Source organism: Tasmannia lanceolata, unplaced genomic scaffold (genome assembly GCF_043159265.1).
Source record: "Tasmannia lanceolata isolate RefF3 unplaced genomic scaffold, GAP_Taslan_0.1 ptg000008l, whole genome shotgun sequence".
NCBI classification, from domain to species: Eukaryota; Viridiplantae; Streptophyta; class Magnoliopsida; order Canellales; family Winteraceae; genus Tasmannia; species Tasmannia lanceolata.
Window position 1 is genome coordinate 47806481 of NW_027518685.1, and position 72089 is coordinate 47878569.

Genomic DNA, 72089 nt, shown 5'->3' on the forward strand with positions numbered 1-72089 from the left:
CGCAAGCGACACAAGGATTTATAGTGGTTCGGCCAAAGGCCTACTCCACTCTACTCAAGGTCGCACTTGAGGATTTCCACTATTGAGACCTCCACGACACCCGGCTCCGAGTACGCTCTCAAGGGAATTAAATGAGGATGCCCTTCCACCTTTACAATGACTCTCCTTCTCCGCTGAGTTCTAAGTGCTTCACCCAAGGGAATTAAACACGGATGCCCTTGCCACCGATCGAATGAAGAAGAAGGAGAAGTATTAGCCTCTTACTAGGCTTGATTATAAGTTGTAGCTCCCACACTTTCTCTCAAGAATAATTTGCAAATGAAAGCCTAAACCAATCTCAAATGATTTTTCCAAAATCAAGGCACAATGAGTTTGGTGAGAGTTTTTACCCAAAAATGATTCACAAATGATTTTCTAGGATTTGTTAGAGTTGGACAATGTTCCTCAAGTGTTTTAGACCCATTAGATGGGTATATATGGTGTCCCAACTCCATATGACCGTTTCAGGGGCAAAACGGTTATTTTCGGGTCAAACAGTCAACTAGCCGTTGGACCACAACGGCTATATTTTTTCTAACAAAAACCCTTCTCGGAGTTCCGAGCAAATTCTCGGAGTTCCGAGAATTCAAACAGAGTATGAGATTTTATTCCCTAGACCATTTCTCGGAGCTTCGAGAAAATTCTCGGAGTTCTGAGCTCGGAGTTCCGAGAATAATTCTCGGAATTCCGAGACTGGTTTTCCAACATTTAGCGTCTAACTTGTAAAATTCATATCTCCCTCATTTCTCGTCGGATTTTGACGTTCCTATACTTTACGGATATGAGACAAATGAGAGCTATCTTTTAAAAATATTTTCAAAAATATTTGAAAATGTCTTAAACAAGTTTTGATAAGATTTAGTTGCTGGTCCAGGTTGTTTCTTCGGAACTCTATTTTGTTCAATGTTGTGTTGAATGCCATATGGGTCCCAACATGTTGGTACACCACCATGGCCATTCACTTATCCATTTAAGTCCTTAAATGGTGTGTTAGTCTCTTGGAAAAACATATTTTTAGGGGTTTTAAGATGTGCCTTGATAAGAAAAAACACAAGAGAGATAGGTGATACAGTCTACCATTTTTACCACTCTCTTGAATGAACTCTTGAGATAGCCATTGCTTGATCTTCTCTTTGAGTGCATAGCTTACTTTGGGATCTTCAAGGTTGAGTTTCTTTGCTTGACACCTTCCAAGGATGATGCCACTATTTGGTTCCATCTCCTTTGCAAGTTGTTGATCCACAAGCTTTGGCCTTCATTGATCTTCCTTTGTTTGTTCAATGCTTTGAGATGGTTGATGATGAGCTTCTTCTTGGTACCTCGAAGGTGTGATTGGTCCAAGTATGTTCCAAGCTCCTTTGCCATTGTGTTTGGTTCATCTTCAAGCATAGACCAACAAGGTGCGTGCTAGTATGATTTGACTTGTGTAGGGCCTGTCTAAAGCACAACACTCAAGGCAAATGATCAGTCCATAAACGACTAATCAATTTGCGTTTGTTAATCATCAAAACAAGATGATTGAATGAACCCATGGGGAACCCTTGGGCTTACAATCTCCCCCTTTTTTATGATGACAAACCAAATTGATTAGATAGGTGGGAGGAACCTCTTATGAGGATTAGATAGACAATTTAATCATTACTCTTCCCCCTCAACATATGCATGAGTTATATTTAACAAATTATAATACAAGAATGCATATGATAATGGATCTAATCAATTATACAAATTCTCCCCATTTTGGCATTAGTAAAAATGATGGATTAAGCATTTAAGCACAATTACATACAGCATCAAGATGAGAATATGATGCTCCCCTAACTACTTATCATGAGTTACTAATTAAAATTAAAGTATAATCCAAAGTATAGTTGCATGATAAGAGCATATCAACATAAGAAATGAATAAACTAATATAAATCAAGCCTATGTTGGAAAAACAAAGAGACATTCCAAAATTTTTAGGGTATTTCTTAATATATAAATCCAATATAAATTTACCCTATGACCCGTAATATAATAATAGATTAGCAAGTTAAAAGCTTATATTTTACTTATCATTAAAGAAAACAAGCAAGTTTGAAGTTTAGCATGATAAGCCCCCCTTTTTAAAAAAAATAAATTCCTATTAGAATCTTATCATAAGGTGATGTGTAGTTATAAACTCATAATGATAAGTAAGAATATATATATTTTTCAAGTTAAAAGCATTCGCAAATTGTCATGCATAGAAATAAATATTTGATTCTAATATGGCTAACTATTAGGATATATGGCATGACAGTGAGCTCTATCATGGATATATGGATTGCCAAGAGGAAATACACATGATAAGTACTCAAGTTCATAGAGATTAAGATTAGCAAGAATAATTTTCTCCTATGAATGTAGATCTAGAAAGATATGCAAGTTTTAGCTTTTGTTTAAAGGATAGATAAGCTTCCTTTTAAAAAAATAAAAATAAAATCTAATGATATGTAATTTTTAGCATAATTAGTGGGGAAATGCTTGAATGGATAGTGTAAGCATCTTACAATGATCAATATAAACATAGAGATAGCAACAATTAGCTCTCCCCCTTAGTATTTGTCATTGGCCTTAGATAAACCTAAGATTTAAGGCATGACATGACATGACATAATAGGCCAAAGATATGACAATGGAATACTTGGCAACCAAAACTTATTCTTGGAATAAATGATATCATATTAGACCATCCAAGATAAGTCAAAAAGCCTAAAGGATATGACACTAACACCTAGGCTATGGGCTTCTTGTCTTCAACTACACTTGAAAACACAAGACAAGCTCGGTCATAACCCATATGGAGCAACAATGCTCCAAATGAGTGTACTTATCATATGCATAATGATATACACATTTAATATCATATGACAAGCCATTTAGGACAAAATCTTATTCTACTAAGCTCCCCCTTTGAAAGTGAGTCATGCAATGCATGAATCCAAATGAATGTCCTTGCATAGACTCTAAAGGTTTTTGGATATATTTTCCAAAAGATACCAAGTTAAACTCAACCCTTGGGCTACAATAACACTTACTCTCCAAGTGTCAGTTTATCATGATAAAATGATAGCCATAGTCTAGCTCATCATGATAAACAAGCATAGCACAAAAGATTTTCAATCTTTGGCTCATGCTCCCCCTAAATGTGATTTAATATTTTTCAAATTCACGCTTTACTTCCTTAAGTATGTAACATACATAACTAGCTAGGGAGATTACATATAAATGTATACTTATTCATGTTTGAGATATTGGCACAAGGCCAATTTGTTAGATATTTTAATTAATGTGAATGTACCATCTCCCTCTTAGAATCTAAGAAGGCCAAGGGCACCAATTGAGTGACTTTTAATATTAAGGTTTAACATCTCATATGTGTAGATATTATCAAACAAGGGGTGATAACTATAGAATATGTATATACCAATTTGAGTTCAATTCTATAGGACTAAGACATAGTGAGAATGGTCAATAAAATACCATGTCTTAGAGAGACATCCATGATTCATGAAGGTGAGAGTATATCTTATGAGAAGATATGATCATCAAGGTTTTCATGGATAATCTACCATGTTTGGACACAAAGGGCATGACACATAATGTGCATGCTCCAAACATTACATCTACATCCACAACCGCATGTAAAATGACAAGGCATTAGGCACAAGGTGCATAAGCCCTATTGAAAAACCAAAAATGTGTGGGAGACACATGTTCCCATCACAATCTAATGTAGACAACCACCTTAGTGAATTTTAATTTTACTCAACTGAGTAAATGCCTAAATATGATTCTAAATTCCTATGATATTTTCATTTCAAGTCATACATTGAATCTAGATTCATATTTCAACTTCCCTACATATTATATCCTTTTGTGTTTCTAGGGAAAGATCCAAGGATTTTAGAGTATATAAATATATATATCACATGATAAAATCCACCTTGGATACACACATTCCAACATGAACTTTCATGACTATTTGAACAAAATACATATAACATTACTTATACATTTCAAGGTTCATCTAAGTCATGAAAAGAAATTCAATCAAAGCTCTTTTGGAAATACATAAGATTTGACCCATCTATGATTCTTCTAGTATTTGATGAAAATCATTAAGCATGTAATAGAATGAGTTTGATAAGACAACTAGGTGCAAAGCAATAAACATGTTTGTTCACCCAGGGCACAAAAAGATGTCTAAGAAGGGATTTGAGTTATTTTCTTAGACATGGAATCTAATATCTTAGTTTTACTAGAAATGATATTTTAAAATAATTTAAGTACATAATTATCTAGCAAGTGCCATATTTGTCCAAAATTAGAGTTTAAAGAATGATACTTTGGCATTTTCTCAAATTTTTGTTCAAGTATTATTTGATTGCCAAAAATTCAATTTAAGTTCAAGTCTTTAAACCTAATGGGTTTCTTTTCTTTTGGTTTTGCTAGAATGATGTGATCATTTAACCTAACTCCTAGCAACTACCAAAATGGGTTCAAATTTTAAAGATGTACTTGAAACTTTAATTTGAATACAAGGGCACAAAGGTGTGGTTGAATATCCTGTAAGCACAATTTATGGTTTTCACATTAATGTTCTCTAGAGTGGCTTTCTTTTGTGGATGATCACTAAGTGCAAGAAGATCTAAATTATAATGTATGCACTTAGAGAGATGTTTCTAATTATGATATTCAATTAAGCTCAATATATCAAAGTCTCATATTAACTACATTTAACATCTAGACTTTGAATTAGAAGAAGATATATAGATACATGTTATTCAAACAGAGATAGGCATATAGTATCTATACACTCATTTTTATTTTTATTTTGAAAAGATTTTCAAATTAAGCACATTGAATATTGATACAAAAAGGTTAACCAACTATAAGCATATTGTATCAAAAATTCATTTTCAAATGATATTTCATTTTAAGCTCATTACCCCTAAATCTACTAATCATATGATGTGATTCAAGTAAGGAGATTTTGTAACCCAAACCATGTTGGTTCCAAGCAAGTTTGTTCTAGTTGATGTATCTTTTCTAACCCAAACAAACTTATTACTTTTTACAAATCTAAACATACATTTAGATTTGTAATGTCCAAATCTACCACAAAAATCACAAGACATATATGAGTAGGTAGATGGATGGGATGAACAAGATGATTTACAACAATGACTATGATGAAAACTATGTTTTGCACTTTCTTGTAAATAATGATTTTTCAACATTAATGTTTCATTCTTGATGTTTAAGTCATTGATTTTCGTTTTAAAATTTATTAATTCAAGAGATGAAAGCATTTTGATTTTCTCTTTTTTCTTCTTTAAGGAGTTGATTTTCCTCTCTTAGTGAAGTAATGGTATCACTTAGTTCAATAAAATCTTTTTTAAAAATTTCATTTTCTTCACTAAGATGTGCACGATCTATTTCTAGTGACCTAAACTCCTTGTGAATACTAGCTAAATTATTTTTCAAGTTTGAATTCTTAGCTAGTTGATCCTCAAGTTTCTTATGTAATTCTTGGACATTTTCAATAAGTTCTTCAAATGTGAATTCGGCATTATCCAAAAGTCTTCATTAGATAATCGCATTAAGCACATGTTTTGATTTTCAAAATTTTCAATAGAGTCCAAAACATTTTTAGGAGTTTTACAAGAGGATACTTTTTCATAAATGTTAGGTGGTAATGCACAACATATTGCAATTAGGGCTTTTGTATTTAGTAAATATAATTTTTTATCATAATCATTTAATCTTTTAAATTTAACATTTAAAACAAAATCATTTTCAATTATCTTTATCTTATCTTTATCTAGACCTTTTCAGTATGTCTTCATATGGATAAACCATGATCCATAATCCGAACCATCCAAAATAGGTAGTCTAGATCCCATCTTTTAAGTTGCCAAAAAACTAGATCGTTTAACTCTTAACCGATTATGGTCTTAATCAAGAGCCCAAGCTCTGATACCAATTGAAATCCAAGTAGAGACTTGGTTTGGCAACCTAGAGGGGGGGGTGAATAGGATGTTTATAAAACTTTTGCCTTTTGAAAATTTTTACTAATTCCACCCTAGTTTTATCCCTTGGTTAATTAAGTTGAATTAGTTAAGCTTAAACAATTTTCACAAATGTATATAAGCTTAAAAATCCTTGTTTAAACAACCAACTTAATTAGGAGATTTAGTGGGCTAATTAGCAATGTAAAGATATGCACGTTGGATGACAATGCTAACTCACTCAATTCTAAATAATAAGACAAGCACAAATAAGAGAGTGAGAGAGGGAGTGAGAAATCGAGAAATTCCAACGCAAGCGACACAAGGATTTATAGTGGTTCGGCCAAAAGCCTACTCCACTCTACTCAAGGTCGCACTTGAGGATTTCCACTATTGAGACCTCCACGACACCCGGCTCCAAGGCGATTACGCTCTCAAGGGAATTAAATGAGGATGCCCTTCCACCTTTACAATGACTCTCCTTCTCCGCCGAGTTCTAAGCGCTTCACCTAAGGGAATTAAACACGGATGCCCTTGCCACCGATCGAATGAAGAAGAAGGAGAAGTATTAGCCTCTTACTAGGCTTGATTATAAGTTGTAGCTCACACACTTTCTCTCAAGAATAATTTGCACATGAAAGCCTAAACCAATCTCAAATGATTTTTCCAAAATCAAGGCACAATGAGTTTGGTGAGAGTTTTTACCCAAAAATGATTCACAAATGATTTTCTAGGATTTGTTAGAGTTGGACAATGTTCCTCAAGTGTTTTAGACCCATTAGATGGGTATATATGGTGTCCCAACTCCATATGACCGTTTCAGGGGCAAAACGGTTATTTTCGGGTCAAATAGTCAACCAGCCGTTGGACCACAACAGCTATATTGTTTTCAACAAAAACACTTCTCGGAGTTCCAAGACATTTCTCGGAGTTCCGAGCAAATTCTCGGAGTTTCGAGAATTCAAACATAGCATGGGATTTTATTCCCTGGACCATTTCTCGGAGCTCCGAGAAAATTCTCGGAGTTCCGAGAATAATTCTCGGAATTCCGAGACTGGTTTTCCAACATTTAGCGTCTAACTTGTAAAATTCATATCTCCCTTATTTCTTGTCGGATTTTGACGTTCCTATACTCTACGGATATGAGAAAAATGAGAGCTATCTGTTAAAAATATTTTCAAAAATATTTGAAAATATTTTAAACAAGTTTTGATAGGATTTAGTTACTAGTTCAGGTTGTTTCTTCGGAACTCTATTTTGTTCAATGTTGTTTTGAATGCCATATGGGTCCCAACATGTTGGTACACCACCGTGGCCATTCACTTATCAATTTAAGTCCTTAAAGGGTGTGTTTGTCTCTTGGAAAAACATATTTTTAGGGGTTTTAAGATGTGCCTTGATAAGAGAAAACACAAGAGAGATAGCTGATTCAATCTACCATTTTTACCACTTTCTTGAATGAACTCTTGAGGTAACCATTGTTTGATCTTCTCTTTGAGTGCATGGCTTGCTTTAGGATCTTCAAGGTTGAGCTTCTTTTCTTGACACCTTCCAAGGATGATGCCACTATTTGGTTCCAGCTCCTTTGCAAGTTGTTGATCCACAAGCTTTGGCCTTCATTGATCGTCCTTTGTTTGTTCAATGCTTTGAGATGGTTGATGATGAGCTTCTCCTTGGTACCTCCAAGGTGTGATTGGTCCAAGTATGTTCCAAGCTCCTTTGCCATTGTGTTTGGTTCATCTTCAAGCATAGACCAACAAGGTGCGTGCTAGTATGATTTGACTTGCGTAGGACCTGTCTAAAACACAACACTCAAGGCAAATGATCAGTCCATAAACGACTAATTAATTTGCGTTTGTTAATCATCAAAATAAGATGATTGAATGAACCCATGGGGAACCCTTGGGCTTACATAAATCCTAAAATAACTTAAGATCTAATTAACTTGAACCAATCTGTGGACCCCGATCCGAGGAGAGATGAGGAAACGAGTCCCTACATCCTCTGGATCATCCATGTGATTGAGAGCTCTGCCAAGGAACTCTCGAGACGGATGCCACCCTCATAGCATAGCACGAGTGGCGATATAAAAAGAAATAGATATGTCTTGATCCGGAGCCAAGGCTCGAAACTAAGACATACCTAAAATAAACTCAGAGTCGTCATCCATGGATAAGCCATGTAACCCCAAAATCAAATCCTTTGTGCAATGGATAACCAGAAATATATATGGGTTCATGCCTGATTACGAACGGAGAAGGTCTGAAGAGCACCCCCAATTCGTCCGAGTGCAAGCACTTGGTCTCCTATGCCATTTTCATTAACTCCAAGGAAGTTTGGGTAAAAATAATGTGAAATGGGAACAAATATCCCCGAGTGAACGTCTATCTAATCATGCATGACTCGGGGATGAAATAATAAGCGCCCATAAAGTAAGATAAAAGATGTGTCCCCTAATGACAACTAGGTTGTGAGTGACATGCCTAACTGGTGTCTAAGTTCTAATTGACATACACATACAAGCTACAGCTAAAGGTATAGGATCAGTACAAGAAAGTAAGAAAACATAACAAAACACACAACATAACAAATCTTAAGACTCTAAATGATTTAGCCCGAGTCCTCGGATGGTCTGGTATTCATCCAAAGAAGCCTACGTATCCTCGCCTCCGCAAGAATCAGAGCAACGTAGTTCTTCGCGCATATTTTAAACTATGATGCCTAAAACACCTAGACCTCTATCCTAGACTCGATCTAAAAGACCGGACTAGTTATTAAAGTTTCTTGTATGATTATTTAAAGTCCAGTGAATGGTGGATTTTAGGACACCCTATATGCCCTAACTAAATGCAGATTAGCCCTAAGCTAATGCAGGTGGTTCCTACAACCTATGTGAAACTAGGCTGTATTTCCTAAGAAAAACAAAGGGTGGACTAACGTATCCTACTCTAGTCATCACTCGGCGATGTGGATCGCCGACTGACCGGACGGAGGCGTTCCTATAACTCTAGGACAGACTCCTAACTCTAAAACAAGCACACAACAAACAAACAAACAAACAACCTATCAAAAGAAACTCCTAACTCTAAAACTCTTTATCTAGGAGAAACTCCTAACTCCAGAGGAAGATTTTTTGAAAACAAGGTTTTAAAGATGCTTATTCAAAAAGATTTAAAATGTTATTTACAAAAGTTTGGCTGGACTTGGGATATAAATCCCAAGCTGCACTACGTACCTCGTGGAAGAGGATCAAGCCAACGTAGTTCGAAACGAACTCTCCCAATTACTACTTCTAAAACATTCAACACTTTAGATTTTTTTTAAGGTTTTCAAATGTTTTTGATATTTTTAAATTTCTAATGTTTTTGAGTTTTAAAATATTCAATGTGTTTGGATTTTAAAACTTTTTTCCAATGTTTTTGAAGTTTAAAGAGTTTTCACCCTTTTGGTCAAAGATCTAAGGGAATACGCAAAGCAATACCCTAGGGCCAAACCCTAGGGTCAAAATAGGAGAAACTACTAAACCAGGTAAGCTAATTATCAAAGATAAAGAAATGATCTAAGATCCTAAAAGTCAAAGCTTTAACGGGACCGCTAGTTTTTTAAAGAATAAAAGCGACAACAACACTAAGGAGAAACTCCCAGCTACTGATACTAAAGAAATGGCGCAAATGAGTCAGAGACTCTCTAATGACACTATAAAAGGGACGAACGAGTCAAAGACTCCCTAATAAAATCCTTAAAAGGACAAAAAGAGTCAAAGACTCTCTAACACCTATAAAGGAAAACAAATAAGACATAGCATGTCTTTCAGATCAAAGGGAAGACAAACAAGGGGATGTGAGATTGAGCTAATCTTTTAGAAGGGGAACTCTCTAAATGAGACTAGGCTCACCCCTAATCAAGGACTCTGTAAATGAGGCAATGCATGCCTCCTATGCACACAAAGGATGCAAACAAGAGTGTTAGACTACTAACAGACCGAAAGGGTCCCCAACTAGCAAAGGGGACAAGAAACTGAGATCCATAACGCATACAAAATGATCCGAACCAAACATAAGGGTGGGAAACCATACAGTGAAAGTCTCACTCAATCATGGTCATATGACTATCAATTCTTTAGCCCAAACCGGTACATGTACAACTGTCATTTGCTCCAATACCACAAACCAGTCTAATGTAATTAATCAATCAAACTCATACAAATATTGAGAACAGATGACTTTGCATGAATAATAGCATTTCAGAAAAACTTAATGACAAGTGTGAAACCAAAATGATCAACATTACTATCCTTATCTGTGATTCTGAACATGTACAAAGAAAGATGTAAAACTAATTTCATAGTGACAGGTATGTGACTCACTGTAGTAACAAATTTCAACCCCTGTAGCTAATAAAGCAAATCAATACTATTACCTCATAAAACAATTCAGCTAAACCCTCGACATGGGTCTCCTGTGAAATCAGACGATACATGTATCATCTGATTTCCTACATCAATTAGGCATACATCACTTCACCTACATTCACCCCAGAAACTTATATTTTCATCTTACATTTACTAATCAAATTAGCATCCAAACCCACGAAGCAAATGTCATATTTTGGGAGAATTAAAGCAAACAAATTTGCAAGTTTCAGCAATACAAGATGGTAGAAATGTTACTTGAATTCCGACGAGATAATGGTGTTCGCAGGGAAACAGGACGACAGTAGAAACGATCGGAAGAGGTAAGCGCCTCAATCGAGATGGTTGTGCTCTATTCCAACCGGAAATACCAGGATTCCGACGAGGTTGCCGAATGAAGACACAGCAGCATCGTTATCTCTCCCCGATTTCTCTTTAAAACCAGCAAACCCCCAATTGGAATAGAAATGGCTAAAATGGGCTTGGGTGGAGAAAAGGAAGAAATGGAGGAGTGACGCAACTGTGATGCTTGACCGGCGGGAGGGTGGTTGGAGGTGATGGATTCCGGCAAGGAATAGGGGTTGGATTTACAGGGGATTTGGTCGGAGAATGGGTCTTGGCCGAAGCTGGGTGATGGTGGTGGTGGATCTAATGGTGGCCGGCCGGAGTTACAGAGGAGGTGGAAGAAGGTTGAAAATGGGTTTTCTCATCGGAGAAGATGGTGGTGGACGAGGTGGTTGGGGGAGAGGAAGGTGGTGGATTCGGGTTTAATGGGGGTTGAAGGAGAGTTTATAGTAGTGGCGGTGTTAATGGAGGTTTGGGTGGAGGAAGATGGAAGATGTGGCTGTGAATAGGGGATTTGAGGGATCTGGCGGGTAGTAGACGGAAAAGACGATGACCGGCCGGAGAAGATAACAGACCTTGCCGGAATAGTTTGCGATTGCCGGAGAATGGGTTTCCAAGTGGGTTTGGAGAAGGAAAATGAATTAGAGCAAGATGGAGATTTTAATGGAGGTTGATGGTGGTGGATGTGGCGGCTCAAGATGGTGATGGCGATAGGTGGAGCTCGGAGTCAGATTTAATGGAGGTGGTGGCCGGAGATGGAGAAAGGCTTAGAGGTAAAGGAAAAATGGGTATGGATTTGAAAGAGGGGTTCAATGGAGGAGAAATGGAGGTGGGTTTAATGGGGTTGTGAAAATGGAGATGGTCGGAGATGGGGGTTGTTGAATTCTGGTAGGAGGTGGTCGGAGAAGAGGCTTCTCTTCTTCTTCTTCCCTTTGCTCCCTCTTTCCCTCTCTCTCTCTCTGGATTTTTTTTTACGAAAAATCTCTCTCTCCTTCTTCTATCTGCGAGAATGAGACCCCTTAATTTCTGAAAATCTCAGATCCAGATCTGAGATTTTCTCTCAAAATCTCCTTTTTGTTCTCCCTCTCTCTCTCTCTCGAAATTTTCCCAACGAAAATGAATAATCCTCTTTTCCTCCTTTTTCCTGCGAACAACCCCCTTTTCAGATGTTTCACCCTCCTTTTGGTCTGCATTGCGCTCACTCTCTTGGCCCGCTTACTAAGCAAACAAGCTCGGATTTCAATGAAATTTTATGGGGATCTTAGTGAGACCCTAACCTAACTTGTGATGCAATTTGGGATCCTAGCTTGGTGATTGGATGGGGTTTCGCACAAACACAGCGAACTTGGGTCTGGTCAAAATGGGGTGTCTACACAATCTAACATTGTTTACACAAACTATTATGAAATCTACTATTTACATAAACTTAAATTATGTGAAAAATAAGTTCTTCATGAAAATAAATAATATAAAACATAAAATTTCACCTACTTTTGCTTTCTCTTCTTCATTTTCTTCTCCTTCCTTTCTCTTTGTCCTCCACTCATTGTCTTTTCTTCGTCCTCTCTCTCTCTCACACGAGAAACAGTAGAGCCTTCAACGATCAAAGAAGTCGTTTGCTTCAATTTTTGAAAGTATTCAAAAGAAAAGGTAAGGCACGTCTCTTCTAAGATTATTGTAGTAGCCAATGGGAAGAGACCAGCTATAACTAAACTACACCCACCTAGAGAAAATCAAGGATTAGATTTTTACTAGATCTAAATAAAAGGACTAGCAAACCGCTTGCCGGACACGTCTCACAACCACTCATCCAACTCAACGACTTGAGGTTGCATATATCAGGTAAGCTTCTTAAACTTTCCAATCCAATTACATATCAGATACATAGTTTAAAACATCCATTCACGATTCCAAGTCCACCCATTAAACGGTTAGGAAAATTTGACTAGGATTCTAAGAAGTGGAGCCGGCACCTTGGTGAAATTAATGTTAGAAAAATGATGTGCAAATCTGTAATTTAGGATTTGAGAATACCTTATAACGAATTAACACCTTAATTTGAGAAGGCAGAAATCAACAGTAATTATTATGCAAGAATCAATTGTAATCAAACAAAGAAATAGTTAGACCACTTATCGAGTTTAGGCACGAAGGATCTTCGCTGTCCTTAAGGCAAATCTCGGCCCCACTATGACGAATCAATGGTGCAGATGGGCATCTCGGCATATGCCTCCAAAATACAACAACTCTTGCTCCAGGGGTGTGCACTCACGCAGTCTGGATGCCTAAGAACTTGCTTATATGTGCCAAAAGCCTTGATCAGAAAACCAGAGAGAAGACCTGAGAAGAAAAAAGAGTAGAAGAAGAATCCGTTTAGGATCTCTTTCTGTTTTCTCTAAAACCGATTTTATAGAAAAGTAATCGACACGTTAGGGTGAAACGTCGCACTCTTTTAGTGCATGGGAGACGTTTCCCAAACAGCCACTAAACCACGATTAAGGAATCTCAAACGGTAAAAAGAGTTAAAACAAAATAAATAAACTCTTGAACCGTTAAAAGAAAAAGAGAAAAATAAATAATAGAAAAAGAAAAGGCCTTGGGCCCACGCGTGCAGCCGGCCAAGCCGAGCCGGACCGGGCGGCGCGCGTGTGTGGTAAGACCAAAAGCCCGTCGGACCCAAGTGGGCGATCCATGCGCATATGATCCCCATGACCTCTTGCTCATTCACAAGGCTAAGAGAGTGAAAGTATTTATATGGCCACTCTCATCCTCTCACACTTTCCATCTATGACTAAAGTTTTCTCATGACTTTAGTCCTTTTGAAGGGAAGCCCAAATACTTTGAATGAGAAGCCCAAAAGCATAAAGCAAGTCCCAAAGAAGGACAAACATATAATGACTAAAAACACCCCATTGTAAGTTTGAATTACAAAAAGACTTTTTTTCACATAAAAAGTTAACAATCCCCCACTAATTCAAAATTACAAGAAATAAATAAATCATAAATGTAAATAGATTTGACCAAGGCAAGATGTGTTATGCATCAGTAGAGGTATCTGTTGGACTTGAACCTTTACTTAGTGTAGGTATATCGAGTTTATCAAGTACTCGGTGAACATACGTTTTGAACCAAGCACTTTTAATAATAAACTGAGACAACATACCACACACACAACACAGAAGGCATAAGCAAGTTCATATGGTGTCACACTTTTCGGCCATATGCTATATCTTGCTTTCATGAGCGCTATAGAGAATTTAACCCAATTCTCATAGGAAGCGGCCACACTTCCACACTCATATAGGTGTATCTATCAAGAGTGCCCTGTAACTACGCACCCCACTGATCAGCTAGACAGCTAGTCAGCTATAGATAACATTAAGAGTCCTACAACTCATCCTCTTATCGTTACAGGTTGCACCCACATCATAGGGATAGGCTTAGTGAACTTAATTCACATACAACTTGGTGCAAAACAGATCACTCAATTAACTTATTTTTCCCATTGAACCTACTTCTTGGGATCTCCAGTCAGATAGATTGGGTTCCCGTTATAGATGATCTAAATATTAGGCTTCAGCCTCATCCCCCTCGATGTGCTCATGACCAATTTTTATTTAGTCATTTTGTAAGACAATTTGATATATTATCAACTGATCTTAGAAAATCTATGGTTATCACTCTATTCTTCAACAATTGTCTTATGGAGTTATGCCTCTGACGAATGGGTCGGGATTTACCATTATATACATTATTACTTGCTCTTCCAATAGCAGCTTGACAATCACAGTGGATTGTAATACCCGGTACTGGCTTATTCCAAAGTGGAATATCAGACAGAAGGTTTCGAAGCCATTCAGCTTCCTCAATTGCTTTCTCTAAAGCAATGAACTCAGACTCCATAGTGGATTTGACTATACTCGTTTGCTTGGTAGACTTCCAAGAAATCGCTGCACTTCCTAGAGTGAAGACATATCCACTCCTAGATTTGGTTTCAAATTCAGATACCCAATTGGCATCGCTATATCCCTCTAGTACAACAGGATATTTAGTAAAATGCAAACCATAGTTTATGGTTCCTTTAAGATATTTCAATACTCTAATTAGTGCTTCCTAGTGATCACTACCAGGATTACTGGTATAGCTACTGAGTCTACCCACTGCATAGGCTATGTCTAGCCTAGCGCAGTTCATTAAATACATTAGTCTCCCTATAACTCTAGAGTATTCAAGTGGATTTGCTCAACTTCCTTTATTCTTACATAACCTTTTACTATAATCATGAGAGGTAGCTACAGGTTTACAATCAAATTGATTAAACCTCCTTAACAATTTTTCTACGTAATGCGATTGAGTTAGAATTATTTCTTCTGGGTTTCTTTTTATTTTGATACCCAGGATTACATCTGCCTTTCCCAGATCTTTCATATCAAAATTATTTGATAAAAAATTCTTAGTGTCTTTAATCACACTTATGTCTCTTCCGATGATCAACATATCATCTACATATAGACAAACAATAATACCACTATCCCCACTAAATTTACTGTATACACATTTATCTTATTCATTTATTATGAATCCATTTGATAGCATCACACTATCAAACTTCTCATGCCATTGTTTTGGGGCTTGTTTCAAACCATATAGAGATTTTATAAGTTTACACACCTTTTGTTCTTGGCCTTCGATTACAAAGCCTTCAGGTTGATCCATATAAATCTCTTCATCTAATTTACCATTCAGAAATGCTGTTTTGACATCCATTTGATGGATTTCAAGGTTAGAGATTGTAGCTATGGCAATAAGGATTCTAATAGTGGTTATTCTGGTTACAGGTGAATAAGTGTCAAAGAAGTCCATTCATTCTTTTTGCTTAAACCATTTAGCTACTAGTCTAGCTTTGTACTTATCTATAATTTCATCAGTTTTTAATTTCTTCCTAAAGAGCCACTTGCAACCAATAGGTTTGCAACCAGAAGGCAGATCTGTCAAGATCCATGTCCCATTACTCAAAATAGAGTCTATTTCACTCTTGACAGGTTCTTTCCATAATGAAGAATCTGGAAGTGACATTGCCTCTTTATATGTCTTTGGATCTCCTTCTAAAAGATATGCAATGAACTCTGGACTAAAGTTTTTCTCTATTCTTGCCCTTTTACTTTTTCTATGTTCTACTGATTCCTCAGACACATGATGATCTTTATCTATAGATTCAATTGGTCTTTGAAGTGTGTTCTCACTTAAACTAGTCTTATAAGGGAATATGGTTTCAAAGAATTCAGCATCTTTGGATTCTATTATAGTGTTAGGTTGCATATCAACATGATCTGATTTATAGATAAAGAATCTATATGCACTACTGTTTCGTGCATATCCAATGAATGCACAATCTACAGTCTTAGGACCTAACTTAGTACTCTTAGGATCTGGAATCCTAACTTTAGCTAAGCACCCCCACACTTTAAGGTATTTAAAATGAGGTTTTCTATTCTTTCATAACTCGTAAGGAGTTTTGTCAGAATCTTTAAAAGGTATCTTGTTCAGAATATAACAAGCAAAGAGAAGAGCCTCTCCCCATAAATTTTGAGGTAATCCTGAACTTCCAAACATAGAGTTTACCATGTTCATTAGAGTTCTGTTTTTACGTTCAGCAACTCCATTTTGCTGTGGAGAGTATGGTGCAGTAACTTGATGTATTATGCCATGGTTTTCACAAAATTTACTAAAAGCATTAGACGTGAATTCACCACCTCTATCATATCTTAAAATTTTGATCTTCTTTTCTAACTGATTTTCTACTTCAGTTTTATATGTAATGAATTTATCAAAAGATTCATCTTTGTTTCTAATAAGATGAACAATACAATATCTAGAGAAATCATCTATAAATATAATAAAATACCTTTTACCTCATCTAGTTAAAACATTGTTTAAGCCACATACATCACTGTGAGTTAAACTTAATAATGTTGTTTTTCTTTCTTCTACTTTGTGAAAAGGCTTCTTAGAGTACTTTGATTGCACACATACTTTACATTTATCTACTACTTGATCACTTTTAGGAAGTAGTCTTATGGTCATCATTTTCTTTGAAGATGCATAGTTAACATGACCTAGTCTACCATGCCATAAACAAGAAGAATCAATAATATAAGCAGAAGAAGAAGAAGCTTTATTCATAATGTTCTCAGTTACATTCAGTTTGAATAGACCCTCACTAGAGTAACCCTTTCCCACAAATTCACCACTCTTAGTGATTACAAATTTATTAGCCTAAAAAACCAGTTAAAAACCTTTCTTGATCAGAAGTGACCTAGACACTAGATTCTTTCTTATATCTGGTACATGAAGGACATCACAAAGCTTCAGAACTTTTTTAAATGTAAGCTTTAACAGCACTATTCCTTTACCCGCCACAGCAAATGATGACAAGTTTCTCATGAAAAGCTGCTCTCCATCCCCTACAAGCTCGTAGGAAGAAAATACACTTGTGTCACTACAGATGTGTCTGGTGGCACCAGTGTCCACCCACCAGTCCTTCACGTTACTAACCAGTTTCACTTTAGATACTACTGCCGACAGATATTGATCTTCAGCCACATTAGCCTGAGGCGCATTGTCTCCTTGAGGGTTTTTCTTCTTATCGTTTTTCCGACAATTTTTAGCATAGTGATCTGCTTTTCCACACACAAAGCAGTTACCCTTCTTCTTGAAATCTTTATTGTTTTTCTTGAAATGACCTTTTCCTGAAGAGTTTTTCTTTCCAGATGAAGATTCAGTGAGATTTGCCTTAGAGTTAAACTCATAGGCCTTAGATTTCTGTTTTCTGAAACGATTTTCCTCTTCAGTTCTGTAAACAAACAAGTCTTGAAGAGAAAAATCATTTCTTTCATGCAATAATGTGTCTTGGAATTTCTCCCATGAAGGTGGTAGTTTTTCATTAATTGCACCGATTTGGATATGTTCTTCTATCTTGATCCCTCTAGCAAGTACGTCAGAAACAATCAACTCGATCTCATTCACTTGATCCATAATAGATTTACCGTCTATCATCTGATATCAAAAATATTTTCCAATGAGATGTTTCTTTGAACCGCTGCTTCGACTAGATATTTCTGCTCTAGAGTTTCCCACAACTCTTTGGCAGATTCAATTCTAAAAAATACGTCAAACAACTGATTGCTAAGACAACTCAGAATATGCCCTTTGCAGAGATAATTATCTCTTTTCCTTTTCTCAATGAGATGGGTTCTAGCAGGTTCTTCCTCATTTTCTAAGGGTTCTGATTGTTTCAAGATGTAATCTAGGTTTAGAAAGGTCAGAAAGAATCACATCTTTTCTTCCCATCTACCGAAATCCGATCGGTCAAATTTTTCCGGTCTTTCGGTTTGGGAAGTCATGATGATTAATTTTCAAAAGTTGAAATCCCAAAATTTCAGATCACATATAGTGAAGCCTTAAGATTGTGAGAAAAATGATGTGCAAATCTGTAATTTAGGATTTGAGAATACCTTATAACGAATTAACACCTTAATTTGAGAAGGCAGAAATCAACAGTAATTATTCTGCAAGAATCAATTGTAATCAAACAGAGAAATAGTTAGACCAGTTATCGAGTTGAGGCACGAAGGATCTTCGTTGTCCTTAAGGCAAATCTCGCCCCCACTATGACGAATCAATGGTGTAGATGGGCGTCTCGACGTATGCCTTCAGAATACAACAACTCTTGCTCCAGGGGTGTGCACTCATACCGCCTAGATGCCTAAGAACTCGCTTATATGTGCCAAAAGCCTTGATCAGAAAACCAGAGAGAAGACCAGAGAAGAGAAAAGAGCAGAAGAAGAATCCGTTTAGGATATCTTTCTGTTTTCTCTAAAACCGATTTTATAGAAAAGTAATCGACACGTTTCCATCACACTCTTTTAGTATGTGAGAGACGTTTCCCAAATGGTCACTAAACCACGATTAAGCAATCTCAAACGGTAAAAAGAGTTAAAACAAAATAAATAAACTCTTGAACCGTTAAAAGAAAAAGGAGAAAAAGAAATAATAGAAAAATAAAAGGCCTTGGGCCAACGCACGGGGCCAGCTGAGCCGCGCGGGGCCTGGTAAGACCAAAAGCCCGCCGGACCCAAGTGGGCGATTCGTGCACGTATGATCCCCATGACCTCTTGCTCATTCACAAGGCTAAGAGAGTGAAAGTATATACATGACCACTCTCATCCTCTCACACTTCCCATCTAGGACTAAAGTGTTCTCACGACTTTAGTCCTTTTGGAGGGAAGCCCAAATACTTTGAATGAGAAGCCCAAAAGCATAAAGCAAGTCCCAAAGAAGGACAAATATATAATGACTAAAAACACCCCATTGTAAGTTTGAATTACAAAAAGACTTTTTTCACATAAAAAGTCAACAATTAATCCACGCCTCTCCTAGTGAGGATCGTCATTGAGAGTTTAATCACTTAGACCATTCATTGTAGCTAGCTCCTCACCTCCTTATTTTGATAATGGGACTCCTTTTGATGGTCTTGTTGTATTTCTCAACTGCAAAAGTAAATTGGGCCCACCTATATCTAAATGATCAAAGCCATTCATTTGTTCTACTGTCCATAGGACTGCTCAAAACTATAATACCAAAATCATTTTGAAGCTGTTTTTTTTATATGTATATATACATATTTAGTGTAAAATGGCCTACTCATGGTGGGGTCCACCATCTCTACTCAAGCCTGGTGGGTTCACATCTCTACCCAAACTAATGCATTAGGCTGGGGCCCTCAATATTTCACCCATGCATGTGCCCGGAACACTAGTTCTTTTAAAATAATCAAAACAATACCAAGGAATCCTGATCCTACTCAATCTAAAAGAAAGCAACTTACTCTCAAGAGTGATCGGTTATCTTTTGATAAGACCTAGTAAGACCAAAAACGTATGCTATATATGGACACCATCCTATTAGATCCTCATCCATCTTCCAAACCAATCTCTCCCAGCCACCCACCTAATAATAAGAAAAGAAGAGACAATCCTTTTCACCACCCTCACACGTCCAAGTTGGTTGGACATCCTAAACTTTTCAGGACTTGGATTGATAAAAATCAAAACACCTTCCATTTGGGACTTCAAGAAATAAAAGCATATTAATTATTACATATTGGGAATCAATTATATAATTTAAAAACTTGCTTTGTCATTTGGCCACGAGAGGAGAAAAACATGAAAAATTCTATTTCCTAATAGTTAAAAACGGCTATTTAAAAGGGTTCTTAATAGCACCCTCTAGCGTCATTTTGATAAGCACACCCATATCAACCAATCTCTAACCTTTACATGTAAGTTGTAACCGATCAAAACAACTCTTTTAAAATTAGAATATCAACTAATGAAATATGGAAATAACAAATAATTAACAAAAACTTTTTTAATAATTACAATAACAACAACAACAACTAATTAAACTAGGCCTACTAACTTAGTGGTGGAATCAACGAAGGCCTTCGATCGGCTAAGACACACTTGTTTAAATTTTCTTTTAAGTGTCTTCAAGTGGGCCCCATTCCATATCTAATTTCTAATATAAAAATCCTCTTACTCTTTGCTGTGGGGCCGGGTGTTACATCAGCTCCAATTGCACGATCCATGACTGCTTCTTTCCATCTAGGAAGTCTTGGCTCAAACTTTATGGAGTTGGCTTTAAGAACTCCAAGGGGATAGGAATGATAGAAGCATCTGGTCCAAATGTTTTCACATCTTCAACTATAACTTTTATTCCATCATGTCATCTAGCAATCTGTCACCATAAAAAGCCAAAGTCTATATTAGGGAACACTAATAAAGAGAGCATACAACTGTTAATTCATCTGTGATTCCAAGAGAAACCTACACAATTGTTATATGAATATTGTTCAAGAATTTTCAGAAGATTGCAAATGTTTTTAAATATAATTTTTAATGATAAAAATAATGAAAAAAGAATCGTTAGAAGAAAAAAAAGCCAAGCAAATATTAAGATTTTTTTAATCTAATGAGATCTCTCCATCATCCAATCGGAGTTCATTTTGTTTACAAATAGCAATTTCCGTGACAAAATAACATAAACAGAATAGCATCAACCAACAACTCCACTTGCTGTTTCAAGAAAAGTAACATCCGCTTGAGAAACCTAGCACCGAATGAACAAATAAATCAGAAATAGTTTTGGCATCCACTTCCTAAGGCCAATTGAAGAAAAAAAAATTTTAAATCAACTTCTTGTCAATATTTGTACGATAAATAGTACAATAAATAGTTCTTACGCACACCTCACGTTCATCTTCAGACTATAGACCACAATGAAACTTTAGCCACAAACTTTTAAGAAATAAATCATCCAGAGTAACTCGAATAGAAGAATCAAAATATCTTATTACCAATCTTCCTTTAAAATTCCCAACGTGCCCAGCTCCTACGGCCTTAGATTACCCCCCTGAATTTGTTAAAAATGATTCCATACGTCGGTTACCAAACCTATTTTGGTCTTTTCGTCCACACAATTACTTTCCAGAATGCCAAGAAGTCACTGCAGGCTCTTCCAATGCATGCCTTTCTTCTCTGCCCGCTGCTGCTTTTCTCCACCTGGGGAGTGGAGAAGAGCAGTGGAGAAGATAGCGAATAGTAGTCGATTCCGCTCTTTCTACCTATGATAGCTGCTCTTCTCCACCTAGCATCCAAAGGACAACACCTGTCACCTGAACTATCTCTTGCTTATCTCTTGCTTTTGCAGGGCATAAACAACTTCTTTCCCCACACCCAAAGCTTTAATCTGCCACACACCCTCTTTTAAAAGGGTGCGAAGTATCCTACTGGGGGTGGACTTAATCATCGCCCTATCTTAATGTTTGAGGAACATAGATAAAATGGTACAAAAGAACGCATTGAATATCAAATACTCAAAAGTACCCAGACTGTAGTTCCATTTCTGCTGCAATAAACTTACGTTAAACAAAGTTTAATCAGATAAACCTAACAAACCAAAAAACAGAAGGCAAATGTTTGGAAAAAAATTAAATTAGATGTCGGGATCTGATGCTACATATCGGATGATAGATGTGGGACCACTCAATAAAGATTTGAAAGAGAATGCAAAATTAAAGGTCTCTTACCAATTCACCATTGCAGAGAACTTGGAAAGCACCAGAACTTTGCTGGAAGAGTTGCATGACATTACTAAGAAGCCAAGTGCTTGCCATAGTGCCAAACATATTAGCGCACGAAGAGTAGTGATGGGGTATAAAAACAGCAGCCTATTAGCTGTCGACACGTGGACTGATGGGGTATAAAAACAGCAGCCTATTAGCTGTCGACACGTGGCCCGAGGCTGGCCCACCGCAGACCCCACGTCAACAAGGGTAGTTTGGTAATTATAGCAGAGTAGGTGAGCTCGAACCTATAGCTGGCCGACACCTGTCCTGGAGTAATAACTCCCCAACTACCCCAGTTTTCCCTCTATAAAAGGGCTTCCAAAGCTCATAAACAAGGGTAATAACTTCTCACCCACCACTCTTAAACTCGCTCTGCATTCCTGCTCATACTGACTTGAGTGTCGAAGGGCCTGTCCGGAGTAACACTCTGGGTTGGTCATTCTGACCTCGTTTGCTCTTTACGCAGGGCTCAGCTACTCAGCTCCCTCACCTCAGTTTCTCGGGTCCTCCATCTCGGCTCTTACGTCACAGTCATATATGTTACCGATTTTAGGCCTAACAGATTGGCGCCATCCGTGGGACCGTGAACTAAAAGCTGTTCAAATCCCTTTACAAAATGGCAGGACGGAGGAACGCTCGGGTACCAAATGCACGGACTACTCGAGCCGTGCTACCTCGCAGGACCCGGAGTGAGCGAATCACCTCACAGGTGGTAGCTACTTCTGCTACAGCCGAACAGAGCCCGGCTCGTTCGGACCACCTCAATCCTACACCCACTCCGGATCAAGTGCAAGCTCTCTTTCAACAGATGACTGCTCTTGTCGGTCAATACAAGCAACTACTCCAAGCGCCTCCCCAACATCCTCTAGAAGCTCCGCAACCTGTACAGGAAAGGTCACCAGCTCATGGAGGAGAGTCGGCGCGTCATGAGGAAAACCGGACTCACCACTCCACCGGGCGAGTCCAAAACTCCAGAGCCGAGCACGTCCACATAGAACCTCACCCCCGCCGGAGATTACGGTCTCGCTCTGCACGAAAGCATCGATCCCAAGAGGACCGCGCACTGCAGGAAAAATTTCGGCCTCATCGTAGGAGTTCGGAAAGTCAGTCCGGCTCTGCGGCGAGCCAATCGGTGGAGAGAAATAGGTCACTGGATCAACCAGACGTCAGAGCTGATCCAATGCTACGGAGGATCAAAGAAATGGATCATCGAATAGAAGAGCTGGCCAAGGATCAGAGCCGGCCCGCTTCTAGGGCGTTCTCAAGCAGAACGCCGTTCACCGACGACGTCATGGGTGCCCCAGCACCCAGAGGATTTAAAATGCCAACCGTTCAGCAATACAACGGGACCAGTGACCCTGTGGACCACTTGGAGACGTTCAGGACAATGATGCTCCTCCACGGTGCGTCAGACGGCTTCCTTTGTAGAGCCTTCCTGACCACACTGACTGGTGCGGCAAGGGACTGGTACTCAAGGATCAAACCGAACTCCATCAGCAACTTCGATGACTTTGGGGAAGATCTGGTCCGCCACTTCATGAGCAGCCGTAGGCCAAGGAAAACAACAGCATCCTTGATGGCCTTGCGGTAGGAGGATAATGAACCTCTGAAAGCCTTCATCAGCCGCTTCAACAGGGAGGCACTCCAAGTGCCGAATCTAGATCCCTCAGCCACTACAACGCGCTTCTCGTAGGTGCTAGATCTAATGATTTCTGCCGAGCAGTGGCCCGCCGGAATCCTCACTCTCTAGCAGATCTAATGGCCGGGGCAGAGGAATATATATCAGTGGAAGAGACATTGGCTGCCTTGGACTCAAATCGGAGGAGAACCTCTGAGGACAAGAACCCTACTAAACAGCGTAGGGATGACAAGGCCATCAGAAGAGAAAAGTCCCCCCAGAGGAGGGAGGAGAACTTCACCCCTCTCAACACCTCCCGGAGACACATACTGGCCGCTATCAGTAAAGAAGAGTTCGTAAAATGGCCGACCCGAATGATCTCCAAGGGAAAGAGGAGAGACAAGTTGAAGTACTGTCGGTTCCACAGGGACCACGGTCACGACACGGACGAATGTTGGCAGCTCAAGGAAGAAATCGAGCAGTTGATTGGCCGGGGCTATTTTAAAAAATACATCCGAAGTGACGGCCATAGAAGTGAGCGCAAAGGGAAAAGTCCTAAGGGCCGGAGCCCTTGGCGGTCACCGCCGCTCCCTGCCCAGGGTCAATCTCCTCCGCCATCCAGTCCACCACCAGAGGCACACCGATCCCAGCCAAGGGGAATCATCGGCACGATTATGGGCGGACCCGCCGCTGGGGGCGCATCATCAGCTGCAAGAAAAGCATATGCACGCCGAGTCAACGCCGTGCACATGTGCAGCAAGAAGATGAGGACGGAGAATGAGATCTCCTTTTCAGATGCGGATTTCGACGATTTGATTCTGCCTCACGACGACGCACTGGTCATAACCATGCTCGTCGCGAACTGGGAGTTGAAGAAAATCCTGGTCGACAATGGGAGTTCGGCCGCATGCTTTCGAGAGAATGATGATAGGAAACGACCGCCTCAGGCCGGCGAACTCAGATCTATTCGATTTCTCAGGAGAGGTCGTCAAAGTGGAGGGACAGATTGAACTCCCAGTCCTCGTCGGAGAGCCGCCCTGCCAAGCTTTCGCCATGGTCAACTTCCTGGTAGTGAGGGCCACTTCGGTCTATAACGCTATCTTAGGACGGCCTGGCCAGAACCTGATCCGTGCAGTCGCTTCAGCATATCACCAAAAAATGAAGTTCATAATGCCAAACGGCGTGGGTGAGGTCAAAGGAGATCAGCCACAGTCCAGGGAGTGCTACACAATGGCACTTAAGGGTAAAAACGTGGTGGAATCCCTGTCGATTGAACTGCTAGATCTGAGGGTGAAGCACGAGGAAATCAGCCCGCCGAAGACCTCATCTCCATCCCATTATGCAAAAATGATAACGAGAAAGTCGTTCAGATCGGCTCCTCTCTAGACAGCGGCACCCGGCACAGCCTCACCCAATTTTTTCAGGACAACGCAGATGTCTTCTCGTGGGCTCCTGTGGACATGCCCGGTATAGACCCGGAGGTCAGCACGCACAGACTTGGTGTTGACCCAACCTGCAGGCCGGTGAAGCAGAAAAGAAGACACTTCGCCCTCGAAAGGCGGCAGGCGATTAAAGAAGAAGTGGAGATGCTCTTGAGAGCTGACTTCATTCAAGAAATCCAATATCCGGACTGGTTCGCAAACGTGGTCCTGGTAAAGAAGACAAATGAAAAGTGGAGGACCTGCGTTGATTTCACTGATCTGAACAAAGCCTGTCCTAAGGACAGCTACTCGCTCCCAAAAATTGATCAGCTCATTGATGCCACTGCAGGTCACGAACTACTGAGCTTTATGGACGCCTTTTCCGGATATAATCAGATCAGAATGTATGAGTCAGATATACCGAAGACTTCCTTTGTAACAAACCAGGGGACCTACTGCTACCGTGTCATGCCCTTTGGCATGAAAAATGCCGGAGCCACGTATCAGAGGCTCGTGAACAAGCTCTTCAGGAATCAGATCGGCCGCAACATGGAAGTCTATGTCGACGACATGCTGGTCAAAAGCCGAAGTGCGCAAGATCTGAACAAAGCCGAGAGCATAAGATGAAGCTCAATCCCACCAAGTGCACCTTCGGCGTCAGCTCGGGAAAATTCTTAGGGTTTATGGTAAGCCAAAGAGGGATAGAGACCAATCCAGAGAAGATCAAGGCCGTGGTGGAGCTCACTCCACCAAAAACCATCAGAGAAGTGCAGCGACTAACAGGAATGGTGGCCGCGCTGGGACGCTTCATCTCAAAGTCTGCAGAGAGGTGCCTGCCATTCTTCAACGCTGTCAAAGGACTCAAGACTATGCCCTGGATGGAGGAGTGCTAGATAGCATTCGAAGATCTGAAGCAGTACTTATCCTCCCCACCACTATTGACAAAGCCGGAACCGGGTGAGGAACTACTCTTATATCTGTCCGTGAGCCCACTGGATCTAGCAGCTGTCCTAGTTCGTGAAGAGCAAAGTCCTGCACGATGCCGAAGTCAGATATCAGCGGGTCGAGAAATTGGCCTACGCCCTGATCATGGTAGCCAAGAAGTTGAGGCTGTACTTTCAAGCTCACACAATAAAGGTCCTTACTGATCAGCCGCTCAGGCAAGTTCTCCATAAGCCGGACACCTCAGGACGACTCGTGAAATGGGCCGTGGAGCTGAGTGAATTCGACATCCTGTACATGCCAAGACCAGCAATCAAGGCTCAAGTGCTGGCAGATTTCGTGGCTGAATGCACCATCCCCCAGCAGATCACCCAGCCAGAAAGTGTCCAAACCCCAGCTGCGGGAAAGGCAATCGCAACTGAGGAGTGAACAGAAGATGGAACCGAAACAGAAGTCATCCCCATACCACTAGCAGAACAGGATCCATCGAACCCCGAACCGCTCTGGGAAGTGCACGTGGACGGATCTTCGAACAAGGGTGGCTGTGGAGTCGGTCTGGTTCTAACCTGGCCGATCAACTTCACTTTAGACTACGCCCTGAGGTTCAGATTCCGCGCATCCAACAATGAGGCTGAATATGAAGCCGTCCTCGTCAGAATGAACCTCACACTCCAGACCGGCGCCCAAAGACTGAAAGGCTACTGTGACTCCCAGTTGGTTGCAAACCAGATTCAAGGAATCTACGAGGCTCGCAACGAGCGTATGATCAAATACCTCTCCAAAGTCCGTCAGTTATCCACTAAGTTCAAAAGTTTTGAGGTCATCAGAATCCCCAGAGCAGGAAACACAAAAGCGGATGTGCTGTCTAAGCTGGCCGCATCCGGATACACAACTCTTGGGAATATATGCATGGAATTTCTCCAGAAATCCAGTATAGAAAATAAGGCTGCTGATGTGATGCAGGTGGAGCACGAGCCCTGCTGGATGGACGAGATCATCGACTACCTACATAGTGGGAAACTGCCCGAAGCCAAGAAGAGGCCCGCAAGGTGACACAAAGAGCAGCCCAGTTTTCCCTGGATGGTGAGAACCTGTTCAAAAGGTCCTACACCCTCCCGTACCTAAAGTGCCTCCGGCCCAGCGATGCTGTGTACGCCCTGCAAGAGACACACAAAGGTATTTGCGGGGAGCATCTAGGGGGCAAGGCCCTGGCGATCAAAGTGTTGCTGAGAGGTCTGTACTGGCCCACATTAAGACAAGACGCACTGACCCTGGTCAAGAAGTGCGAGAGATGCCAGAAGTTCTCTCCCACCATTCACCAGCCTGCTGTGTCTATGACCCCGATCATTAGCCCACTCCCCTTCGCAGTTTGGGGATGGACATCTTGGGTCCCTTTCCACCGGCCTCCGGAAGGCGCACGTTCGTAGTAGTGGCCATCGATTATTTTACCAAGTGGGTAGAGGCTGAACCTCTAGCCTAGATCACAGAGCAGAACGTGCAGAACTTCTTTTGGAAGTCAGTGCTTTGCAGATTCGGGATCCCTCGCGTCTTGATAACAGATAACGGTAAACAGTTCGACTGCCGGAACTTTTGGAAGTTTTGCTCCGACTTGAAAATCGAACAGAGGTTTACTTCAGTAGCGCACCAGCAGATCAATGGGCAGACAGAACTGACGAACTGAATCCTGCTGCAGGGGGTAAAGAAAAGGCTGGACGAGAAGGCTAGCCGATGGGCAGATGAGCTTTATCACGTTCTATGAGCGTATCGCACCACTCCGCGCACACCAACGGGTGAATCACCGTTCAACCTGTCCTTTGGAACGGAGGCAGTAATACCGGTCGATGTAGGCACCCCGTCTCCCAGAGTCACCAATCTCAGCGAGCGGCTCAATGATGATGGGCTCCGTGCGAACCTCGACTTGCTGGAAGAAGCACGGGAAGAGTCTCCTATCAGGGTCGCTGCTTACAAGCAGAAAGTGTCCAACTATCATGATTCGAAGTTACGCCCCAAAGAATTCCGAGCCGGGGATCTAGTCCTAAGGAAAGCTGCTATCTCCTAGCCAAAAGAGGTCGGGAAACTTTCTCCGACCTGGGAGGGACCTATCAAGTGAAAGGGGTGATCCTCCCGGGCAGTTATAGGCTGGAAACGCTAGAGGAGCACCTATTATCCCATGCATGGAACTCCAAGAATCTCCGGAAATACTATCAATAGTAAATCGCCGGGCATAAAAGGTGACTTTGTAAATATTGTTAAAAATGAATGATATAGAGACTCTTTTGCAGATCTCCGCGAACTCTTGGGGTCCACTAAAACTACGGTACTCAACGCTTGGTTCACCACGGCTCGTCTCTGCAAAGACCGGGAGCGCAGTCCTGGTCCGGGACCAGTCCGGATGCAAAAACCAAAGCTTCTCGGAAACCCAGTTCGCTAAAACTTGAGTACTCATCAAATTGGAAACCCAGTTCACTAAAACTAGGGTACTCGACGCTTGGTTCGCCACAGCTCGTCTCCGTAAAGACCGGGACCGCACTCCTGGTCCGGGACCAGTCCGGATGCAAAAACCAAAGCTCCTCGGAAACCCAGTTCGCTAAAACTTGGGTACTCATCAAATTGGAAACCTAGTTCACTAAAACTAGGGTACTCGACGTTTGGTTCGCCACGGATCGTCTCCGCAAAGAAGGGGAGCGCACTCCTGGTCCGGGACCAGTCCGGATGCAAAAACCAAAGCTCCTCGGAAACCCAGTTCGCTAAAACTTGGGTACTCATCAAATTGGAAACCCAGTTCACTAAAACTAGGGTACTCGACGCTTGGTTCGCCACGGCTCGTCTCCGCAAAGACCGGGAGCGCACTCCTGGTCCAGGACCAGTCCGGATGCAAAAACCAAAGCTCCTTGGAAACCCAGTTCGCTAAAACTTGGGTACTCATCAAATTGGAAACCCAGTTCACTAAAACTAGGGTACTCGACGCTTGGTTCGCCACGGCTCGTCTCCGCAAAGACCGGGAGCGCACTCCTAGTCCGGAACCAGTCCGGATGCAAAAACCAAAGCTCATCGGAAACCCAGTTCGCTAAAACTTGGGTACTCATCAAATTGGAAACCCAGTTCGCTAAAACTTGGGTACTCGCCACTAGGAAACCTAGTCGCTGAAGCTAGGGTACTCGATGGTTAGAACACCACGGTTTGCCCCCGCCAGGACCAGGTTCAACCTAAGCTCGAAACGCCTGTCTCGAGTGTTATCAACACAGCATAGAACCAAACAATATTAACTGGAAACAGACAAGTGGAGAAGGGGTGGACAATAAAATTTACTTTCCATTCATGAAGTAGGGCCTCGAAGGACCATTACAAAAATAAGGCCTCAAAAGGCTGTTACAAAAGTTGGGCCTCCAAGGGACCATTACAAAAAGAAATCATCAAAAGAGAAGGAAGAAGGGGAGCTCAAGGCACCCCCTAGCTACCATCCCGTACTAGATCCGCCTCCGGGGCCACGGGTGCAGCAGTGGTGGCCGGCTCGTCACCGCCAATCGTCGGTGGGTTAGGGAGAACCATTCCCGTCAAAACCACGGCCGGATTGGATTCCTTAACCTGCTCAAGGCAGTCAAAGAACCCAATCTTGTAGGCCTCGCTGGACAGAATAAAGAGTTCGTCCTCCTTTTTCTAAACGGCCGCTATCTGCCTCTCTCGGGCTCTCTCTCTCTCTCTCTGAGTGTTTAAGGCTTCTGCTGCCTTCTCCTTCTGTGCGGCCAACTGAGCGGCAAACTCTTCCTTGAGCCGCTTGTTTTCCTCGACCGTCTTTTCAACGGACCTCTGTAGCTCTTTGGCCTCCTGCTTCAATTTCCCGTTCTCCTCCTCGGACTTTGTTATGGCCTCAGAAAACTTCTGGCTCTTCTCTCGGAGGTCGTTATAATACAATAAAACCTACAGACCAGCCAGTGTTAACACAAGAAATCGAGGCACGAGATAAAGATAAACCAGGACTCGAGGGCCATCTCACCTGGTAAACTGACGAAAATATGGCCTCGTCAGCCACAGCTGGAGGTTCGTTGAGAACCTGATGCTTGTCATTGCTGAGGAGAACTTTACTGAGGAGCTCCTTAGCCACCCGACTCTCACCAAGGCCAGTATCATTTTTTGGACGGCCCAATTGGGCCGAAAAACATTGTCTTCGGTCCTCGCTGGGGGAGGACGGACTCCAGCAGATGTCCCCCCCGACTTCGAGGACCCCGCGCCCCGGCCATAGGCACCCACCAACTTCACTGTAGTCTTGGCTTTGGGAGGCGGTGGCGTGTCCTGGTTTTGCGCCGGACTCGCCATCTCTACAGCCTTTCTTTTCTGGCCCTGCTGGGCCTTCCCGAATGCCCCCTGCCTCATTCTCTCTTCCATGGACTGCTGCTGCATCTCTGAAAGTCAACATAAACAAACAAAACCAGTCAGAAGCAAGCAAAAGAGGAAAAAGAGTCTTAAGAAAAGACTAGCCACATACGTGTCGGGGTCGCAGTACTAAGGCCAAGCCCAACTAGAATCTCTTCCCCGTGAAATTTCGAACAATGAATGGGTCCCTCACGGTCCAGCTCCTCGCGGATTAGGGCAAACGTCCTCACATCCTCACCCTCAAGTAACGGCTTGCGACTCATTGCGACTGTATCCGGGGCGTCGCATTTCAGAGGAACCGGCCAGGGCTCATTGGACTCCCTGTCCTCGACGTAGAAGAACCTGTTTCTCCATAAGTGTAACGAAGAGGGAATGCCAGTGATCATTTTCACCTCCGGGCGCTGGCTAATGTAAATCAAACCCTCGCCCTTATGTCTCTTCAATTGCGCACACACGCGGAACAACGGCACGGACAAGTTCCTCTGAAGCCGGTCATGGACGAAGTATACGAACCCCGTCAGCATCCTCCATGAGTTCAGCACAACCTGAGCCGGAGCCAGTCCGTAGTGTCAAAGCACCGCGGCGAAGAATGGGTGCAGAGGGAACCTGAGTCCGGCCCTCAACGACTCATCGTATATACATACATCAGAGCTTTCGTTACAGGCCCTATCTCCCTCTGTCGCCTCCCTCAGCCCAAACCTAGGGCGAACATAGTATCTATCCCTAATGTCCACCATGATGGACTCATCAAGGTAATTCTCCTCGTTAAGAGCCTGTACGTTGTATTTAGGATTGGCGTCCATCCGGGCCCTCGCTACGACCTCAACGGCCCGGCCAGGGAAAAATATTGTGGACGCCTCGGCGGCGTCATTACCAACACTCCCCTCTGCTCGAAGATAACTGTCCGTTGGGAGCGGAGTGGTGTTCAGATCCAAAATCAGTTCGTCCCCAACCACATCGTCATCGCTACCTACGATATCCACACTAACATCAGGATTTGCCATTTTTGGGGCTGGTGTCCTGATCGGCCTATTCTGGGTCCTAACCGACGAATTAGACCCTGAGCTACTAGAAGACGACTCCCGTGAACCGGACTCAGAACTAGAGCTACTACTTGACATGAAAGCAGGAAAAGAAATGAATGAAAGGCGCACTCAAGAAGATTACCGGTCAGAAATGAAATCCCCCGGTTTCGAACTGAAAGCTCCCAAATCCTCAGCCGTTCACAACCACGAACTACGCGAGCCGGACTGGCTTGAGCCGAACTGGCTGAGCAAAAAGCAGAAGGAGAGTAAAAAGTAAAGGTAAGAAATGAAGGGTGAAAACCCTCCTTTTATAAACCTTAGCGATGTGGGTCCGCATTTAATGAAGTGCACGCGAGTCGACGACGCCCGCATGTGCCACGTGTTTCTCATTAATGACGGGCGGGAACTTTGAGGCAAGGGCGTAAGAAATACGTGCGTATCTCCAAAAAACTAAGGGCATCTGTGAAGTACTCGTGTGAAGGATAGCTCTCAAAGCGATTGAGTCCGGCACAAAAATCAGTCCGGCCCAAGCCGGACTGGATATGACGCGTCTCGCTACACGATAAAAATCAGTCCGGCCCAAGCCGGACTGGATATGATGTGTCTCTCTACACGACAAAAGTTAGTCAGGCCCAAGCCGGACTGGATATGACTGTGGACCCCGATCCGAGAGAGAGTTGAGGGACGAGCCCCCAGCGGCCTCTTGGTTCATCCACGTGTGAAGGAGAGCTCTACCAAGGAACTCTTGAAACGGTTGCCACCCTCATAGCATAGCACGAGTGGCGATATAAAAGAGATACCTCTCGATTCGGGAACAAGTCCGGATTTGAAACGTATCTAAACAAACTCAGAGTCGCCATCCACGGTATACGGCCATGGATCCTTTAAACAAAAATATGCTCTGTATACCATGGATAACCAGAAATATATATGGGTTCGTGCCTGATTAATAATGGAGAAGGTCTAAGAGCACCCCCCAATTCGTCCGAGTGCAAGCACTTGGTCTCTTATGCCATTTATTATTAACCTCGAAGAGTTTCGGGCGAAAATCATATGAAATAGGAACAATTCTCAGGAATCGTCTACCTAAGCATGCATTTCCTGAGAATAAAGAAATAAGCACACACAAAATGAAATGAAAAGAATGTGTCACCTAAGCAAAGCTAGGTTATGAGTGACATATCTAATGGGTGTCTAAGTTCTGGTAGACATACACATGCAAGCTACAGCTAAAGGTATAGTATCAGTACAAGAAAGTAAGAAAAAACATCAAAATATAAAACACAAATCAAACCTATATATGACAGGACAAGACAAGTCCTAACTCTAATGCGACTTGACTTGGACCAAGATGGCCGTCCATCTCAGCTGCTCTACGTATCCCGGCCTCGGGAAGAATCGGAGTCAACGTAGTTCGAATGACCTATTCTAAACTACGATGCTTAACCATATAGAACCGCTATCCTAGACTCGATCCACTAGACTCGACTGATTTTTTTAAAGCTTTTTGCATGATTATTTAAGTTCAAGTGAATTGTAATTTTTAGGACTCTCTATATGCCCTAACTAATGCAAGTTAATTAGCCTTAAGCTAATGCAGGTGGGCCCTATATCCTATGTGTATCTAGGCTGTGCAACCTAATGAAAACCATGGGCTGACTATATGCTTCCTAGTCTAGCCATTGGTTCGACTAGATGTCTAACCGATCGACTCGAGGCCTCCTAACTCTAGGGACACTCACACGACAGGACACACCATATCAAACAAATCAAGACAGCCCCCTAACTCTAAAATACCCCAAATATCTAGGACATACTCCTAACTCTAGGAGAAGATCTCTTTGAAAAAGGTTTTGAAGAAGTTTTTTGTATTTTTGGAAGGTTTGAAAATTTTATTTTTAAAGGTTTGGCTGGACTTGGGATATGGATCCCAAGCTGCAATACGTACCTCATGAAAGAGGATACGTAGTTCGAAACGAACTCTCCTAATTACCATTAAAAAGCTTAACACTCTAAATGATTTAAAGCTTTTGATATTTTTTAAAGCTTTCATATGTTTTTGAATTTTAAGATATTTCAAATGTTTTTGAATTTTAAAATATTTCAAATGTTTTTATTTTGAATTTTAAAGTGTTCAAGTGCTTTTTTAAAATTTTAAAATGTTTTCACTCTTTTGGTCAAAGACCCAAAGAGAATACACAAAACAACAAACTAGGGCAAAACCCTAAAGCTACGGGGAAACCCCGAACAAGCAAACAGTGTCAAAGACACTTGAACTAAACCACAAAACAAGTAACTGAAATTTTAAAGTAAAAGAGAACAGATAAGGATTCCGAACAGGTCAAACTCGAACAAAACTAAGCTAGTCTCTAAGGATAAACCTCTAAACCAAACAACACTAAAAAGGGGGTACAAGTATGTCAAAGACGCTCTAAAGGAGGGCAAATGAGTCAAAGACTCTCTAAAACTCTAAGAGAAGGTGCAACTGAGTCAAAATGTGACTGAAAACACATAAGAGATAAACAAGGGTGCTAATGAGACTGAGAAAGTCTTATATATACAAATGGAGGGGAGTTCTACTTGGACTGAGCAAGTCCCCTAAGGATGGGCTTGGGCTAGCGCCTTCATCGCCCCCACATCCTACAAGTCTTCACAAAGGTGCCAAAGAAAAAATCCCCTCGAGTCTATCTAGTATCTGACCTCATACGACCCAGCTTTGGTAATATATCGGACCAACTCAACTGTATTGTATCTGGTCTTTTCTCACACCTTGAGAAATCGTACTCGTAAACCAGATCCAGTAAACATTGGAACCTGAAATTAATTCCATTTGAATCGGCGGCCTAGTCCATGACTTCTTTTCTGTGCCTAACCTTCACCGGTATTCTCAACGCACAAAGGGGATTAAGAGGTATTCTGCATATAATAGCTTCCAAATAAACATATAAAAAGATGTTACAGATGCTTTCTTCTTCAAATCAAGAGATTGAGCATGGCGCCAAATAATGGAAGCAAGTGTGCCATGACTAAATACAGTGACAAGTTTGCTAGATAGGTCCAACCACCATGGCAGTTCCATATGCCATCAACAACAAATTAATGCATAGCCAAAATACTCTTTCTTGGCCTAGGGAAACACTGAAGGACTGAATGCCAAAGTTTCTGTCCCCATCAATGTCGGGTATATCCTTGAATAATGCTATAACAACTGAGAAGAAGCACATGAAAGCTGTGGCAAATATCAATGATCTTGTAAAAACAGTTGGCCTCCCTAAAATGTAGTTCTGCATGTGTATAAAAAAGGCAAACTGAACAACTACAGCTCTCACAGACAAGATGCACATGGCACATGGCGGCAAGAAATGCATTTTGTTTCCATCTAAGAAATGGAATATCAACGGAGTATGCACTTCCTAGCAAAAAAGACGTTAGAAGGGCACAAGATAGAGGCAGAGACTGAAACATCAAACCCATGGCGAAACTCATTAAGGAAAAGGCAGCTACTATCAATACTCCAGTTCCTACAGAAAATTCACCCAAAGCAAGCCGAAGATCTGGCTTATTGACCTTGTCAATTCCAATGTCAAAGAGCTGATTCACGCCGACAACATAAAAGTTCATGCATATTGATGGTAGCAATGCCTTTAGTAGTCCAATGAGAAATGTTGGAGAAAGATCAATCATTGTTTCCACAGGAAGAAGAGACACTGATATTATTCCTAAAGCCGTGCCTATTACTGTGTGAGGCTGAGAAAAACTATAGAAGGCATTGAACTGCTTTGAAACACTTGCAATGTTCTCTTGATTATTGGCTAAAGCGAAGAATCTCCAAGAATGACATCTGACGGGCTGCCCAGTATTGCATTTGTTCAGAATATTATATATCTGATTCACTGGGGCTTGAAATGGCATAAAAAAAGCCTTTCCTTTGAGTGTATGTCATCTTGTTCTCTCTCACCCCATAACCTGCAAGATATCCTTAAAGTCGCACTTGCACAATTCTCTTACTTCAGCCAAAATCCCATTAAGTACAATTGGAAATTCCAAACATTGTTTACTTAAATAGTTCCTGCAAAGCTATGTAAGAAAATAGATAACACTAGTAACTATATTGCTATCCAATGACAACAAATCTCAAAACAGCCTTAGCCATAATCTGATAACAAACCCATCCCTCCACTTTTAGCAATTAATGTGGGTCAAAGATAATTAGAGCAAGAAAATCCCTATAATGCAGATAACTAACTGATTGTACAAACTTACGGCAAAAAACAGAAAGAAAAAAAAAAGAAAATGAAAAGGAATACCTCTTGAGGTTCATTGCATCAGCACATAAAGAAATAGGATAGAATGAGTACCATCCAAAAGTTCATAAATCTGAACGAAATTGTTACGAATAGCATCTTCATCAAATGCCCCACCAAAATAAGATTTGAACAGTGCAATTGCCTCGACAACGAACTTCAATGCACAAGCAACATTGGCATTGCTGCTGACAACAATCACAATGTACACATTGCTGATTCTCATGTAAAGGAAAGAGCAACCTCCTATTTGCCGAACGGGGCATGTACCAAGTTCCTTTGTTTGCATTATATGCGTTCGAAATGCATCCACCATGTTGCCACTAGATGTGCTGCAGACCCAAACTCTTCCTTCCCTTTTGCTCGCTGTTAAGAGGCTGATTTTCCTCTATCCTTGTAGTCAGGGTGCAACAGGATATTCCAAGTATTTGAAAGTATCGCTGGTTTTTGAAAAATCCTCTGCTTAGAAATCTGTCGAGCAGGCTAACGCCCAAGAAGAGAATTGCAATGCAGCATGTGAACATTCAAGTGCTCGATTATCCAGTTCACCATCAGCAACCTCTGCTGGACAAGTAGATCGTCGAATTCTGAAGTGGAGCTGTATTCCTCGTTGTAATTAACAAGAAACGAATGTTTTCCCTCTCTACTCCCAATTTTTTTGTAGGATTCTTCATGCTCTTTGTCTTCGAAACTCAAAATAGTAAAATCGTCTGAATACTCTTCTTCAGTTTCCGAAGGCGAAACAGAGTTAAAACGCGAGCTCAATCTAGAGAGCTGCTGTGAGTATTGAGGAAACATAGAAAAACAAGTAGACGGATTCGAATTATCAACAGATCTTTCAGAAAAATCATCGGATGATGATTCGCTGAAAATCGACGGAGTGTAGTCTGAAAACTCTTGTTCTGAATGTCAAAATGAAGTATAGACTGAAAGCTTTGATTTTAATTTCACAATTAACGATGATGACACAACGAACAAATTCAACAACTCAAAGTCCTGAATCTCAAATTTTCTTCAACAAATCATGAAGGAATTCCTTAGAACAACTCAGATTCGAAATTTCTTAGTTCAGATCTAAAATTTGTTTAAAAGTTTAAAATCTGCTGAAAAATCTCCCGTAGATGAAAATCTTGGTTGAAGATTACTGGTTCTGTGGTTTAACAAAATAAAAGACTCAAATCTTAGGCTTTTGAAACAAAGAAGGAGATCGTGAAACGAATTCAATATTTAAACTAGAAAACTAGGGTTTCAACAGACAAAAATGGTGGATCTAAAGAAAATAAGCTTGCAAGGAGTCAATGAAAAGAGCTTGTGAAAGATTATTAGCCAAATCTTGATTAGAATCAAGCAAAATTTGCCAGATCTCCGATGAATCCGCCAGAAATGAAGAATCGGAGAAGAAAAAATGAGAAGAACTAGAGTTTCTAACTTAGATCTAAAGCTTTTTAAAGCTTTGAATCTAAAATCAGAAAAAGGAAAAAGGAATAAAAGAGTTAGGGTTTAGGGAAGAAAAACCTCTCTCCATCTCTCTCTCTTCTTTGCAAGTCTCGGGAATTCTTCCAATATTCCAGATCGGGAAATGGACCGCCGGATTCCGGCAAAATATGCCGGAGAAGATGAACGCGAGATCCCCTTTCTCGCTCTCTCTCTCTCTGCTAGAAAATGAAGATATCTCCTCCTTTTAATGAACTTTAATGCCATATTTATAGAAAAAAATGAGCACTGATATGGGCACTACTAAATTGATAGGCGCACAATATTTGATGCCGCACGAATCAAGCGCGGCCTAGACTGGATTATGCACCCCCCTCTTTCATGAAAATGATACTTCTATCTCCTTTTTCCCCACAGACAGCCCCTACCCTTATTAATTCAACCCCCCTCTTATACACTTATATTATGATGCTCTCGAGGCTCGTTTGCAAGGCAAATCAACTCGGATTTCGACGAAATTTTGCAGGGGCTATGGTGAGACTCTAACCTAGCTTAAGGTGGAGTTTGGGACCCTGCCTAGTTGATTTGATGAGGATTTTGCACAAATACAACGAACTTGGGTCCGGTCAAAATGGGGTGTCTACAATGACGCGTCTCGCTACACGACAAAAATCAGTCCGGCCCAAGCCGGACTGGATATGACGCGTCTCGCTACACGACAAAAATCAGTCCGGCCCAAGCCGGACTAGATACGACACGTCTCGCTACAAGACAAAAATCAGCCTGGCCCAAGCCGGACTGGATATGACACGTCTCGATACGCGACAAAAATCAGTCCGGCCCAGGCCGGACTGACAAATTTCCGGGCTGATTCCCAGGCCGGACTGACAAATTTCTGGACTGATTCCCAAGCCGGACTGACAAATTTCCGGACTAATTCCCAGGCCGGACTGACAAATTTTCGGGCTGATTCCCAGGCCGGACTGACAAATTTCCGGACTGATTCCCAGGCCGGACAGACTCCCAACGATCAGAGATGTAACTCACCACACTTCCCCAAGTCACCATAATAACTTGGAGAACTGGGGGGCAACTAATGGGGTATAAAAACAGCAGCCTATTAGCTGTCGACACGTGGACTGATGGGGTATAAAAACAGCAGCCTATTAGCTATCGACACGTGGCCCGAGGCTGGCCCACCGCAGACCCCACGTCAGCAGGGGTAGTTTGGTAATTACAGCAGAGTAGGTGAGCTCGACACCTATCCTGGAGTAATAACTCCCCAACTACCCCAGCTTTCCCTCTATAAAAGGGCTTCCAAAGCTCATAAACAAGGGTAATAACTTCTCACCCACCACTCTTAAACTCGCTTTGCACTCCTGCTCATACTGACTTGAGTGTCGAAGGGCCTGTCCGGAGTAACACTCCAGGTTGGTCATTCTGACCTCGTTTGCTCTTTACGCAGGGCTCAGCTACTCAGCTCCCTCACCTCGGTTTCTTGGGTCCTCCAGCTCTGCTCTTACGTCACTGTCATATCTGTTACCAATTTTAGGCCTAACAAGTAGTATCAAGGAGGTGGGGTCAGAGATCCTAGCCTAAGAAAAATATGTTTGCCTGGCATTGCAATGCTAAAAACTCTGACTTGGAACAACTGGTATACTTTTGTGGTATCACTTCTGCTGAGAAAGCATTTCAGAGGATTGGTAATGATTTGAAAGAACAACATCACTACCAAGGAAACGAATTTTCCAGCATCTGCATTGGTACTGCAGTCCCCCTACCCAAAATGTAAGCAAGATAGATTACGAATGAAATTTGGACATCTTCAAATAAAATAGTATTCATCTCAACAGAATGAAAGTAAAATCCGTATTGTACAAAATTCTGCAAGCTTGTCTATTAAAAATATAGTTTCCACATTAACATCAGAAAGTAGAGAAACACAAAAATTGCAAGATAATTGGAAACTACACAACTCTTGCTGGGATTATAACTGACAGCTTAGAAAATCTGCATCTTGAACTATAGAAATTTGAAATTATTTGCTTCCAAATCTCAAAAACAGAACACCCCATATAAACCATTTCCCATCTAGTTTATTTGGAAAATAATACTTAATGTAAGGCAGTGACCATTAGCAGTTCCTACAACAACACAACTAGAACATGTTATCACTTATTGATGGGGGTATAAAAAACAACCCCAATCAGCTGTTGACACGTGGCCCTAAGGATGGCACGCACGCTCCTCGCCTCACAAGGGGCACTAAGGTCATTATAGCCTAAGAAAGGACAGTGTATGGTCCACTAATAGGCTGACACTTGTCCCAGGGGTAAAAGGGTAATCCAATACCCAGAGCCCTCACTATAAATAGCCTTCACAAAGGCCAAGGTAAGGGATAGAATCCCAAAAATTGACTATTCATAGCTTTGGTTTCTATATTTGTGCCCATTACTGACTTAACCATGGGAGGGCCCATCCGGAGCTACCACTCTGGGTTTGTCATCTGACCAGGTGCTCTTCTGTGCAAGACATACCCCCTCAACCAGTTCAGCAACTGGGACTCGCCAGATCAGCTCTTTCGTCACTGCCTTATCTGTTACCAATTTTGGGCGTAACAGATTGGCGCCATCCGTGGGACCCAGACTAAAAGTTGTTCCAAGTCTCATTACAAATGGCAGGACAGAAGAGTACTCGAGTGCCTTCTGCACGAGCAATCCAACCAGCCTTGCCTCGCATAGCTCCAAGCAAGCGGATTGCCTCACAGGTAGTTGTTCCTCCAACAACAGGAGAACGAAGTCTAGCTCATTCAAAGCACCTAGCTCCCACTTTAGCTCCTACACCCAAGCAAATTCAAACTCTTTTCCAACAGATGACGGCTCTAGTCGATCAATATAAGAACTTGATACAACAAGTCCCTCAACAACATTCTCCGGAAGTCTCCCAACCTCCACAAGAAAGGTTGAACCCTCCAGTGGAAGAGCCCATACCTCTCCGTCGTGATCAGACCCACCACTCCTCTTCAAGACGGGTCCATCACTCCAGAACTAGACATGCACGAACAGAGCCTCATCACCATCGTCGGTCCGGTCCCGTTCAAAGCATAGACATCGAGCTAGAGACGACCGTGCAGAACAAATAAATTCTCGGTACCGTTGAAAGAGCTCAGAAAGTCATTCGGATTCAGCAACAAGTCCCACTGTAGAAAGAAGGAACAGACCAGCTAGTCGAATGGAGAAGAGAGATGATCCAATGCTATGAAGATTCGAAGAAATAGATCACCCAATCGAAGAGCTGGCAAAGGATCATAATCGGCCCATTCTAAGGCCATTCTCGAGCAGACCTCCCTTTACGGATAAAGTGTTACACGCACTACCACCCAGAGGGTTTAAAATGCCGTCGGCCCCACAGTATGACGGAATCACTGATCCTGTGGACCACTTAGAGACGTTCATAACCATGATGCTTCTCCACAGTGCCTTCGGTGGATTCCTTTGCAGGGCCTTCCCAACCACTCTAACAGGAGCTATAAGAGATTAGTATTCACGCCTTAAATCGAACTCTATCGACAATTTTGAAGAGTTCGGGGATGATCTGGTCCGACACTTCATGAGTAGTCAAAGGCCACAGAAGACAGCGTCATCGTTAATGGCTTTAAGACAAGAGGACGGTGAATCTCTAAAAGCATTTGTGAGCCGATTCAACAAAGAAGCTCTTCAAGTTCCGCACTTAGATCCTTTCGCCGCCACGAATGCACTCCTTGCGGGTGCCGAATCCAATGAGTTCCGCCAATCAGTGGCCTGGCAAAATCCGCACTACTTGGCATATCTCATGATTGGCGCCGAAGAATATATATCCATGGAGAAAAAATTGGCTGCTCTGGATTCAAACCGGAGGAGAACCTTTGAGGAAGAAAAGAACCCTACAAAGCAACATAGGGACGATAAGCCTCCAAGAAGAGAGAGAAGCCCTCAAAGGAGGGAAGAAAACTGCACCCCTCTCAACACGTCCAGAAACCGCATACTGGCCACAATCAAAGAGGAAGACTTCGTTAGATGGCTGGCCAAAATGCTCTCCAAGTGAAATAAAAGGGATAAGTTGAAGTACTACCGATTCAATAAAGACCATGGGCACGACACCGACGACTGCAGACATCTTAAGGATGAAATCGAACTGCTGATCAAGAAGGGATACCTCAGGAAATATGTCAAGGATGATAGTGACAAAAGAGTGCACTGCGATAGGGGTCCCTAGAGCAGAAAGAGTCCTCGGCGTAAACAGTCGCCCCCAGGAAGTCGCGAAACTCCTACCCCTCTTAGCCCGCTCTTGAAAATGCAACTATCCTAGCCTATTGGGGTCATAAACACCATCATTGGTGAGCCGGCGGCAGGGGGAACCACATCGGCAGCTCGCAAAGCCTATGCCCGTCAAGTCAATGCCATCCATACTAGTCACAAGAAGATGAAAGTGAAAAATGAGATCTCATTTTTCAGATGCAGATCTGGACAACTTAATACTCCCTCACGACGATTCTTTGGTCATCACCATGTTCGTAGCTAATTGGGAGCTGAAGAAGATTTTAGTGGACAACGGAAGTTCCATAGACATTCTATATTATCACGCTTTCAAGCAAATGCTGATAGGGGATGACCGCCTAAAGCCTACGAACTCCAATTTGTTTGGATTTTCAGGAGAAATAATCAAGGTCGAGGGACAGATTGAGCTCCCTATTCTTGTGGGAGAACCCCGTCATCAGGCCTTCGCAATGATTAATTTCTTGGTAGTGAGAGCCACTTCGGCTTATAACGCTATCCTAGGATGACCCGGACAAAATCTTCTCTGCGCCATTGCGTATGCTTACCATCAAAAGATGGAGTTCATAACGCCAAGCGGCGTGGGAGAAGTTAAAGGAGACCAACCGCAATCAAGAAAGTGCTACGCTAACGCACTCAAAGGAAAAAACACATTAGAAGCATTGCCAATTGAGTTGCTTGACCTGAGCGATGAAACTCATATCACAATCAATGAATCAGCCGAGGACCTCGTTTCAATTCCGTTATATGATGACAATGAAGAAAAGATGGTCAGAATCGGTTTGTCTCTAGGCAGTAGAATTCGAGAAGAACTCGTTTAGTTTTTAAAGAAAATACAGATGTCTTTGCATGGATGCCCGCTGACATGCCCGGGATAGACCCTAAATTCAGCACGCATAAGCTTAGTGTGGATCCCACTTGCAAACCGATAAAGTAGAAGAGAAGACATTTCGCCCCAGAGAGACAACAAGCAATCAAGGAAGAAGTCGAGAAGTTGTTGAAAGCTGATTTCATTCAGGAGATCAAGTACCCCGATTGGCTGGCGAATGTCGTTATGGTGAAAAAGGCCAACGGGAAGTGGAGGATCTGCATAGACTTCACTAACTTCAACCAGGCCTGCCCGAAGGACAGTTACCCACTCCCAAAGATTGATCAGCTAATAGATGCCACATCGGGCCACGAACTATTAAGCTTTATGGATGCCTTTTCTGGGTACAACCAAATCCAGATGTATGAGGCGGACATACCTAAGACCTCCTTCGTTACAGACTAGGGAGTATATTGTTACCGTGTAATGCCCGTCGGTCGAAAAAAGGCTGGGGCAACATACCAAAGACTTATTAATAAACTTTTTAGAGAACAGATCGGACGAAACATGGAAGTCTATGTTGACAATATGTCAGTTAAGAGAAAAGAAGCTTTGGACCACATCTCCGACCTGAAGGAAACATTCCAAGTCCTAAGGAAGTACAACATGAAACTCAACCCAACGAAATGCACATTCGGTGTCGCCGCTGGAAAATTCCTGGGGTTCATGGTGAGCCAAAGAGGAATAGAAGTTAACCCAGAAAAAATCCGAGCAGTAGTGGAGTTAAGCCCACCAACTACCATAAGGGAAATGCAACGGCTTACCGGAATGGTGGCCGCATTGGGATGTTTCGTCTAAAAATCTGCAGAAAGATGTCTTCCTTTCATTAACACATTTGAAAATCCGACGTAGGGGGGTCCCAAGTTATACTAGAATGGCAACAAAATGAGGAGGGAGAATATGGTTGTTTTAAGAAATAGAATCTACCAATTTTAAAACCTTTAAACCGATTTTAAAGTTAAGAGATCAAGAATCAATATTCAAGCATACAAGTTAAATCTAATGGTGCAATGCAAATAAAAGAGCAAAGAGATAGAAAGAGTGCACCCGAGATTTAAAGTGGTTCGGTCCTCAAATCCGAGGCCTACTCCACTCCACCAACCAAACCCGTTGATGGCTTCACTATTTGATCTTCTTAACCTTGGCGAAGATCGAATGCCAATTACAATAGCTTTAACTTTGGTGGCTATCCTCACCCTGGTAGCTTTAACCTCGGTGGCTATCCTCACCACGGAGAATAGGCTTCGCTTCTCCGAATACTCGCCCTAATATAACACTCGAAGGTTGAAAGAAACAAATGAAAAAATTCCTCACAAGGGTTACAAAATCGATGTACAAATTTGAGCCTATGATCCAAATCCTAAAGATGGTGATGAGAGGCACAATTGAAGTTTGATTCACTCTTGGATATTCAAATGAAATTTTAGAGTGTTAGGATTGATGGTTTGAATGTTTAGAACACCCATATTTATAGGAAAAACAAAATATGACCGTTCAGTGGCATTACGGTAATTTCTGGAAAATTCCCAACGGCTCAAAATCCGACCGTTGTAGTGTTCTCGGAGTTCCGAGAATATTTCTCGGAGTTCCGAGAATATTTCTCGGAGTTCCGAGAAAAAATCTCGGAGTTCCGAGAATACACAGAAGTTGGAAAATAGTCTACTGGACCATTTCTCGGAGTTCCGAGAATAATTCTCGGAGTTCCGAGAATTCTCGGAGTTCCGAGAAAAACTCTCGGAGTTCCGAGAAGCCTATGCAGAGCAGATTTTCAATTCTGTTTGGGCTTCCAATTCTCAACCAAGATGGGATTGCTATGAGGGTTCCAAGGTGTTGGAACACACAAATACAATCACTTGTTTATTTAGGGTGTGTGAGATTAACTTAATTATGCCTCTAAAAACCTAATCTAGGTTTGGATCAATTACATTCTAAAAGACAAGAAATGGTCTTCAATATGAATTTCTTTATGTCTTCAAGTCTTCATGACTTCTTGCTTGATGACTTTGGCCTTCCAATTAGTGGTCCAATGTGGGCTTCTTGGCCTTCAATCCAAGCATCCTTGATCTTACTTTATCATGATCTACAACTTAGACAAACAAACACATTAGTGATAAATGATCACTTGTGTATTGGAATCATCAAAACAAGATGGGAATGCCAAGGTAAAAACCATTGGGCTTACAATCTCCCCCTTTTTGATGATGACAAGCACAAGAGATTTTACAAATCAAGGCATATACTCTTTTCTCATTTTTCTTACTCTAGAGACTTTACTCTAAATTCTTCTCCCCCTTTGTCATCAACAAAAAGAAGGGGTAAGAAAAAGGGTTTAAAATTTACAATTTTAAAGCTCCCCCTTTTTCAAAGAAAAAATCAATTTTAACTCCCCCTAGTTAAAATAATTTACAATACAAGAGGGGTTATAAAAAACCATACAAATGAAATATATTCAACTTTAAGTTCAAAAACCCCTAATCTACATAATATGAATAAAATCATATGGGGGTTTTGGGAACCCAAGATTTCTTGGTCCCACATCTAGCCCTACTCTTGGATGCACATTGGAATTGGTAATGACCATTCATTCCACAAAAATGGCATCTAACAAGAGGGTTAGATACACTAGTCCTATCATGATAAGCATGTTGAGGTCTAAGACTAGTTTTACTTAGGATTATGTCAATAATTTTATTTCCATTTAGAAATCCATGTAAACATAATCTAAGTCTCTCATTTTCATTATGAAGATGGGATGTTTGAACTAAAAGCTCATTTCTTTCATCTTCATAAGAATTGGAGGAGCTTGCCATATTTTGAAATTTTACAAGTTGGCAAGATTTCTCATCCAAACTACCCTTAAGGGTATCAATCTCAAGTTTATGATTTGCAAGATTAACTTGTTCTTGAGATTTGGAAGAAGATAAATCAATTTTCAAAAATTCAAGTTCTTTTTCTAACTTTAAAATGGATTTTTTAAGAACTTTGTTTTTGGAAATTTGGGAGTGCAAAGTGTTACACAATTCATCATAAGATATTTTTTCACTATCGCTACTTGATGATTTACAAGATGGGTTAGAGTTTACCTCATCTTCATGGGTGAATGTCATGAAGCAAAGATCATCTTTTTTATTTTCTTCCCCTTCACTTGAGCTTTTGCCCGATGTGCTTAATGCATCCCAACCGGCGGCAAGAGCCTTATGCTTCTTCCAATCCTTCTTACCCTTGTACTTAGAGGAAGTTGATTTTAGAAGTGGACAATCCGGTCTTTTGTGTCCAATCTTCTTGCAATTGAAGCATCTTAAGGCTCCATCAACATCACTTTCTTCTTTCTTCTTCTTATCTTTCTTATGCTTCTTTCTCCACAAGCTCTTGAATCTTCGTAAAGCTTCTTCTTCGTCACTATCCGCTTCACTTGATGAGTCTTCCTTGGAAGCCTTGAGTGCTAGGGATCTACTTTCCCTTTCCTTCTCCTTTGGCTTTTTCTCCTCTTGACGACTTGTTAAGAGCATCTCATGGGTGATGAGAGATCCTACAAGCTCCTCTATGGTTAGCGTCTTGAGATTTTTTGACTCTTGAATCACGGTCACCTTTGGATCCCAATGGGGAGGAAGAGACCTAAGTAACTTACTCACAAGTTCATCGTTAGGATAAGATTTACCAAGATTAGCTAGTTCATTAGAAATTAGAGAAAAACGAGTATACATTTCGGAAATACTCTCGTTTGGACTCATTCTAAACATTTCATACTTGCTCTTTAACAAGTTAATTTTGGAATCCTTGACTTGTGATGTTCCCTCATGGGTAATAGCAAGGGTATCCCAAATAGTCTTGGCGGAATCAAAAAGAGCAACTCTATTAAACTCCTCAGTAGCTAAGGCACAAAACAAGGAATTTATTGCTTTGTAGTTCAAATTTGCTTGCCTTTTCTCTACCACATTCCATTCTTCAAATGGTTTGGAAGGTACATTGTATCCATTTTCAACAATGTACTAAAGTTCCACATCTATCGAAAGAAGATAGATGCGCATCCTTGTTTTCCAATGTCCATAGTTTGACCCATTGAAGAAAGGAGGTCTAGTTGTGGAATGGCCTTCCGGAAGTCCGGTTCCAATTTGGTGTGCCATTTCACAATTAGAAGTTGCCAAATAAAATCTTTCCCTAGTTAGATTTTGAAATAACTTTCACAAAAATTTTAAAATCTTTTAAGAGCCAAGGCTCTGATACCAAGTGAAAATCCGATGTAGGGGGGTCCCAAGTTATACTAGAATGGCAACAAAATGAGGAGGGAGAATATGGTTGTTTTAAGAAATAGAATCTACCAATTTTAAAACCTTTAAACCGATTTTAAAGTTAAGAGATCAAGAATCAATATTCAAGCATACAAGTTAAATCTAATGGTGCAATGCAAATAAAAGAGCAAAGAGATAGAAAGAGTGCACCCGAGATTTAAAGTGGTTCGGTCCTCAAATCCGAGGCCTACTCCACTCCACCAACCAAACCCGTTGATGGCTTCACTATTTGATCTTCTTAACCTTGGCGAAGATCGAATGCCAATTACAATAGCTTTAACTTTGGTGGCTATCCTCACCCTGGTAGCTTTAACCTCGGTGGCTATCCTCACCACGGAGAATAGGCTTCGCTTCTCCGAATACTCGCCCTAATATAACACTCGAAGGTTGAAAGAAACAAATGAAAAAATCCCTCACAAGGGTTACAAAATGGATGTACAAATTTGAGCCTATGATCTAAATCCTAAAGATGGTGATGAGAGGCACAATTGAAGTTTGATTCACTCTTGGATATTCAAATGAAATTTTAGAGTGTTAGGATTGATGGTTTGAATGTTTAGAACACCCATATTTATAGGAAAAACAAAATATGACCGTTCAGTGGCATTACGGTAATTTCTGGAAAATTCCCAACGGCTCAAAATCCGACCGTTGTAGTGTTCTCGGAGTTCCGAGAATATTTCTCGGAGTTCCGAGCAAATTCTCGGAGTTCTGAGAAAAAATCTCGGAGTTCCGAGAATACACAGAAGTTGGAAAATAGTCTACTGGACCATTTCTCGGAGTTCCGAGAATAATTCTCGGAGTTCCGAGAATTCTCGGAGTTCCGAGAAGCCTATGCAGAGCAGATTTTCAATTCTGTTTGGGCTTCCAATTCTCAACCAAGATGGGATTGCTATGAGGGTTCCAAGGTGTTGGAACACACAAATACAATCACTTGTTTATTTAGGGTGTGTGAGATTAACTTAATTATGCCTCTAAAAACCTAATCTAGGTTTGGATCAATTACATTCTAAAAGACAAGAAATGGTCTTCAATATGAATTTCTTTATGTCTTCAAGTCTTCATGACTTCTTGCTTGATGACTTTGGCCTTCCAATTAGTGGTCCAATGTGGGCTTCTTGGCCTTCAATCCAAGCATCCTTGATCTTACTTTATCATGATCTACAACTTAGACAAACAAACACATTAGTGATAAATGATCACTTGTGTATTGGAATCATCAAAACAAGATGGGAATGCCAAGGTAAAAACCATTGGGCTTACAACATTCAAGGGAATCAAAACGGCTCCTTGGGTACCAGAATGTCAAGCAACATTTGAAGAGCTAAAGCAGTACTTGGCCTCCCCGCCTTTGTTGACCAAACCCGAGCCTGGGGAAGAATTAGTACTATACCTATCGGTGAGTCTGGTAGCATTGGCAGAGGTACTGGTTCGAGAAGAGCATAACCAACAGAAACCCATCTATTACGTCAGCAAAGTGTTGCATGAGGCCGAAATCAGTACCAAATGGTAGAAAAGTTGGCATAGGCTCTCATCATGGCGGACAGAAAACTGAGGCCGTATTTTCAAGCGCACACGATTAAAGTCCTAACGAACCAACCACTCAGATAGATCCTCCACAAGCTAGACACCTCATGATGACTTGTAAGATGGGCAGTAGAACTCAGTGACTTGTAAGATCCTCCAGAAAACTGGCAGGCTTCATTGTCGAATGCACCATACCCATGCAGAGTGTCACGTCCAAACCAGAAGAAGGAGCCCAATCCCCGAGTGGAGGGACACAACTACACCCGGGGGCCAATTCCAAGCAAAAACAGTTCAACCTTCGGGTGGGGAGATTACAACTACACCTGAAGGGCAGATTCAAGAAGGAACAAATTAACCTTCGGACGAGGAGATGCTAACTCCACCTGGAGGGCTGATTGAGAAATTAAATAACCGCAAGTGTACAGATTGCGTGTAGTCACGGGTCGAACTCAGGGAAGAGAAATCTAGTTGTCAATCCTATTCTTTTACCGATTAGAATACTAGCTATGATATAATGTTGCCTGGAATGGACTCAGGATTTCCGTGGACTTAGACCTCGGAGCCAACACTATATATAACCGTATATTCTATTAAATCTAAGAATCAAATTCAACTAAGATCTTTTTTATTTAAAATCGTAATTTAGGCAAAGTGTACCAAATTTTAATGATCTCTATTAACTACTTATATAATTTAATTAGAAAACCAAATTCTAAGGCCTTAAGTGAATTGAGAAATTGCAAAAGTAATTTGGAATAGTGTAAAAACCTTAATTCAATATAAAAGATTACTTAGGGTTAGAATCTACCATGGGTTTGGATTAAATTGATTAATTAAAACAACTCTTGAATTGGGTTGAAAATTCGATTAACTAGTCAATAATGAATAAGATCAAAGGGATGTCATTCCTTATAAGTAATTAATCAAATCCCCTCTCCAATTTAATATAATTATATAGAACTTTATATTTGTTAATCAACAATCATTCATACGAAAGGGAAAAGCCAATGGCATGAATGATTGGGATTTTTCAAACACATAATCCTACACAATTTTTCAATTAAGTAGATTGATTTAATCATAAATATTTCTCCTTCCCCATGGCTTCAACTAAACCCTAAGTAATTAGGATTTAGTTGTTCATGGAAAATAGAAGAAAAACAAAAATAAAGGAGATAGAAAAGAGAAGAGATGCCATATAAATTACTTAAAAGGAAAACTAAAAGAAAAATAAACTCTCCACTAGTTTAAATTAAACCAAAAATACATCACTTTGGAAGTAGAAAATAGAACAAAATAAAAAGAAAACTTATTCTTTTTCTTCTCCTTCAAACAATGGTTGAATCTTCCTTCTTCAATGCCTTGATATCACCTTGGATTAAACCTTGGAATGTTGGATCGGATGAAAGAACACACCACACCTCCATACACTTCGAATGAGATAAATAACAAGCAAATGATGGACAAAAAATTAAGGGAGAAAGGAAAAATAATGAGCAAAAATTCAAGAAGCCAAGAGGGAGAGAAAAGATTAAAAGGGAACTAAAATTGGAAGAGAGTTCAAGAGAAAAGAGAGAGAGAATAGTGTCCCCCCCTTTTTTTTTTAGCCTCATCTTATTGCTTTTTTTTGTTTTTTAAAGAAGCCAATGAAAAGAACTTCCGAAGTTAGCCTCACCCAAGTTGGAATAGTTGCTATTTTATTTTTTTTCTTTGCCCCACCTTCAAAGAGAGAAGAAGCAGCTTTCCTTTTCTTCAAGTACAAAATGGCGACACAGTGAGTACTTTCTATTAATTGCATGTTTCCATTTCCCAACCCAAAATAACCCTCGTGCATGGACTAGGGAAGATTCACGTAAGTAAATCACAACCCTCTATATAGAGAGAGAGTGTGTGAGAGTTACAAAATTTAGCAAGTTCCAAATATTGCTGCCGAATTACCATAGTGGGCTTTGGCAGCTTGTGTAATCTTTTGAAAGGAATTTGGCATACTTGCACACCAAGGAAATAGCTAAATCTTTTTAAGCTTGTTAGTGAAAACTTCCAAAAATATCAGCCCCAAAATTCTCTTTCCACATTAACTAACGTCCCTTTTTGGAAAATATTTTCTTGGAAAATATCCTTTCCCTTTTGGACGTTTCTCCTTAAGATGCAACTTCTATTTTCGGAATTGGTAGCCCTTTGAATTATCGTATGTTAATCCGACACTACATAAATTGATATTGTCATCACCCTTCTTGGATTAGAAATTCAAATTCAAAAAATAAAGGAAAGGGTGGGTCCCACTTGTGTTGCTAGAAAAGTCAAGCTTCTATTGCCGTCATCTTTCCATGCATGTTCCAATTATGACATGCATGCCCTTCTTGTATGCTAGCTTCCCAATACCTCATCCCCATTATTTCTAAACATTTCAGAATTTCTTTCAAAGCTATATAAATATCTTGTCAATTTCTACTTTTTGTGGGCTTGTACATTGCAGCTTGCCTTTTTAAGAGAGTGAGGTTGGCCTAAGATGGAAAGCATGTCTCTCACATGCAGCCAAGAGAAAGTTGATGCTTTATTCTAACATATTGGGCCCCACTTTTCATTACCACCTAACTATGAAATGCATCACCATGTTGAAACCTCCATTTAGTCAACATTTATCACAAATCGATTTTCATTTGTTGTCGTTGATATTGGCACCACCATTGTATGATCCAAACCTTTCAATTTAATGTATGGTCGGCTGCAATATAAGTAATTAATGCTACTAAAACCATTTCTGTAAGGTGATCCAAACCACTCATTTGATGAGCTACAAACATAAATTATTAGCGCCCCTAACCCATTGCCATATAATGATCTAAACCGTACATATGATGGGCGATAATGAAACGTGGCCATAATGTAAATTGCTTGTACCACCCATTTATTCCATAGAATGATCCAGACCATTCAATTGTTAGGGCCGCGGCGTAGACGGGTTGCACCCTTTAAATTATGTTCATAGGGCTGATCCACACCATCCAATTAGTAAGCCATAATTTCCAGCATGAGATGATCTAAACTGTTCGTTTGGCGAGCGATCAAATGGATGATTCGAAGCATTCGTCTTGTGGGCTGCAATCTAAATTAGTTGTGACCCCAATATTATTTCCAAAAGATAATCTGAACCGCCTACTTTATAACCCACTATTTAAATTAGTTGCATTCCTAAGATGACTTCTCAAGGCTATTTTGAACCAACCAATTGGTGGATCGTAAAATAATCCGAACCCTTCAAATGATGACCCACAATGGTGTTGATCCAATAGTTGTTTCCACTTTTGAATCTTTCTTTGGAATTTCACCGGTTTAGCTCTATTTTGCACGATAATCCATAAATAACCCTGAAACACAAAAAATAAGAAAAATACATTAGTAGCACCTCTTTAAATGAGAGAATTACATGATTTTTCTACCTACAATTCACACATAAATGTGCTCATCAAGGGCAAAGCCATGAAGTAATAATCAACCTCTGGGTGGAGTGTTGGGTGTGATAAATAGCCAAATGGATTTCCTTCTAAAATATGAATACCATTAATAAAGCCACAAGCAAAGAGATGAAGAAAATGATTAAGCAAAAATATAACCTGCTGGACGGAGAGGGGTACAGAAATCTCTACCGTTCATTTGAAGGAGATGAGGATTTAAGGTATCAAGTCGCCGACTATCCCAAAGGACAAGGAAGAGACTTGCTAACTTGTACCCCAAAGGCGTGAATAGAGAAATGGATCCCTCTCAAGAAATGTGTTGGCTTCCTTTTCCAACTCATATCTTCAACCAGCCATCCATGGTTGGTATTTATAGGGAGAATTTGACTCTTTACATTCATGATGCATTTACTCTCCAAGCTGGCCATCCTTGGAGTTAGCAATTGTGGACCCCGATCCGAGAGAGGCGCGGCGGGACGAGCCCCCACGCTAAGTCTCTATTGATCATCCACGTGAATGGAGAGCTCTACCAAGGAACTCTCAAAAGAAGTGCCCCTCACAGCATGAGTGGCGATAAAAGGTGAGATACCTCTCGATTCGGGGACTAGCTTAGATTAGAGGCGTACCTTAAACAAAGAAGAGTCGTCATCCAAGGAAGTGGGCCAAGGATCCCATACTATGCTCTGTTGCAACGGATAACCAGAGATATAAAATAAGGTTCGTGCCTGGTTATGAATTTGGAAGGTCCGAAGAGCACCTCATCCGCCCAAGTGCAAACACCTGGTCTCTTATGCCATTTACTTATTGATTTTGAAGAGTTTTGGGCGGAAGTCATATGAAATGGGAACGAATATCTCCGAGAAGACGTCTATCTAATCATGCATGTCTCGGAGATGATTAATAAGCACACAGAAAAAGAAATGAAATAAGTGTCACCTGAGAATAACTAGGTTATGAATGTCATACCTAATTGGTGTCTAAATTCTAGTGTGCAAACACAAGCATGCTACAGCTAAAGGTATAGGATCTGTACGTGAAAGTAAGAAAACACAGCAAAACATACAACACAAATCAACTCTATATATGACTGGACAAAATGAATCCTAAAACTCTAATGCGACTTGACTCGGACCAAGATGGCCGTCCATCCCAGCTGCTCTACGTATCCCGGCCTCTGGAAGAATCGAAGTCAACGTAGTTCGATGACCTATTCTAACTACGATGCCTAACCATCTAGAACCGCTATCCTAGACTCGATCCACTAGACTCAACTGATTTTTTAAAGTTTTTTGTACGATTGCTTAAGTTCAGGTGAATTGTAATTTTCAGGACTCTCTATATGCCCTAACAAATGCAAGTTGATTAGCCTTAAGCTAATGCGGGTGGGCCCTACATCCTATGTGTAACTAGGCTGTGCATCCTAAAGAAAACCACGGGCTGACTATATGCTTCCTGGTCTAGCCATCGGTTCGACTAAATGTCTAAACGATCAACTCGAGGCCTCCTAACTCTAGGGACAGTCACACGACATGACATACAACATCAATACAAATCAGGACAGACTCCTAACTCTAAAACACCCCAAACAGCTAAGACAAACTCCTAACTCTACGGAAAGATCTTTTTGAAAAAGGTTTTGAATAATTTTTGTATTTTTGGAAAGTTTGAAATGAGTTTATTTATTTTTAAAGGTTTGGCTGGACTTGGGATGTGGATCCCAAGATGCACTACGTACCCTATGGAAAGGGATCAAGCCAACGTAGTTCGGAACAGAATTCCTAACTACTCTCCTAATGACTCAAGATTTTTGAGATTATTGGATTTTTCAGATATTTTGATGTTTTTGAAATTTCTGAATGTTTTTGAGTTTTTGACACCAGAGGACAAAATCCTATCATCATAAGGGGAGGATAGACTCCTGAATATCCCGCAAAGGTTGGACAGCATCCTATGCTTTGTGAGGGGGAAAAAACAGAATAACAACTCTGCAAGGGTTGGACAGCATCCTATACCTTGCAGGAGCGGATAGAAAAACACATGATTTGATGAGAGGTTGGACAGAATCCTAACCCCTATGATGATAGGACTGACTCCTGAAAGAAAGATTGATTCTCTAGCTAAGGACAGACTCCTAGTGCACAACCCTAAGAGGGGAGTGCTGATGAGACTATGTTAGTCTCCTAAAAGAAGAAGAGATAAAGAAGGGTGCTAGTGAGACTGGGCAAGTCTCCTAAACATCGAGGTGGGCTTCATTGCCCTTGCAATGATGCAAGGAGAGGCAACTAGTAGACCAAGTTGGTCTTCTAGTGAGGGCACAACTGCTTGTGAGACTCGGGCAGTCTCTTAATATGCGACTCATTAATGAGACAGAGCTTATCTTTAAAGGGTTTGATTTTCTACCGAGACATAGCTTGTCTCCTAAAAGAGGGCTCTAGATGACTCCTTCATCGCCCGGGGAATGAGAAGGACTTTATTTTTTAAGGGATACAAAAGATTGGGTAAGTCTTCAAAATAAATGAGGGTAGTGCTATTTGGACTAAGCGAGTCTCCTATGGATGGGCTTGGGCTAGCGCCTTCATCGCCCTTTTAATGAAAGGGATACAATGACCAAGGGCTGTTGAATATCAAAGATTCAAGACACTCCCTTTGATCATGCTTACTTTTTACTATTACAACAATAACTCATCTTGTCAAACCTTATTGATGTAATTTTGATTATCTTTCCTAAGTTAGAAAAAAGGATATCAAGATTTTGATTAATTATTTCCTACTACCTTGCGAAGAACATCCAGAATATTATTACAATTTTCAAAAGGCCCTCATGAACCTGCTCAACTAAAAGACAACATATGGGTTTACAAATATTGAAACATCTTTATAATAATAACATCTCCCTTATCCACGCATGACATAACATATGATCAAAAGAACATCCCTAGCAGATTTAATTTGCGCAATTAATAACCAATGAACATACTAAGACATCAATACCACCTAAACAAATAAAATAAAATAAAATAAAAAAAAGTGTTCACTTCACTCTCTGATGTTCACATTATTTTGTACTTATCTGTTTAGATATTCAAACAAGAGAAATTACAAACATGAATATGGCATGTCTTTTTAATAACATAATTTGATGAAATCACAAGGTGTAATGTTCTGTAAGGAATCATGAGCTACTAAACATAGTCAAATTAATATCAACTCCTACAAGGGGCATTAAAACAAAGGACTCTATTGTGACTTAAACAAAGAGAAAGTATGATATAAGATGCAAACTCAGATCTATCTGTTCTTTGAACGATTATCAAACCAACACCAAATTCATAAGTAAGAAATACATTTGCTTTTGCAACTATTAAAATAACATCATGTCATGCTCAATTACTTGAATGGCTTTGCCGATGGAATTATCAGTATACCCCACAGATTACATTCACTATTCAAACATAAACTCATTGAACTACAAAATTAAAGTAAACCAGGCTATAGAACCGAACTATTCTAATGAGTGTGAAAGATAAATGAATTTAAAAAACTTGAGGGAAAGGGCTGCTAATATCAATAAGGTGAAGAATATGATGGCTGCTACTATCAAGGGGAGCGAGGGCTGTTACTATCAAGAGGCATGAGGGCTGTACATGTAAAAATGGAATAGGGGTTGTGCATATCATACGGGGCAGGAGGGCTGTACATGTAAAAATGGAATAGGGGTTATGCATATCATATGAGGCAGGAGGGGTGTACATGTAAAAATGGAATAGGGGTTGAAATGTGCAGAAAATGAGCCAAACCAGTGGCAACACAGGGCAGAAATGTGCAGAAAGTGAGCTGGACCAGTGTCAATACAGCGCAGAAATGTGCAGAAAGTGTGCTAAACCAGTGTCAATATAGCTCAGAAATGTGCAGAAAGTGAGCTGGACCAGTGTCAATATAGCTCAGAAATGTGCAGAAAGTGTGCTAAACCAATGTCCAAACAGGGCAGAAATGTGCAGAAAATGGACAGCAAGTAATGAATAACAATGGACAGCAACTAGGTGCTTGTAAACCAAATCAATGGGCAGCAGTTCTACACAATAATGGACAGCAGTTATGGTACAACTGTATAATGAAATAACATATAGGATAGCAGTTATGATATAACTATGAAGTGGATAAATCATACAGGACATTAGCTATGTATTCTTAACCCAGCCAAAATCACAACTGACAAGCATATGACCATAAAGACAGCAGTTATGTAGGGCAGAATAACAGCTCTGTACTCTTTAACTCAACTAGAATCATAACTTCAAATCATACAAGCTAAAGGGCAGCAACTATGTCGCGGTGAACATTAGTTATGTACTCTTATCTCAGTCCAACATCGTAACATTTGAATGCATAAGCTAGTGAAGCAATAATCAATCAAAACTACGTATGAGCAAATTACAGAATAAAAGCTGAAGTACCGTATAATTTCTAAAGGGGCATGCCATCATTTTTTTATTATTATCCCATACAACAATGGATATTTACACAAAAATCAAATCAGGAAAATAAACATTCAAGCATTTGGAACAAATTAGTGAAAAAAAACTTTTTAGAACATTGCACTAGTTGTATGCCCTTTTATAATATATCATTTGCCCAAAATGAGCCAATAATCAGCTGCTGGACTGAATGATCATTTGATTACAACAGCTAGGTGTCTTACTACAAGCCACATCTTGTATGAATGATTACTCCAAAACTGATCTCATTCTTTCATCCAAAGAGAGATGAACCACACATGTATATTAACTCTTAAAAGAAAATGACTACCTCTCTGTAACTGATGATATAGATAATAAAATATATATATATATATATATATATATATATATATATATATATATATATATATATAAAGATCAAAACTGAACTGAATTGGAACAGATGGAAATAAGTTCGATCTTTTACAATTATAGCATGACAATATAAACTATTTACATGAGGCATGCATCAATTTATACTATGAAATGATTATCAATGATACTTCAACTCCAAAATCCAAGAAATAATAGAGGAAAAATACTACCAAACATTGTACCCTTGTCATCAAAGCCAACACAATAATTATGGACAACTTTGCTTCAAATAAGATAATTAACTTTACACCCAACTAGTTCACATATAAATGAGGTTGTAATCCTTGTTTTTATAGCAAATGGATCAATTAACAAAAATACAATCGAAATCCTTACCAACTAAAATGAGCAATTGAATCATGGTAACTCCATAGTTTTTTTAAAAAAAATGTAGAATTATAAGCGAAAATGGATAATAGATGAAAGTAATAAACTGAACTATACATGTCTTATGTTTGGAACATATGCTCATACACTCCTACAGACATATACATATATATAGACATACACAATATATATCGAACTGAACATTCATAGTGGCAGGCATCAAAACCTTATTTTTACTTTCATTTGGGTACAAACAGCTCAAAAAAATTGAAACTGGAACAAAAATTTCTTTATCTTGTTTTGTCACATTGAGGATATCATTATTTTATGAAATGAACATGTGAAAAATAATTTTGACAGTTCAAGACAATGACTCATCCAACAATTTTTACTTCTGATACCCTTTCAACAGAATATGAGACAGGGTAAACGATTCAATCTTTAACTCCTTATAAATTCTACCATAGTTTCAATACAGTCATATCTTATACAAAACTTCATATCCATGATAATAAAAATAAGGAAACAAGTTGTTTCTATCATCATACGAATTAGTTTATAGAACTTTTGTTCTCATAAAAAATAATTTCAAATTTTGTCATCAAATTGACTCACCAGAATATGAGATTTTCTAAACATAACAAATCAAAAAATATAAAAATAAAAATATATAAAAAAAATCAACCAGCCAAAACATAAGATTTGAAATCAAGGCTCACAGATTTACTAAATTCCTCATCGAATTATCATTAACTCTATGAATTTTTAAATCCTTTTAATTCTATCTCTTTGAACAGGAAATTAGTAAATAACTAATTTTCATTTCTTCGCACACAGATCTCAATATAAAATTAGTTCTTAGATAGATTACTAATAAAAACATCATTTTAACAATAAAATCTTAACAATCAAGCCATTTAACATAATTCGAAACAAATAATCCTCACTCAAATGTATGCCTGAACGAATCAAAGTACTAAAACAAACTTTCATCATTCAAATATCTATTTCTTCTGCGAATTAAAAGTAGAAGATTACCTGATGGAGATTATAATCGAAATCCACAAGAATTTTTTTTTTTTGAATGCTTCTTAAAAATTCGCTTTCATCCTCAATCTAGATCTGATTTCTCTTTCGAATTCACAAATCTTTCTATGAATATTCAGATCTTCATTTCTACTGAGGAAGAAACTAACCAGAACTTGCCGGAGCTCACTAGAGCTAGCAGATCTGCTCGGAGAAGAAGATTTTTAGCAGAACCTTGCCAGATCTACCGGAGAAGAGGATAAGGAAAAGAAAAAACACGAAGGTTAGGGATTTCAATACTCAGATCTACTCTCTCTGATGTTCTAAATTTTTTTTTACAGATCGGAGAAGATGAGTTCTCCGGAAATGATTAACCGAAGAAGAAGAACGAAGGAATCAAGAACAAAAACTAAGGCAAAAGCTAGGGTTTCTAAAGTGATAATACAGAGAAATCAACAGATTTAAAGAAAAATAAGAAGAAGAACAATAGAAATCCTACGATCAGAACTTAACCGGAGCTAAGCCGGAGATCAATCGGAAAAAAAAAATGGAAATTAGGGTTCGGGATTTGGGGAAAACTCTCTAATTTCTTTCCTCTCTAATTTTCGCTGATTTGGGGAAAAAATCAGATCCTTGAAAAATGAGCGAAATTTGCTACTTATAGGTAAACCGAAACATTGATATCGGCACTCTGAGTTGATGAGCGCGTGGAAAAAATGATATGGCGCGCCCGCCATTCTTGTCTTATTTGGCTCGGGTACGTCCCATTCAGGATAAACCACCCCCCTTTTCCTGTTACACTGCGGACACTTTTTCGGATTGTTCGCTAGGCAAACACGCTCGGAATTCGACGAAATTTTACAGGGACTTTGGTAGGATCCTACCTTAGCTTAGGGTGAATTTTGAGACCCTAGTTCAATCATTTGATGAGGTTTTACACAAAATTGGAAGGTTTAGGGCACGGTCAAAATGGGGTGTCTACAGCAATATACAATGAATGTAAAGGCCATCAAGAGTCCCCAAAACACCACTTACACGTGCATGAATTTTCAATGTTTAAGTCTCTTTTAACCAACATGTAAATATAATAAAGTGCATGTAATGACATCTAAATTAACCATTGATGTGCATAAGTGCAAGTACATGCACATAATCAAGCACATAAATGGTGAGACTTAAATTATTAAAAATATCTACATACATTTCATTGTACGTAAATTGGGTGACGGGCATACAATGAACGGTCTAGATTAATTCATATACATATAATCTCAATTACTTCCATTCTGATCAGTTAGGGGGTCCCATGAGACTGATCAGACATAGATTATTAATACGATCTAGATTGCTGCATAGGGTGTCCCTTGATTCCATAAGATCGCATGTCATCACCATGTCAGGAATTAATTGATATCATGGTAGGTCATGTCCTTTTATTTTATAACACAATGTGCAATGTGTTAGGCCCCATAGACATTGCCTCTGTCCGAGAGTCCAGTTCCATTTCCAATGGAGACTGTGGGTGGTGGCCAACCATTAAGACAAAGGTGCATTAACCCCGTCATCCTAAATCTCGTTCGGTGATTCATTTTGGGATACATACTTGGTGAGATTGTCCCATTATAGAATCATTAAGGGATAAACCCATCCTCCTATACACCAAGTCTTTAGTTTACGGAGTAATATGCCACCTAGGCAAAGGGAATATCCGGCCATGCAGGGTCAATATCCAACATGGAGAACCCACAACTACACCCGGGGGGCGCGAACATGAAGAAATCAACCTGAACAGGGATAAACCAGTGGAGACTGAGAGACAAGATCCATTGGATAAGGAACTGTTGTGGGAGTTATATGTGGGTGGATCCTCAAGCTCACAAGGAAGTGGGGTAGGTCTGATTCTCACCAGGCCTGAGAACTTTACCATGGATTACACGGTGAGATTTGGCTTTCACGCGTCGAACAATGAGGCAGAATATGAAGCTCTCATAGCCAGAATGAGCATGGTAGCCTAGATACGCGCCCAGAGGCTGAAAGCATACAACGATTCCCAACTGGAACATGAACAATCTCAAAACTTTTGAATTTTTCAGCAAGGTGGCGGACCATTGCCAGGTACTTGATCATGTGTTCATCGCGTGCTTCGTACGTCCCTTGTACCTGATTATTCCAGAGAAGTCAATTATTCCAAAAAGAAAAGAAAAAAAAAGAAAAATCAATTAACCTTCAAACAATTTATCTTCAACCTAGGGGCATTCGTCCTGAACTACACACGACCTGATTCCTACCTTGGGATATGTAGGCAACCTGTTCACAAGTTTGGTCGAAATCTTTGTTAAACCTTAAGCCCTTCTTTGAAAAGCCCTATCCTACCTATAAAGTCCTTCTGGTGTTCAAAACTAATGATCTAGGTCCCGAAACACAATAAGTAATAAAAAAAATGATGAAGAAAAAAAAAAGAACAGAGTTTGAAGATCTGCTAGACTGAAAACCTGAAAGGGCGGTCTAGGCAAAATTTAAGATCATCCCCCTGCTAAGTTGAAAACCCGAAAGGGCGGCTTAGGCAAAAGCTAAGGGGATAGCCTGCTGGATCGAAAACCTAGAAAGGCGGTTCAGGCAAAAGTTAAGGCAAGCACGGTCCGCCAAGTTAAAAACCCTGAAGAGGTGACTTGGTCACGGTAAGAGAATCATTATAAGAAGGCTACAGCCGGTATCAAGACTGAAGATCAACTGAAGTTCAAGCAAATTCAAGTGACATCCTCAAAACTGGGGGCATTGAAGCTAAGCAATCTTAGGGGTCATAATTTAATCCTTGAGGCGTTACTGTTTTAAGGAAAAAGTCCAGTGTTTACCAATTGAAAAAAAAAACATTCCTCGAAAGGATAGACTTACCAAATAAAACGTTAACTAAGTCAGAAGCATTACTGTCTCTGTCAGTGTAGTTAGTCAATCTTTGTCATTCTATGTTCACTCTTTCAGAGCTGCTCAATCCTTTGAGTAGTGCCTTTTATCTAAGTTTTCTCTTTAGAAAGAGTCAATCGTCGTTCTTATGTCCAAATGATGCAACTGTCTTGATGAAGGAGGCCCGACCTCGGCAGCTCCCTGCGATCGTATGAAAGAGCTCGGTAATCTAGTCAAGCAGCTACATTTCAAAGAAGATCAGCTCAGAAAAATTCAAAAGTAGAAACATCAGAAAGCCCAGCTTCCGTAAAAAGATCATACCCCAGGAAGGCACCTTAAGCTTGGAAGAGCCTCAGATGCAATGGTGGTTGAGCCAATTTCTCAGAAAGATGAACCATTAAAATTCAGAATCTCCTTCCAGTTAGTTAAATACTATCCTGGTCAAGAAATATTTATCTAAACACCTGTCAAGAGGCAAATCCCACTTTTCCATGATTATATCCAAGAGAGCCGTTGTTTTAGATTATCAATTTCAATTATCTTGTTCAAGGTTTCAGTTATCAAAATCCCCAGAAGACAAGACCAGCAGTCTCTTTGAGAAAGATCTTGTTGAAGTTTCATAAAAGTGTCCCTAATCCATTCTTGTTAGTAATGGTTATTCGTTCCTAAGGTTTGCCGTTTCATCATTCGTCAAAATCATAGTTTCCAACATCTTTGTCGGGCACGATCCATAATATCACTGATTTCATTGAGTTCAAAAAATTAAAAATTCATCAAATCCAATCTTGCGTCAAATTCAAATTCATGAAAAATCTCTAAATTCTTCGTTGTTGAATTCATCAATCAAAGCTATCTTGTTTCTTTGAGCCTATTTGTGAACGGTGCCTCTTTTCTCGAGTCCATTTGTGAATGGTCTTGTCCTCCTTGAGCCCGTTTGTGAACGGCGCCTCATTTTTCGAGTCCATTTGTGAATGGTCTCGTCTTCTCCTTGAACCCGTTTGTGAACGGTGTCTCATTTTCTGAGTCCATTTGTGAATGGTCTCATGTCCTCCTTGAGCCCGTTGGTGAACGGTGCCTCATTTCTTGAGTCCATTTGTGAATGGTCTCGTCTTCTCTTTGAGCCCGTATGTGAACGGTGCCTCATTTTCTTAGTCCATTTGTGAATGGTCTCATATTTCTTTGAACCCGTTTGTGAACGGTGTCTCATTTTCTGAGTCCATTTGTGAATGGTCTCATGTCCTCCTTGAGCCCGTTTGTGGACGGTGCCTCATTTCCCAAAAATAAAAAATTCATCAAATTCAATCCCCGATTCAAAAAATCCAATCCTACGTCAAATTCAAGTTCATGAAAAATCTTTAAATTCTTCGAGCCCGTTTGTGAACGGTGCTTCTTTTCTCGAGGCCATTTGTGAATGGTCTCGTCTTCTCCTTGAACCCGTTTGTGAACGGTGTCTCATTTTCTGAGTCCATTTGTGAATGGTCTCGTGGTCTCTTTGAACCCGTTTGTGAACGATATCTCATTTTCTGAGTCCATTCGTGAATGGTCTCATGTCTTCCCTGAGCCCGTTTGTGAACGGTGCCTCATTTCTCAAAAATCAAAAATTCATCGCCATCCAATCCCCGATTCAAAAAAAATCCAATCCTACGTCAAATTCAAGTTCATGAAAAATCTCTAAATTCTTCGTTGTTGAATTCATCAATCAAAGCTATCTTGTTTCTTTGAGCCCGTTTGTGAACGGTGCCTCTTTTCTCGAGTCCTCTGTGAATGGTCTTGTCCTCCTTGAGCCCGTTTGTGAACGGTGCCTCATTTCTCGAGTCCATTTGTGAATGATCTCATCTTCTCCATGAGCCCGTTTGTGAACGGTGCCTCATTTCTAGAGTCCATTTGTGAATGGTCTCGTCTTCTCTTTGAGCCCGTTTGTGAACGGTGCCTCATTTCTAGAGTCCATTTGTGAATGGTCTTGTCTTCTCTTTGAGCCCGTTTGTGAACGGTGCCTCATTTCTCAAGTCCATTTGTGAATGGTCTCGTCCTCCTTGAGCCCGTTTGTGAACGGTGCCTCATTTCTCGAGTCCATTTGTGAATGGTCTCGTCTTCTCCTTGAGCCCGTTTGTGAACGGTGTCTCATTTCTCGAGTCCATTTGTGAATGGTCTCGTCTTCTCCTTGAGCCCGTTTGTGAACGGTGCCTCATTTCTCGAGTCTATTTGTGAATGGTCTTGTCTTCTCTTTGAGCCCGTTTGTGAACGATGCCTTATTTCTCGAGTCCATTTGTGAATGGTCTCGTCCTCCTTGAGCTAGTTTGTGAACGGTGCCTCATTTCTCGAGTCCATTTGTGAATTGTCTCGTCCTCCTTGAGCTCGTTTCTGAACGGTGCCTCATTTCTCGAGTCCATTTGTGAATGGTCTCATGTGTTCCTTGAACTCGTTTGTGAACGGTGTCTCATTTTCTGTGTCCATTTGTGAATGGTCTCGTCTTCTCCTTGAGCCCGTTTGAGAACGGTGCCTCTTTTCTCAAGTCCATTTGTGAATAGTTTTCTATCCTCTTTGAGGCCGTTTGCGAACGGTGCCTCATTGTCCGAGTCCATTTGGGAATGCTTCTTATCCTCATTGAACCCACTTGTGAGCGACGTCTCATCTTCTTCTAAAAACCGTTTGAGAACGATCTTTGTCCTTTCCCTTCAGAATCCATTCGAAAATGATATCTCATTCTCTAATTGCCCGTTTGTGAACGGCGCCGCATTGAGTTTTTTTATTATTCCAATTCTAGGATTTCATCTAGGGTCTTGCATTATATTAGGTTGCATTGTGTCTAGGGAGTCCTTAGTCGATTAAAGCTACGCAAAATGGCACTGTCACTTTTGCTTTGATATTCGATGACTACGTCATCTCTACCAAAGAGGGACATCTGTAGACACCCCATTTTGCTCTGCTTTAATCAACAAAGAAGTTAGTGTTCTTATTATCAGTCTTTTTTAATGTTTTCCATTCCCGTGTCCGTCCCTTATGCTTTCTCAATCTTTCCGATCATTTCCGCAATGTTCCGCATTTTTCTTTTCGCTAAGCGTTGAGAGGGGTTATTCAGAAGAATCCAAACCAGAGAGAATTGGGACCCGTTTGGTGGGCCCGCATTGAACATTTGTTTAGATTTGGATTAAACAGGAGGCCCGCACATTGTTTTAATGAAAAATGAGTTTTGAACCTACTTTGATCTAATGTATAAAGATGTCCATAAAGGGAACGGTCAAGATCTCAGAGAAGTCATTTTAACAACCATTTTTGTTGCGAACCGTCAGCTTGAGCAATTTAGATCATCCAATGGGAGTGGCTTAGGGGGGCCCACATTATGAGTGATCCAAGCCAATAACTTGATAGCCAGTTATTTGAATGGCTCGGATCAGCCCATTAAATTGATTGAGGAAGACACCCCATCCTAGCTTTAGAGTAAAAAATTTGGCAGCCTTATTTCTATAAAAAGGATATTCGGACACATGGGAAAAGGATGAAGCTGGCTTAATTTAATTACCTCCCGTGGGTCCCAGGTAGACTAATTCAAAATCCCTTTTATTTTATGTTATTCGGATTCTATAAATACTGGTGATACTTTATGGGAATGGGACATGAGAATTTAGTCTTCCTAAGTATAGATTCTCGGCATTTTCTTTAGGGAGTAACTTTCTAAGCGAGGGATATAGGTAAGGAAGGAAAGGTTGTAAAAAAGAAAAAAAAAGGATGGAGCTCTCCCAGCAGGGCACTCTCGGTGCATGAGGAAGAAAAGATCGTGTTTTCCCAATAGAGCACTCTCTGTACATGAGGGGGACAATTGCATCAACTTTCATTGAGAGAACCCTCCATTGCTCTCTTCTCTCCCCCTATATCTCATCCTAACAGCAAGAGTTAAGGGGGAAGAAAAGAAAAAAAGAAAGAACGAACAAAAAAAGATCGAGGCTCTGTTTTTCTTCGAGAACAGCAGCCTTGTTAGAAAAAATTTGTGGGCTCAGTGTTTCCCTCTTGATCCTCTGGTGTTTTCCCTTTCCCCTCCCTCTGTTTTCCGATCCCAAGAGCAGCCACTCCCCACGGCTCTCGGCTTCGGTTCAACTCCCCTCTGTTTCTTCCAAACTCTCCACCCTCACTCTAATCCAACAGAAAGATAGATTATCGTTCTTCTCTTGTTTCACAAAGCAACCGAAAAGCAGAGTTTCGGATCCCTCTGTAAAAGAAAGAACGACAGAAGAGGAGGATATAAAACAGAGCATCGTTTCTGTTTGCAAGGAACACGGGCTGATTCTCTCTCTCTCTCTATCTCCCTCTGTTTCTGATCACCATTAGCATTCTCAAGCTCTCTGTTTATCGTTTCCAACAGCCATCCCATTCTCCATTCCTCTCCATCCCTCTCGGTCCTTCTATCTTCGTTTTCTCACTCAGCCTCTCACGATCTATCCATTCTCCCTCACTCCACTCCCTGCTCCACTCATTCTCATCTATCATTCCCTCTCTGTCTGTAGCAAAAAGAAAAAAAGCAAAAAATAAAATAACAGAGTCTCGGTTTTTTCTTCAAAAAAACCTAGACATCTCTCGCAATCTCTCTCTCTCTCTCTCTATCTCTTACCTTACTCTCTTTATCTCTCTCACTCTCCATTTCTCAACTCTCTCTCTGTTACACACTCTCTCTCACTCTCCATCTCTCAACTCCCTCTCTGTTACACACTCTCTCATTCTCCATCTCTCAACTCCCTCGGTTATCCCACTCTCTCTCTGCTTTTCAACCTCTCTGTCTCATCTCTCACTCCCTCACTCTCTCAGTTACCCTCTCCATATCTCTCGCACTCCATCTCTCCACAGTGAAAAAAACAGAAAAACAAAAAGAGAAAAGAAAAGGAAGAAAGTAAATCGGATCGGATCACACGTCGGCGAGATTTTCAGGATTTTTCGGCTTTTGGATTGGGCGAGGATCTCGACTACAGGTAGGTACACGATTCTCAGATTTTTTCAGGATTGTTTGGTATTTTTTATGTATTTTGCATGATTTTTAAGTATTTAATTGAATTTAAATGAATATTATATGTTTGTGCTAAAAATCATGATCTGCATGAGTGTTTCAAATCAGTTTCGTCCCGAAATTTAATACGATGTTCTACTTAAATAGAGTAAAATAACTATCGGATCGGATCAGACATCAGATCAAAGGTTTTTGAAAATTTGAGTGAAGAGTGGAATTTTATTTAAAATAATGGCTGAGAAATTACGAAATTCGAAAAAATAGCCATCTCAGGATGATCTATTTTTTGAAATTTAAAATTTTTCTTGTGTTCATCACATCAGAACAAGGTTAGAGGACATTTTCCAGAGTCGTAATTTTCTCGAAAAGCGTGTTTTAAAAAATAGAAAACTCTTCGAAAACATCTTTTTGATGAAGAAAAATAAAATATATACTAAACGAATTCCAAAATTAATGGAATTTCGTGGGAAAATAATATGATACTGATACATTCTACCATAAATTGTTTAGAATTTTTAGAATTTGTTTGGTATATTATTTTATGCTTTCTTTGAAACTTATCATATTTTGGGAGAATTTTTACTGACATCAGATCATAGATAGAATTCTCAACATTTTTACAGTAGTCTTATATTCCATATTTCTTGTTGCTGTAAAAGTTTCAAGTGCTTTGGATCTTTTTTCATATGGGATGTAGTGTTAATTCATAAGCTAGGCTGAAAATTGATAAATCCGAAATTGATAGTAAATAGTTTCCAACATTCATGAAAATCTCACAGCATGCTATATTTACTCATATCTTATTTCTGTAGAAATTTCATTGAATTTGGATTTCTATTTCGAGTATTTTCTGTGTTATTTTTGCAATCTGTTCAATTAATTGTTAAATCAAAATTAAATATGATCTTAATGTAAAAAAATGTAAAAATATTCCAGTAATCTACATCTCATCATATCTTGTTTCTGTAGAAGTTTCAACTCATCTTGAGTTCGTTTTCAACAGTTTCACTTGTAAAATCACTCATATGATTAAAATCAATAAATTCTATTGAAAATTCGAAATTAATTAAAAATCAATTTAAAGCTTCTAAAAGAACCTCAAAATTCTGTCACATGTTCACTCCTCAATTCATTGAAACAGAAATTTTAGGATCCTTAGATTTTCCTGGAGAAATGACCAATGCATCTATAATCATATCCCAATTGCAACCGATCTTTGACAATTTGAATATTTAAGCTATAGCACGTTGTTGGCTCCGAGGTTACTGTCCACGAAAATCCTGAGATATGCCATGCAATAAGGTGCTATAACCTAAGTATTAAATTGTGCAAGGAAAGAGCGCACGATTCCCTTCCTTGGATGCTATTCTGGGCCGAAATTGGTGAACCCTAGAGCCATTGGTAATCCTTAAATGTCCAGAAACTGAAAATCCTTGAAATCTGAAATTCATTAACCTTCAAGAACTGAAATCGATTCATCTCGTGTCTCTCGGAATCATTGGATTATGGTTTCCGTCGTAAGAACCATTAGAGCCTAATTTAGGAACACTGGTGTCAGGTCGTGTCCTAGGTTTAGGGAGTCTTAGGTTTTAGGGAGTCCTAGAGTTAGGAATCCAGCCTCATCACGTACATTTGCTATGGATAGCAACCGTGCCATAGGTATAGTTACACTAGTCACCCAATCTTTTCCTAGGACAAGCCTAGTAAACTAGGATGTAGGCTAACCTGCATTAGTCTAAAGAACAACTTGCATTTAGATAAGAATCATATAGAATCTTAGATGAAATCTTAGGATAATAAAATCCTCAACTTGAATTAAGTAACTCCTCTTAAAACTGTTGAAACAGTCAAATCCGTCTAGGTCGGTGTCTTAGTTGAGTTAGGCATATGTAGCTTAGCTTAGGTGCACCGAACTACATTGACTCTGATCCCAGTGAGGCTTGGGTACGTAGGCAGCTTGGATGTCTGATGGCATACCAATCGCGAGTCGGCTCCACAACAAATTGTGTTGTTTTGTATATTAATTTTCTTATAAATGCTTAATCAAATCACTTAGGATTTTCCATGAAATTAGAATTTTAGGAGAACTTTCACTTAGATTGAATTCAAACAAATAAAGAAATCAAGATACACACTTAGGATCTACATTGAAATTAGATCATAAGATGCATGTCACATAGTTCGCACCTTAACAAAGAGTTGAATGAGCCATTTAAAATAAATTTAAAAGAGTTAGCTTTTGGAATCGAAGACCGATTATCGGGCAGGAATGGTGCATGTGGTGGATAACTCTCCATACCTTCCATTCTCGTAACCAGGTAGCGAGTCTAGATTTCTGGTTAATTTCGGGTCCTAGATCACACATCTAGGTGGCGACTCTGTCAGTCTCTTTTGTGTGGAATTCGGATTGCCTTAGTGATCCCAAGTTCACATAAAAGATGAATTAAAATCAATAATAAAAATGTACACGCCAATCGCATGGGTACGAGAGACCACGAGAGAGCGTGGTGTCTCGCGCGCCGCGACCCCTCTCGCGGGATCGGGGTCCCATAGTTTGGCGACTCTGCTTGGGATCACCTAACTTCATCAAAGCTTCAAAGGATAACTCATTTGAATTTAATTTAACTGGCTCATAAAAACTCTATCTCTTATATGCTTGTTAGATTAGTTTGTCTTATTTTATTTTCTCATCACATCATACTCAAACTTAATCTAACAAAACCTGAAGGCATCATAGATTGCGCAAACTTATTGCACACACTTACATCACTTGCATCTAAACCCTTGCATCTTACGTGCACACACGTCCTATTTTAGGAACCCGGAGTGTTATCTAGCATGGTTGACTGGGATTTCATCACCTAGTGCCTCTGTGCTAGAGAAGCATTCCACCCTTAGCCTAGCACCTTATGGTGTGTAAACGGATCTCTTGTTCACGTACTGATACGCCGGACACTGGTACAGTATATCGAACATGGATTCGCGCTAAGGGAACTCTTGGCCTTACCCCTAGATTAACCCACACATGCATGTAGTATACGAACACATGTGCGTCACGTGTGTGAGCCTAGCTTAGGATATCCTACCCATTTGTGTCTAGATTAGGCCGTAGTCCATCTTCCAATGGCTACGATCGGTCCTAGGTACACAAACAAAGTCATGAGTCGAGATCCTCTCTCCACTCCGCTAGATTAGGATTAGGGTTGATGCATTCAGGTAACACTGATAAAATGTGTGAAGATTAAAAAACTTTCCCTTTGGGGTTAGGATATAAATCCCATCATTTCCAAAGATTTCATAGGATTAGTCATTCATGATCTATCCGTTGATGTAGACACCCCCATTTTGATTCTGCTTTAATCAACAAAGAAATTAATGTTCTTGTTATTAGTGTTTTCCATTCCCGTGTCCGCTCCTCTTGTTTTCTCGATCTTTTCGGTTATTTTTGTCATGTTTTGCGTCGTCCTGATAATTGTTGAGGGGTTGTTCGTAAGAATTAAAGCAAGAGAGAATTTGGACTCATTTGCTGGGTCCGCATCGAGCATGTGTGCCCTGCATTTTTTTATGAAGAATATGGTTTTTGAATTTATGTGGACCCTTTGAATAAAATCAATTTTTATGGTAGGCATCGTGTATTTTTACCAATCCGGTGGGGGCCCATTATTGTGAAAAATTAAAATTTAAACTTATGGCTTGTTGGCTTGTCAAATTGGACAACATAGATCATCCCATGTAATAGATTTAATGAGCGCGACCGATTTACATTATGGCCCACTAAGATATATGGTTTAGATCATTAAATGAGATGAGCATGCAACCCAAATTATAACATGATCCGAGCCATCTAATTTATGGTCCAACTTCTAACTCTCGGAATCATTGAGCAAGGTGGGCCCCAATTTGAGTTGGTAGGCATTTTTTTTATATATTGTGCAAACCATTAGATCAACCTCTCTCTCTCTTTTATTTTTGGAAGAGCCATGTGGGAAAAGTTACACGTGAAATTCTGGCTTTTCATATTTGGAGAGGTCGCTTTCATATGAAAGATAAATGGACAAGGGAAGGTCTCATTCATAAAAGCAAGTCCCATATTTCCATTGCAGTGCAAGTATCCCTCAATCATTATTTTGCTGAGCACAACCAATTTTTTAAAAAGGGAAATGTCTAAATATATAATTGTTTACTATGGCCAAAGGTGTACACTTGAGAATAAATGAAATTTTCTAAAGCAAGGCAATAGTTAACTTGGGTAGTGGAGGAAACCAAACGGTGGAGGTGAGGTGAAAATATTATTTAATAGGGAGAAAGAGAATCGCACTAACCAGTTTTTTGTTCTCTTTTCTTATTCTTGGCAAGGAGGGCATGGTGGAGGTGAGTAATTTTTTTATTCTAAAGGGGAGGCCGAGAATCTGATGCTTTTCCATTTTTTCTCTCCTTAGCTCTTATTTATTCTGAATTTCTCGATCTCTAGAAGGGAGACCTGGAAGAGCAGGCTCTCCCTCAGACCCATCTTCTCCACCACTCTTTGCTTCTCCATCTCACCTCACCCCCCACATATCTCACCACTTCAGCCCACCAAGGTCCAAACTCCATTTCCATATGTAAAACAGAGCATCGTATTTTTGCGAGGAGCATTGGCCGATTTTCTTTCTCTCTGTCTCTCTCTCTCCACGCTCCATTCACTCCATCTCCCTCCTTCACTCTGTTTTCACATATCTCTTATACCACTCTGTTTTTCGTGTATTTCATCCATCATTCTGTTTTCACAATCCTCCTCTCATTCTATTCATTCCACCCTCATCTCTTCATCCACATCCATCCTTCCCCACTCTCCCATACTCCGCAGCCATCAATATATTCCCTCCTCCATTTCTCTAAAAATAACAGAGTGTGAAAGAAAAAAAAAGAAAACAGATTATTGTTCTTGGATCCATCTTTTCCTCTCTGCTACTCTCACTCTCATCTTTTAATCCCTCTCTCAACCTCTGTCTCATTCACTCCTTATTTGTCTCCCCACCTCTCTCTCTCGTTTCCCATCAACAGTAGGAAAAATTCACTAAAAAAAACAAAAGAAAAGAAAAAAAGAAAGCGAGGCGAATCGTACAACGGCGAGGTTTTTCGGACTCCGCGGCTTTCGGATTCGGCGAAGACTCCATCAGAGGTAGGTACACTGTTTTCAGATTTTTCCAGGATCGTTTGGTATTTTTTATGAATTTTGCATGATTTTTAGGTATTTAATTGAATTTAATTGAATATTAATTGCGTGTGCTTAAAGTCATGATCTGCGTAAGCATTCCAAATCCGTTTCATCCCGAAATTTAATACAATGTTTGATCTAAATAGAGTAAAATAACTATCGGATCGGATCGGGCATTGGATCAACGATTCTTTCGAATTTGAGTGAAGAGTGGTATTTTATTTAAAATATGGGCTGAGAAATTATGAAATTCGAAAAAATAGCCATCTCAGGATGATCTATTTTTTGGAATTTTAAATTTTTCTTGTGTTCATCACATCAGAGCAAGGTTGGAGGATGTTTTCCGGAATCGTAATTTTCTCGAAAAGCGTGTTTTAAAAATAGAAAACTCTTCAAAAATATCTTTTCGACCAAGAAAAATAAAATATATACTAAACGGATTCCAAAATTAATGAAATTTTGTGGGAAACTAATATGTTACTGATACATTCTACCATGAAGTTTTCATAATTTTTGGATTGTGTTTGGTTATTATTTTGTGCTTTCTTTGAAAAATACCAGATGTTCGGAGAATTTTTATTAACATCAGATCACAGATAAAATTTTCACACTTTTTACAGTATACTTACATTTCACATTTCTTACTTCTGTAAAAGTTTCAATTGGTTTGGATTTTGTTTCATATGTGATGTAGTGTTAATTCATAATCTGGTCTGAAAATTGGAAAATCCGAAATTGATAGTAAATAGTTTCTAAAATTCATGAAAATCTTACAGCGTGCTATTGTTACTTATCTCTTATTACTGTAGAAATTTCATTGAATTTTGATTTCTATTTCTTGTAGTTTGTGTGTTATTTTTACAATCTGGTCATTTAATGGTTTAATCAAGATTAAATGTGAATTTAATGTAAAAATATGCAAAACTCATCCTGTAAGCTACATACATTTTCATCTTGCTGCTGTAGAAATTTCAAATCATTTCGAATTTATTTGCAACAATTTCACTTGTAAAACCGCTCATATGCTTAAAATTGATAAAATCCATGGAAAATTCGAAATTAATTGAAAATCATATAAAAATTCCTAAAGAACTTTAAAATTCTGTCACATGTTCACTCCTTAATCCATTGAAACAGAAATTTTAGGATCTTTAGATTTTCCTGG

At 40.1% G+C, this 72089-nt stretch overlaps 1 protein-coding gene, 1 long non-coding RNA gene and 1 pseudogene across 3 annotated transcripts; 1 reads left to right on the top strand and 2 right to left on the bottom strand.

The window, feature by feature from the left end:
- Positions 1-20174: 20174 nt before the first annotated feature.
- LOC143885343 (uncharacterized) lies at positions 20175-37375 on the bottom strand. Its single transcript, XR_013253212.1, has 2 exons — positions 35706-37375; positions 20175-20631 (listed from the first exon to the last, which is right to left on the bottom strand). It is a non-coding gene; the product is annotated as an uncharacterized LOC143885343 (long non-coding RNA).
- LOC143885342 (putative homogentisate phytyltransferase 1, chloroplastic pseudogene) lies at positions 20640-35689 on the bottom strand (annotated as a pseudogene). The gene is made up of 2 exons (XR_013253211.1): positions 29997-35689; positions 20640-29920 (listed from the first exon to the last, which is right to left on the bottom strand). The product of XR_013253211.1 is annotated as a putative homogentisate phytyltransferase 1, chloroplastic pseudogene (transcript).
- Positions 37376-41610: 4235 nt separating the features above from the next.
- LOC143883006 (uncharacterized) lies at positions 41611-41958 on the top strand. The gene has a single exon (XM_077386380.1). It carries the CDS (start codon positions 41611-41613, stop codon positions 41956-41958), a length of 348 nt encoding a protein of 115 aa, XP_077242495.1.
- The last annotated feature ends 30131 nt before the right edge of the window (positions 41959-72089 follow it).

Coding starts and splice junctions, on each gene's coding strand:
- LOC143883006 (XM_077386380.1), top strand. CDS start 41,611: ATGAGATCTCATTTTTCAGATGCAGATCTGGACAACTTAATACTCCCT.